Raw genomic sequence first — 72,089 nt, forward strand, 5'->3', positions numbered from 1 at the left:
CCTTACAGACTGCCAAAATATGTCCCAATGAGACTATTTGCCTTGGAATACTTCCAGCAATTTGGTAATGCAGATCTGATCCATTTCTATGGCAAAAGCAAAAAGGCCTAGCTGAAAATCAGACATCAATTGGGCCCATTCATTTTCAATAAGAGAGAAAAAGCCTTGGTGGAGGCGGACAAAATGTTAAAAAATTTTCTGTTACTAAAAACAAGCTTCTATTGGGCACCATATGACCCCAATCACTTTATAAGCCTTAGAAGAATCAAATACAGGCTTGCAGCATATGAACACTGCACTATCCCTCAAATTGAGCAATTTGCTAATCAACAAGAGTGGGTAAAGGGCACTCTAGTTGAAGAATTTTCTGAGGAAGAAATAGCAGAAAAATCAATCAAAGATCTTGAAAAAGCAGTTGACTTGGAATCTTTTGGATAGGTGTTTTTCACAGTCCCTCGGCATATTGGAGAAGGCACCTCTTCTGTCACAGCTCCCCAGCAAACTGCCCAAGTAAGTGCCCCACCTACGGCAACAGATAAAGGAAAAGCAGTGCAACGTTCAGAAGAGCAAGTGCAAAATTTGCAACAGCAAGAAGCAATGACAGACCGGCCTACTTCTATAGGTGGACAGAGTCAAGGGCAAGACCCTGTAACTCAAACAAAAGTGACTAAAATTCCTGTGTTGCAGACACCTCTAAATGATGAAAGGGCAAAGAAGAGAGATAGACATGAAGAGACCCCTCCAGGGACATCCACAGAGTAGCAAGGAGAAAATAGGCAGAGGTTAAATCCTTTTTCGAAGGAAGAAATGCCAGAGGGGCCCACAGAACAACAAATTCCGCCAAGCATGGAGACATCGGCCAGCTCCTTTCAGCAGGAGCAAGAGAGACAGCAGGGGGTAGAAGTAACATCCACAAGGCAACAGGGCAGACAGGCCTCTGATATTAAAAAAGCATTCATGGAAATCAAAGCTAGGAATGAGCCAGTGAGGCTACAGTTGTACAACCAGCTAATAAGGGTGGCCCCTACCAATCAGCGAAGGCTAATGGCAGCCTATGACATCCAGGAAGGAAGAATGACCCTCGGTCACTTCAGACCTACAACTCAACAACCCTAATCAGCTGCTGATTACATTAGAACCAATCTGGAAGTGTTCGCCAAGGATATCCATCCGATGGAATAGATTGAATTGCACAAGCAGACTGGGGAGATGGTATATTCCACTTTAGCAGATAAGACATTGTTAGCTCACAGATTGCAAAACTCTTTGCACAATACTGCTGCCCAACTAGAGTTGGAGAAAGCTTCGTCACAGGCCAAGGACAATAGAATCAAGTCCTTGGAGGAGATCATCATAGAGCTGGGACAAGATCCCACTGATCCCAAGGGTGTGCAAGCTTTGATAAAAAAGAAATATGAAGACATAGCTGCCCTGAGAAGACAAATCAAGCTGTCACCCACATTGCATCCTCAAGCTACAGAGGTGGCACAACAAAAAGAGGAACAGGATGTAGTAGCTTTGCTTACAACCTTACATAAAAGGTTGGTAGAGATAGAGAGTGCCTTGGAGGCATCATTACAGGGGAGACAGGGAGAGTTGTCCTCTCAGCCAATTCAAAAAGCTCAGATTCTCACAGCTGCTCCTCCCACGGCCACCACAATAGTCCCTCCCACTGTTACAACATCAGAAGCAGGTGCCTCAAGCTCAGCACCAATTTCAGCAACTACCTCAGCACCTACATAGCAAGGCACCAGCTTGAAAATGGACAACATGATGAAAGAAATAGAAGCCTTGGAATTACAAATGGTAGAAGTGAAAGAAACCAAAGAAAAGCTGGCTAAGATTGAGGAAAAATATGATAAATCAAAACAAGAAGTGGCTGAGAAGACAAGGGAAGTCAAAGCCTTAGAAAGAAGAATAAAGGAGCTGGAGAAAGAGCTCACTTTTGATAGGACTCTAGCAGATATCAAGAAAATCTTGTGGGCCAAGATTGGCCAATCCATTACAGACCAATGGCAATCCATTGAAACTATTCATGAGCAAATGGATTTAATAAGCTTGGCCCAGTTTGAAAACCAAAAAGCTAGAACATCTCTAGGAAACATGCCCGAGCAAGCTAACAGAATGATCCAATTTTTGAATACTCGCACCAAAGGGCAGTTGGCTGAAATGGGAATCAGGAACAGAACTGAAACTATTTTGCTAATAAAAAGGGTGTTAACCCTTAGGAATTTTGTGCAGACATTGGAGAGAAAATGCCAAGAGATGCAAGTAGAGGTGGATGACTTCAGAATAAAGATCACAGCATTACAGAGCAGAGGGCTACCTAGCCTAGTAACCAGTGCTGGGAGACTGTTGTCACATGAGCATTATGCCAACAGAGTGAACAATTATGTTGTCAATCAAATCATAGCTTCCTCAAGCACTTCAGAAGATACAGGGCCTCCAACTGGACAGGCTGTCTTTGATAAATTAGAAAATCTATTTTATATTGCACATGAGATAAACCATCTTTTTGAGGACCAGTCAAACTTTTACAGATACACAGAAGCTGATGAAACACTGATAAAGATACAAAGGCATCAGCTACCTACAGAAGATTGGTGGAGAGGAATGATGGAGACATTGCTCAGGTGATTTTGGGTATTAATTCTTTTTTGTAAAATGACAGTTCAACATATACAGATGGCACGGTCGAGCAAAGCAGAATTGGAATGTAAATTACAGCTCATCAAAAGTAAAGAAGCCCGGCACCAAAGATGAAGACCATGAAGACCAAGACAACAACAGGCAGCATGACAGAATCAGAAAAGCACACGCAGAATAAATGCGCGGCAGGTAGCTGACTCATTCAGCCCAGAAAGTCAAAAATTCTCTGACATAATAGACAACCAGCAAGCCAATATTAACTACAGTATTTAATTCTTCATTTACTTCCTTGGAAGAGTTGGTGATGTAATTTATTACATGAAGACTCATCATCTAGATATTTGTATCTTATTTTTGTATATATACCTCCCCATAGAACGTATTTGGGGTTGGTTGATGATTTTCTCTCTAAGAGCTGCACTGTAACTTTCAGATTTTCTAATACAAAGAGCTGATGGAGTTTATGATTTCTGCACTGTCTGGATGTGAATGTGATGAGCTGCGTTCTGCTACAGGATTCCTGTGTTGTTTAATGAAACAATAAGTTTTTCTAAACCATGTTTTGTCTTTTCTATGTTTGCTAAATTCACATATATGTTTCATGATCTCAGCAATAGAGAAAAAGAATAGCTCAGGACTTGTTTAAATACACCCTTTGCTCAACCTCTGTTTCTAATTATGTTTTCTTCAGAATTGGTCATGAATATGAACTCTTAATTGCTCATATTTGCACTGATTCTCTCATTATGAATGCTGTTTAGGAATTCTTAACTGCTCCTAGATAATATTCTCACATTTCCCTCTATCAGCATAGTGAAAGATCCTTGACTGCCTTTCATTCCCTGATTCCATGCCATCGATTCCTAGATTTGAAGATTTGTTTCATGGATACCTATCTGGCTCTGTAGTACTACCTCTTTCCCAACAAGCACTTTCAGTAGTACACAGTCATTGACTCCATTGCCCAATGGTCTAAGCTATTCTGAGAGCTGCATATCAGATCTATTTGAAACCATCATCCAACCAAACTCAAAACAAAACCCTGTGCATTATAACTAGCCTAAAATTACACCAAAACAAAATTAAATCATAAAGAGAGAGCCCTCTCTGGTTGCAGGTAGGCTAGGACCTGTAGCTAAAAGATTGGTTAGTGGTTACCTCGGCCGTATTCCCTTGGGAGTCAAAGGGAACAACCTGAGTGATAACATCATTGGCGACTCAACTGGGGACAGAACCAATTTTTCAATTGCTGTCTATTCCTTAAAACTACAGATGAAGCCTGAATTTCAGCCAGGAAGCCTTTGAAACTGTCCTTTCTTTGCATTTACAGGATTAAATAAAAGCCGCTTCAGTCAATCTTTATTCGAGTTTTAAGCTTTAAATAGCTGTTCCAAAAAATTTGATCAGTTCCTTCCTAAAATTGGAAATTCTCCCAGAAAATACCAAAAACAAATCTGGAAGCTGGCTCCAAAGAAGAAAACTCGTTATACCAGGTCAAATCCTGAACCAGATCCTCCAGTTGTTTTTGACAATCCTAATTTAATCCTCTTGCTGATTCTGGCCCTGAAGCAGTTCAGAAAAGTTATATTCCAACCCCTGCTAAACCTTCAGTTCCTCCTCACATAACTCCTTCTTCTCCTTCTTCCTCATCCACTTCTCAAAGCACCTCCTTTACACCACCATCTACTACCCATATTTCTACCACCGTTACTGTTGTTCCAGCTGACCCATTTCTTCCTGTTGTTCCATTCGTTCCTGTAAATATGGCAAATAGATATGCCCCTTTGCAGCTACCTGCAAATCCTGGGGCTATGCCTCAGGATTATCAAAGTAAGATCACTTATTTTGATGGTATAGGTACATATACTACCCTACAGCATACTAAGAAAATGCAAGACTATTTTGAGAATTATGAGATAGACGATGATGATGTAAGAATGAAAATTTTTGTCCAGAGTTTAACAGGGGAGGTAAGAACTTGGTTTAGAGCACTTGCTGCAAATTCAATAGCCAATCCGGATGCTCTTTACCATAAATTTATCAACAGATGGGGAAAGAAAAAAGATCCACTGCACATTTTATCTGAGTATGACACTATAAAAAAAGGCCCACAAGAAACTGTCCTAGATTATTGTGCAAGATTCAACAATTTTTACAATGCCATCCCTCAAAACCTTAGACCTCCACCTGATTCAGCCTTAATCAAATTCCCTGATGGATTTGATTCTGACATGGCATATCAACTGAGGGAAAGAGCCCCTCCAACCTTAGTAGACATGTAGAATATAGCTGTTAGTGTAGAGGCAAACCTAATTGCTAAAAGAAATAGGGCAAGAGCTGAAAGAAGAACTACTTTCAAGGAAGAACCTTCAGCATTTGAACAAAAACTGGATGCAATCATCAAAAGTATGGACAGACTTGGGGATAGGGTGGAAACCATCGAGAGAAAGTCATCATGGGAAGGTCAACCAAGTACTGCTAGAAACCCAAACTTTAGAAAGAATCAAAATTCAAATGTTGGAAGGCCTAGTCCTGACCAAAACATTAGACCTCCTTTTCAAGAAAACTATGCTGAAGCCTCAAAATCTAGTGAACCAATCGAGGACCCTCACATCAACTTAATGGGTTTGGACAGTGAACATCAGGTCTTTCTAACACAATAGGATTAAGAGGTCCATAATTGCAATCAATTTCAAACCAAATCAGGAGAGTCATTCGAATTTAGGGAAGGATATGATGCAGCAGTTTATGAGGTACATAAACAGTATAAACTAAGGAGTAGAACCATATATGTGCCTAAACCTATCAAACCAAAGGATAATAAACAACCAAAAAAGACAAAAGACAAAGTTGTTCTCCCAGAATCCCCTAATAAAACAGACCCAAACCCAAGAGAAGTCATTGTGGGGGATATATCAGATGTACAACCCTCTAAAAATCAACCATCCTCATCCCTCCCCTCAAAAGCAAGTTCAAACAGCATTCCTGAAAGTAAATTCAAAACAGATTCAATTCAAAATCATACCCATGATGAAGAAAAGGTCACTGAAAATTCAGCTGAAAAGGAAAAATATGCTGCCCATAATACAAAGACTCAGATAGAAAAACCCTTGAACTTGGAAATAGAAAAAGGTAAGCTGAAGATAGTTATTCCTCTCTCTAAACTTGCCAAACATGAAGTATATAGACAGCAAATTAATAGGTCACTCCAAATATCAGACAATAGGGATGCTGTGAATGTTCTAGATGATCAACCTGAATTACTTTTTGGTCCTGAAGTTAATGAAAAAATAGCAAATGGAGGAGTTCCACCTTTTTATGTCAGTTTAAACATTCATGACAAGGTGTTACACAATGCAATGTTTGATTCCGGAGCTTCACATAACCTAATGCCTAATTCTGTTATGGAAAAACTAGACCTAGATATCACAAGACCATACAAAGATTTGTTCTCATTTCATTCCAGCCAAGTCAGGTGCCTAGGCCTAATTAAAGATTTGTGTGTTTCCCTGGTCCAATACCCAACCAAAACAATTCTGATGGATGTGGTGGTAGCTGATATTCCACCCAAATATGGCATGCTTTTATCCAGATCATGGGGGGCCAAACTCCAAGGATCCTTGTAGTTGGACATGTCCTATGCCACTATTTCAGTCTTTGGACAGCCAAAGAGATTGTACCGTGAAACACTAATGAAATATGTGATGAGTAGTCAAGAAAAGCCCCAAAACTTCCCCATCTATTCAATACATTCTGACATGGATTCATTCATTTTGTATAATGCTGACACGTGCACCAAAACTGATGCCGAACTCCTGATAACAGCACAACCAGAGAGTATGAATGAACAATCTGCTAATCCAGGTCAAAAAACTGTCAATATGACTAATGCAATAAAGAAAAATGACACTTCAAATGACTTACAAGAACCCAATCTGCCCATGGTGCAACTTTCTAAAACTCTCAATGCAATCCTTGACCATGAAATCTTATGGTACTTAGAGTTTGATGGCTCAGTAAACAAATTAGGAGCAGGGGCAGGGCCTGGGTACACAACATGAAAAATGACCAGGCTGAAGGTCATTCATACAGATTAAACTTTAGATGCACAAACAATATGGCCGAATACGAAGCCCTTTTGTTAGGTCTCAAACTCATCAAAAACCTAGGTGCAACCAAAGTCTCAATTTTAGGGGATTCAGATCTGATCATACATCAGATGAAGGGAAATTTTGTCACAAATGATCTTAAGTTAAGGGCTTACAGAGGTGCAGCCATTGAAATACTTAACACTTTCTCATAATTTCAACTCTCCAAAATTCCTAGAAAACATAATTCATGTGCACATAGTTTGGCAACTTTTGCCAGCACATGCAAGCTACCCTTTGAGCCTAACCACCATTTCACAGCTGAAATCAAACATAGGCCTGTTGTCCTAGATAATGTTAAAAATTGGCAAGTCTTTGAAAGTGACACACAGATAAATAACTTCCTGACTTTGAAGGAAGAGTTTTCCAGCATAAACATTGACACTAGTGCTATGGATGATCAACAACAGACATACAGAATTAAGCAGAATATATCAGCTGAAATAGCAAATCTGATTTTGCATCCAACTACCTTTAATGACGAGAATGTACAACAGCTGAAGCAAATAGATTTTGATGAAATAGCTGAGGCAAAAGCTGAAGTAATTGATCTAAAAGACAATTTTATGCCCACAGGATTAACTCCTTTGGAGGATTTATTCGTCTCAAATGATATTTCTAGGAAGCCAAAAATGCAACCACTAAATGCTGAAATTGAGGACTGCAACATTGGAACCACATAAAATCCCAAAATGGTAAAACTCTCCAAAACTTTGCCTGCTGATCAGAAACTGAAATACATTGACTTGTTTAAGGAATTCCAAGATGTATTTGCTTGGGGTTATGAAGACCTCAAATCTTATGATACCTCAGTTATCCAGCATACTATACCCTTGAAAGAGAATCAAAAGCCTTTCAAACAGAAGCTTAGAAGGGTGAATCCTGTCCTTCTCCCTCTAATTGAAAAAGAAGTCAAACGAATGTATGAGGCAGGAATCATTGCTCCAATTAGGTTCTCGGAGTGGATTTCAAATCTAGTGCCTACCAGAAAGAAAACGGGAGAGATTAGATTGTGTGTGGACCTAAGAAACTTGAACAAAGTCTCTCTCAAAGACCATTATCCCTTACCAAAAATGGATCATATCCTACAAAGGGTAGTGGGAGCCTCTAGGATCTCATTGTTAGATGGATTCTCGGGATTCAATCAGATCTTAGTGCACCCGGATGATCAAGACAAAACTGCCTTTACAACACCTTGGGGAACCTTTAAATATGTCAAAATGCCTTTTGGGCTTAAAAATGCAGGGGCCACTTTTCAGAGAGCAATGGACATAGCCTTTGCCAAAGAGATCCATGATTTCCTAGTAGTCTACCTTGATGATCTCACTGCCTTTTCAAAATCAGATCAAGAACACTTAGAACATTTAAGATAGGTGTTCCTAATTTGCAGAAAATATGGCATATCTTTGAATCCAAAGAAATCATTGTTTGGCCTAGAGGAAGGCAAGCTCCTAGGTCATATCATTTCAAAAGATGGCATTAGGATCGACCCGGACAGAATTCAAGCTATCCTTCAAGTGCCTCATCCAAGAAACATCAAAGAACTACAAGCCTTTTTAGGAAAGATTAACTTCTTGAGAAGATTCATTCCTAACTTGGCCGAGCTCACAAGATTACTAAACAATATGCTGAAGAAAGACTCTAAATTCAAGTGGACCATGGAAGCCAAACAAGCCTTTGAGGACATCAAAAGAGCTTTGACAAATACACCAGTCCTCACAAGTCCCAGGTTTGATAGAGATTTCATCATTTTTTCCTTTGCCTCTGAGCACACAATTGTTGTTGTCCTATTGCAAAAAGATGACCAAGGATGTGAGAAACCCATTGCCTTCTTCAGCAAAGCTCTTAGAGATGCTCCCTTAAAATATTAGATTATGGAAAAGCAAGCTTATGCCCTAGTAAAGGCCATTAAAGATTTCAGAATTTACATTTTATACTCTCATGTGACTGCCTATGTCCCAAATGCTATGGTTAAAGGCATTTTAACTCAAGAAGGAATTGAAGGCAAAAGGGGCAAATGGATTGCCAATATCCTAGAATATGACATTGAAATCAAGCCTAAAAAACTAATAAAAGGACAAGGGTTAGCCAAACTAATGACTGAAACCAATTTCCAAGCCCTTGACATCAATGAACTGGATAACGAACAGGAGATGGCGACTCCACAGATCAATCAAGCCTTTTTTCAATCTCCCTGGTATGCTGATATATGTTTTGTATTTTTAAACCTTCAAGCTCCTCCAGGGTTGTCCAGAACTAAGAAAAGGTTCTTGAAAATGAAAGCATCAAAGTTTTGTATCATAGACAATGCTTTGTTTTGGAAAAATCACGAAGGAATTTTACTTAATTGCCTAACATTGGATGAAACTGACAATGTCCTCAAGGAATTTCATGCAGGTGACTATGGAGGACACTTATACTGGAAATCAACAGCTGATAAAATCCTAAGGGCTGGATTTTATTGGCCCTCCTTGTTTGCTGATGTGAAAAATTTTGTAATGTGTTGCCACAAGTGCCAAATATTTGAAGGCAAGAGAAAGTTGTTACCTCCACCACTCAAACCTATCTCAATTGAAAGACCATTTCAGCAGTGGGGTTTAGACTTCATCGGTGAAATCCACCCTTCATCCTCCAGCCAACATAGGTGGATTTTGACTACTACAGACTACTTTACCAAATGGATAGAAGCCATCCCTTGTAGGCAAGCCAATGACTCAATCATTATGCAATTTTTAGAGACCAACATCTTTTCCAGGTTTGGCTGTCCAGATAAAATTATTACAGACAATGCTACTGCTTTCAAATCCAAAAAATGATCAACTTTTGCCATAAATACCACATGACCTTGGGCCATTCCACAACCTATTACCCTCAAGGCAATGGCCTAGCTGAGTCCTCCAACAAAAGCCTTATCAATATCATCAAAAAGGTCTTGGAGGAGAACAAAAATAATTGGCATAAGAAATTGGTAAGTGCACTATGGGCAGACAGATTGACCACTAAAAGATCCATTGGTACAAGTCCATATGAACTGGTTTATGGAATGGAGGCAAGGTTCCCTTCATCTTTGGGAATCCCTGTGATCAAGCTACTACAAGAAATACAAGCAGAACCCAATGATATTCAAAGAAGGATCAATCAAACCATCCACTTGCAACAAACAAGAGAAGAAGTATATCAGAGAACCCAGCTCCTACAAGATAAACTCAAGAAGATCTTTGACAAAAGAACCAAGGCTGAAGATTTCTTCATTGGAAACAAAGTGTTGAGATGGGATTCTAGGAGAGAGGACAAAGGGAAACATGGCAAATTTGATTTCCTATGGAAAGGACCTTATATCATTCATGTTGTACAAGGTAATAACACATATTTTCTGAAGAGTTTGGATGGCACAAATACTGAAGAAGGCCCAGTCAATGGGCGAATGCTCAAGCATTATTCTGATTCCAGGCAATCAGCATAACACAGTCGTATATTGTACATAAATATTTGTAATTCCAGAATTTTCATTTACAGTGGTTAGATAAGGAAACAAGTGAAGCAAATTTTGAGGAGGGAACTGCACCATTTTTTATATATGTTTTGAGTCTATCATTGGAAATCAAGAAAGCACTTGGGAACTATAAAGATGATGATAAATACTCAGAGAAACTAGCAAAGACAGAGCTGCAATTTTAGAGCAAACCAGCTCATAAGGATAGCATACAGGGTAGAAAGATTCAGAATCATTGGTCTCCAAGGCAAAGAAATTTCAGGCTACATAAATAGTTTAAAAACAAGGCAATCTGACCTACTGTTCTTGGCCTTTCACAAGGAAAGGCCATCCCCAAGTGGAGCCACTGTTAGGTTCCTATACCAATAGGTTTCATTTTTCATGATTGACCTAGGAAGTGCCAAATATGTTCATCTTTTCATGCTGCAAAGGTTCCATATTTTGTAAAAGAATTAGAGAAAGTTAAAAAATGTAGAGAGGGTATGACCTAAAAGAATTATCAAAGGGAAAAAAGAGTAAATTGGTCATAATGAAAAACAAAAAATGAACCCCAAAGAAAGATCAAGAAAGTGGCTAGCCCAAATGCCACTGCCAGCTAGATGGATGGCCCAACAGTTCAATCTGGACCATGCCATATTTTAAATTGCTTGTTCTAGACTAGAGAATGAATATCTGTCCAAACAGTTCAAGCTTGGCAGATCACTAGCTAGGTAGAGAAATTAAGGAGCCCAACTACCTAATCTGGGCCCTTGGAAGAGATAAGGGTAGATTTAGATAGGAGGGCAGTCAAAAGAAAAGAGGATAATCAGGGTCTGCAAGTCTAAGTGCACCCATGCAAAAGGAAGAAAAATGTTAGGTGTATTAGGCTGGGTAAGTAGTTGGAGGTTGCAGAGGCAAGGTTTGGATCACCTGGTACATTATCAATCAGAGCTTATCTCATCAATGAAGGGAATATCAAAGCAGTTGTTTGATGGCAGAACTATGGAAGCATGTCTAATTCCCCTCTTTCCCCCATAAATCACTCACTAACATCCCATGAAGGACCTTGGGATCTGCCCAACAAGTCCTGTTTTCACTTCATTTTTGTAAAAATACTAAGTCAAGCTTTGACTTTCTTCAATGAAAAGAAGCTACATTTCTTGTGTAAAAATCATTCTATACTCCTTTCATCTTCCTATGTCTAAGCTTTCATACTATGGACTTAGCATTCATCCATTCAGTTTCAATCCATAAACTCATATTAACCCCTAATTCTATTATATAGCTCCCTAAAAACTACTTCCCCGTCCCTATTTCTACAAAAAGCATATTAAAAACCCAAAAATAATAAATATTCCCACCCCTTGGCACTATAGCCATATAACGTAAGTCTTGCGAAATAATAGTCCATTTGGGACTACTATTAGCCCTTCCGAGTCCAAACCTGGGGTTAATTTAACATTCGGTCAAATTAAAACCCCCCCCTCTCACACCTAAACCTTATAGCAATACCTTCCGCGCATACATTTTATTTGGGATTAATTTGATATTCGATCAAATTAATAACCACTGACGCCCACTTACAAACCCATATAAAACCCACATAACCTAAGTTCCCCCCCGCGGTATATTTTATAATAGTTAATATACGGGCGGGTCCCCGCGCCGTATCACCCCACCATGTCCGCGTCCCGTCAACCGTTGATCTGTGCCCTGCAGATCCGACGGCCCAGGTGAATTTTGGAGCGCCCCCGACGTTCGACAGTTAGCTTCCGATAGCATAGCGGTTTCTCCATCGTACAAAAGACGCGTGTCTCCATGTGATTGTATCGGAGCCCCTCTGACACTTACCGCCTCCGTATCAAAGGCGGTCCGATAAAACCACAAACCGCCTTCTGTCTTCCCGCCCCTGACGTCAGCGCCACGTCGCCGCTCACGTCACTTTCACGTCAACCTGTCTCTGCTCCGTGTCACCGCCACCTCATCCCCCTTGCGTCCCCGCCTTGCCACTGTGTCCTGTGTCACATCATCGGCCCTGTCACCTGCAACGTCACCCTACCGTACTCGAGACCCGCCGATGACATCATGCTGACGTCATCACAGAAAAGCGCCAAAAGCACCAAATATGCCAAAATTTGCATAAAATCATGTGTTTCGACCGTTTTGTTAATTTCTATTGGACAAGTTGGAAACACCAGTACATGTCGTTTTACGTCGATTGTCCGCCCGAATGCAAATTTGACTATCCCAGCTGCTGCTGCCTGCAACTTTGACTCAATTGCTCACCATTGAACCAACTCGACACCCTCGGCTCCATAAAAACCAGGTATTTGCCCAAATTCTACCCGCTTACCCCTGTTTTCGCCAATTTCTCTATTTTTCTTGCTTAAAACTCTGCAACTATCCAAACCAAGCACACTTCTGCACCTAAATGCAGCCTAAATTTACTCAGTAACCCTCTTTTCACCAGGAACCCTCTGAACCCGCGACAACTTGCAAATTTGCCATTAAAAAAAAAGTTTTTAAAGCTCGGGTTGCTGGCAAAACTCCATATAGCCCAGCATTGTCCCCTTCTTACCACATTCCACTGTAAAAACTTCAGTAATTAGGCTGAGAACTATCCCCATTTCCCTCTGCAGTCTGCCCACAGTCTTTTTAATCCCTGTGTATTCATCAAAGAAAAGAAAAGTTTTTCAAAAACTCTGCAAAGTGACCTCTTTTATAATAGCCACAGACCTTGAAAGGTTATTGTCTCATTTGAACCCATTGTATAGCTCTTTTGCAAATCCTAAAAAGCTCTTTCATCAACCTGTTGTTACACTAATCCTGTTTCCAAGGATAAGCACATATAAACCTCAAAATGGCCACTCCCACAACATTAAAAATTGCCCCCTTGAATGCACCACATAGGAACCTGGAATGGCTGGCCCTTGCTGACAGAGATTACCAAATGAAGGAAACAATGGAACTCACCAACAAATATCATATTGAAACCTTTTGTGAGTTAAGAAAGAAATATAGGAGCAATGCTGATATCCTTGGTATCTGGGAGTCCAATCTATTATCTCCCACAAGTTAATGTGTTCCCTAACCTTATCTATCAATGCTGTGTGAATTATGAGCCCACTCAAAGAGCAGTTTTGGCTCCATCTGGGACTGTTTTGTTCCACATCACCCCTCAAGCCATAAACAGGATGCTAAATTTTGAGCCAACAAAGCCTCTGGTTCCTCTCTCCATGAAACTTTTGCTGGACCAGGGTGCCAAGCTGCCCAGCTCACAGATCACAAGAATTGCACAGCTGTTCATGCAACCAGATTGCCAATTCCAGCAGCCTCCTCCTTATCTACATGTATGCTTTAATGAAACAGGAAGAATGCTGGTAGATATCATATCCTGCATCTTGGGATTAAATACCAGTGAGTATGTGGATGAGACAGTTTTAGTAATGTTGTCCATGTTTGCTCCAGGACAGCCCCCTGCTGTCCAATATGATTATGCCACCTTTATAGCTGATAAGATTCATGAGAAATTCATGAACCTGGAGAGAGAAAGGGTGTTCAAACATACCTCATATATATATCACTTGTTGATGTACTATCAACCTAATTGTTTCCCTGTTTTCCTCAGAAAATTAGATGCCAACGGGGAGTGAAGTTCTGTAATATTCTCGTCACCAGTCTGCCACCATGTTTATTACTCTCCATATACATATTGTGAGTTCATTGACCTTTTTGTCTATCCAGCTACTTGCTTATTATCAACAAATCCTCCTCCCAGGCTTACTGATGAGATGCAAAAGATCCTGCAACTTTCCAAAAGCTACAGCATTGGTGACTGGTATTTTTACCAAAACCACACAGTAATCAGGGTTTATGGCTGTGAATTGGCCCCTTACAGACTGCCAAAATATGTCCTAATGAGACTATTTTCCTTGGAATACTTCGGCAATTTGGTAATGTAGTCTGATCCATTTCTATGGCAAAAGAAAAAAGGCACAGCTGAAAATCAGACATCAATTGGGCCCATTCATTTTCAATAAGAGAGAAGAAGCCTGGGTGGAGAAGGACAAAATGTTAAAAAAATTTCTGTTACTAAAAACAAGCTTCTATTGGGCACCATATGACCCCAATCACTTTATAAGCCTTAGAAGAATCAAATACAGGCTTGCAGCATATGAACACTGCACTATCCCTCAAATTGAGCAATTTTCTAATCAACAAGAGTGGGTAAAGGGCACTCTAGTTGAAGAATTTTCTGAGGAAGAAATAGCAGAAAAATCAATCAAAGATCTTGAAAAAGCAGTTGACTTGGAATCTTTTGGACAGGTGTTTTTCACAGCCCCTCGGCATCTTGGAGAAGGCACCTCTTCTGCCACAGCTCCCCAGCAAACTGCCCAAGTAAGTGCCCCACCTGCAGCAACAGATAAAGGAAAAGCAGTGCAGCATTCAGAAGAGCAAGTGCAAAATTTGGAACAGCAAGAAGCAATGACAGACCGACCTACTTCTACAGATGGATAGAGTCAAGGGCAAGACCCTGTAACTCAAACAAAAGTGACTGAAATTCTTGTGTTGCAGACACCTCTAAATGAGGAAAGGGCAAAGAAGAGAGATAGATAGGAAGAGACCCCTCCAGTGACATCCACAAAGCAGCAAGGAGAAAAGAGGCAGAGGTTAAATCTTTTTTGGAGGAAGAAATGCCAGAGGGGCCCACAGAACAACAAATTCCGCCAAGCATGGAGACATCGGCCAGCTCCTTTCAGCAGGAGCAAGAGAGACAGCAGGGGGTAGAAGTAACATCCACAAGGCAACAGGGCAGACATGCCTCTGATATTAAAAAAGCATTCACGGAAATTAAAGCTAGGAATGAGCCAGTGAGACTACAGTTGTACAACCAACTAATAAGGATGGCCCCTACCAATCAGCAAAGGCTAATGGCAGCCTATGACATCCAGGAAGGAAGAATGACCCTCGGTCACTTCAGACCTACAACTCAACAACCCCAATCAGTTGCTGATTACATTAGAACCAATCTGGAAGTGTTCGCCAAGGATATCCATCCGATGGACCAGATTGAATTGCACAAGCAGACTGGGGAGATGGTATATTCCACTTTAGCAGATAAGACATTGTTAGCCCACAGATTGCAAAACTCTTTACACAATGCTGCTGCCCAACTAGAGTTGGAGAAAGCTTCGTCACAGGCCAAGGACAATAGAATCAAGTCCTTGGAGGAGATCATCATAGAGCTGGGACATGATCCCACTGATCCCAAGGGTGTGCAAGCTTTGATAAAAAAGAAAGATGAAGACATAGCTGCCCTGAGAAGACAAATCAATTTGTCACCCACATTGCATCCTCAAGCTACAGAGGTGGCACAACGAAAAGAGGAACAGGATGTAGTAGCTTTGCTTACAACCTTACATAAAAGGTTGGTAGAGACAGAGAGTGCCTTGGAGGCATCATTACAAAGGAGACAGGGAGAGTTGGCCTCTCAGCCAATTCAAAAAGCTCAGATTCTCACATCTGCTCCTCCCACGGCCACCACAACAGTCCCTCTGACTGTTACAACATCAGAAGCAGGTGCCTCAAGCTCAGCACCAATTTCAACAACTACCTCAGCACCTACAGAGCAAGGCACCAGCTTGAAAATGGACAACATGATGAAAGAAATAGAAGCCTTGGAATTACAAATGGCAGAATTGAAAGAAACCAAAGAAAAGCTATCTAAGATTGAGGAAAAATATGATAAATCAAAACAAGAAGTGGCTGAGAAGACAAGGGAAGTCAAAGCCTTAGAAAGAAGAATAAAGGAGCTGGAGAAAGAGCTCACTTTTGATAGGACTCTAGCAGATATCAAGAAAATCTTGTGGGCCAAGATTGGCCAATCCATTACAGACCAATGGCAATCCATTGAAACTATTCATGAGCAAATGGATTTAATAAGCTTGGCCCAGTTTGAAAACCAAAAAGCCAGAACATCTCTAGAAAACATGCCCGAGCAAGCTAACAGAATGATCCAATTTTTGAATACTCGCACCAAAGGGCAGTTGGCTGAAATAGGAATCAGGAATAGAACTGAAACTATTTTGCTAATAAAAAGGGTGTTAACCCTTAGGAATTTTGTGCAGACATTGGAGGGAAAATGCCAAGAGATGCAAGCAGAGGTGGATGACTTCAGAATAAAGATCGCAACATTACAGAGCAGAGGGCTACCTAGCCTAGTAACCAGTTCTGGGAGACTGTTGTCACATGAGCATTATGCCAACAGAGTGAACAATTATGCTGCCAATCAAATCACAGCTTCCTCAAGCACTTCAGAAGATACAGGGCCTCCAAATGGACAGGCTGTCTTTGATAAATTAGAAAATCTATTTTATATTGCACATGAGATAAACCATCTTTTTGAGGACCAGCCTAACTTTTACAGATACACAGAAGTTGATGAAACACTGATAAATATACAAAGGCATCAGCTACCTATAGAAGATTGGTGGAGAGGAATGGTGGAGACGTTGCTCAAGTGATTTTGGGTATTAATTCTTTTTTGTAACATGACAGTTCAGCATATATAGATGGCACGGTCCAGCAAAGCAGAATTGGAATGTAAATTACAGCTCATCAAAAGTAAAGAAACCCAGCACCAAAGATGAATACCATGAAGACCAAGACAACAACAGGCAGCATGACAGCATCAGAAAAACACACGCAGAATAAATGCGCAGCAGGCAGCCGACTCATTCAGCCCAGAAAGTCAAAAATTCTCTGACATAATAGACAGCTAGCAAGCCAATATTAACTACAATATTTAATTCTTCATTTACTTCCTTGGAAGAGTTGGTGATGTAATTTATTACATGAAGACTCATCATCTAGATATTTGTATCTTATTTTTGTATATATACCTCCCCATAGAACGTATTTGGGGTTGGTTGATGATTTTCGCTCTAAGAGTTGCGCTGTAACTTTCAGATTTTCTAATACAAAGATCTGATGGAGTTTATGATTTCTGCACTGTCTGGATGTGAATGTGATGAGCTGCGTTCTGCTACAGGATTCCTGTGTTGTTTAATGAAACAATAAGTTTTTCTAAACCATGTTTTGTCTTTTCTATGTTTGCTAAATTCACATATATGTTTCATGATCTCAGCAACAGAGAAAAAGAATAGCTCAAGACTTGTTTAAATACACCCTTTGCTCAATCTCTGTTTCTAATTATGTTTTCTGCAGAATTGGTCATGAATATGAACTCTTAATTGCTCATATTTTCACTGATTCACTCATTATGAATGTTGTTTAGGAATTCTTAACTGCTCCTAGATAATATTCTGACATTTCCCTCTATTAGCATAGTGAAAGATCCTTGACTGCCTTTCATTCCATGCCATCGATTCCTAGATTTGAAGATTTGTTTCATGGATACCTATCTGGCTCTGTAGTACTACCTCTTTCCCAATAAGCACTTCAGCAGTACACAGTCATTGACTCCATTGCCCAATGGTCTAAGCTATTCTGAGAGTTGCATATCAGATCTATTTGAAACCATCATCCAACCAAACTCAAAACAAAACCCTGTGCATTATAACTAGCCTAAAATTACACCAAAACAAAGCTAAATAATAAAGAGAGAGCCCTCTCTGGTTGCAGGTAGGCTAGGACCTGTAGCTAAAAGATTGGTTAGTGGTTACCTAGGCCGTATTCCCTTGGGAGTCAAAGGGAACAACCTGAGTGATAACATCACCATTACTATCCGTCAATATGTACGATCCGACGGTTCTTCTCTGCGTTTGATCGTTTGTCAATGGAATATGTTTTAAAACATAATTCCGCTAACACTTAAGTTTAATCTCCGCCGTTCATTTCATTTACTTTATGCTGCGAGACTTAATCTTGATCGCCTATCGCCTTCAACCTCATTATTTGATCTCTTAGATCCAACGGCCCCTGTACATCGTCACCTCATTTCTTCATCCTTCCTCTACTTCGTTTTTATGCCATTTCTCAGTGTTTTTGTGGTTTTGGGTTTCTTCAGGGTTTCAATATTTAGTTGCCCTGCAACACAACTCCCTCTTGATTTAACTCTGCATGCTCTTAACATAGTCACTCCTAAATCTCGACTGTGATCCTTCAAATGGATTCAAGCGATCCAATACGATCCTTCGTATCACTTCTTCTCTGTGTTCTACTCGAATTCCACCTACATACATATAATATGCAAAAACTCTAGTTTTCACACACAATTCATAACTCCATTATTCAATACACACCACACAATTCAGAATCGAATTCTCTGTATTGATAAATAAATATTTACATACGAGTCGCTCTCTCTCTATCCTGATATTCTAATCAGTGGCCTCTATTTTCCTACTTGCCCGTAGGCTTATAGTCAAACCCTCTAACTAAGTAACTAGCTAACCCCTAACTATCTAACCCCTTTCTATGCCTTTTAGGCTTACATTTATACAAAAGGATTCTATAACCAATTCCTAGTTTAGATCCATAAACTTCTCAACAAAATCCTAAAATCTCATCTTTATCCCTAAGGATCCTCTTTAATCCACAAATCATGAAACCAACTCCTAATCTAAGATTTACAACTGATTCTCAAATCTTTCAACTATCCTAAATCTCTTATGTTCTCCAACATTCAAGAACATTTATAAATATGCCACACAATACTTAATTAATTCCTATTCTCATTAAAATCACTCAAAATCCTAAGTAATTACATTAATTTTAACACTTAGGAAACCAACTTCCTTAAAACACAAGACCCCCCTATGTCTACTAAAATGCAATGATTCTTCTGAGCTAAATGCTCTTGCATCAATGAGCAAAGGTACCTTACATCTTGAGAAGCCTTTCTTCTTCTATCCTCGTCATGACAAGTGAGTGATCTGATGCTTTTCTCACCTCAACCTTGCCATCAAACATATGAATGGAGTGTCCTTGCGAGTGGATGTGGACCAAGGACAACAAGTTTCTCCTCAGTTGTGGGAGATATAAAACATCATGCAGAAGAAATTCTAGAAGACCAGGGAATTTGAGCCTGATTGTATGATTAGTGAGCACGGTGTCGAAAGAGTGGTAGGTTAGCCCAAAGACAGTAGATGGATATTTGGGAAACCTAGTACAAGAAGTATTCAATCAGCCGGATTTGCAAGCCAAAGGCAACACAGTGATGCCAACATTATCATGGAGATGGAAACTCAGGGAACCATATATACTATTGTTAATCCACAACTCCCACACTTCTCCTCTAACTCGTTTTCTAATCACACTGGAAGCTAGCCATAAGGGAAATGAGGTCTCGACGAAATGTCAACTTGGTTCATCCATAAGGGAAACCATTATTCTTTTGGGAAGTAAGTCTTCAAGGCCAATCAGACAGTGCCCGTGACCTCTGCAAATAGATTTCATGTGCCCGCAACCTATGCAAATATATTTCCTGCGTTGAAACTATCGCCAATGTTAAAAACACCAAATTTGGGCAACCCGAGTAGAGAAGCAAAATTGAAAATACGACAACACCAAGTAGACGCCAGAGGATGAGACTATAATTGATGTTGAATCTAAGCTACGCCCTAGTTCAACTTTTTGTTTCAAATTTATAATAAAACAAAAACAAAATATGACAAGGCAGGTTCAAAAATTCAAAATTCCAATTTGAATGCATCGTATGATCCTATGCGCTCTTATAAAATTCAAAATTTGAAAGAGAATAGTATTAATGGGCATAATATAATCATGTGGTGACTTGACAATGTTGTTGTAGCCAAATCCACAACGAAATTAACCAACCCTTCTATTGTGAAATTCTTGGCGCAAAATGAGCATTGAATTTTTTGGCACGGAGATAGCATTGATTACGTATCTGTGAAGAAATCCCCGGAGCTATACAATTGCCGAAAAATGGACTTGTCAATTAATTGAGGTCGCTAGAATATCCATGAGGGCTGTCGCATCACTATGCACATATAATGGTGATGTATGGTGGAACAATCGCCATTGCGCATTTAATGTCCAATCACAGGCTGGTTATTTGTTTCCATCGTCTTAGCCTTAACCATCACCCGAGCCTTCCTGGGCTTTTACATACATTGTAGGGTAAAAGCTATGTCTATAGCACATTTCATATCAATCATTCAAATAATTATTTCTATAACTAAATTATTTATATTAGTAATAATTATTTTGTCCTCTCCTAACTCCTCCCCCTTGGCAGACCCCCATCTGTCCTCCACTACTACCACCTCGTGACCCACTGACACCTCACCACAAGCTCCCAGCCATTTTTCCACCACGGTGAGGCGGAGCTGGAACCAATGCTTGGGTGGGTAATTCCTCAATAGCAAGAGGACCAAAGGAGGAAGCCTTCCACGACAACCTCTTCATGGCAACCGAACCAGATGGATAATTGCACAGAGCTTCCAGCTCCAAATTGAACCCCATCAGAGCACACTCGTAACAAACAAAAATTACCCAAAACACAATCCACTGAATGTCACTATCTTCCAAGCTTTCTCTGGGAAAATGCCGTCCTCTGGAGTTAAGCGGATTATTACTGAATTGGAACGAAAATTTGAAGAGCTTCCATCCGCAGAATTTGACAAACCAAACTCAGTAGCAGGCCCCCCTGGTTTTCCACTACGAATGAATAGGGATGCCACGAGGACGAGCCAACTATCACTGCGCAAAGAATGAAGGTCAGTCCAGCGACTGCCACCATCCTATCCCACTATTACACTTCCAATTAACCACTGGAGCCGAAGGAGGGACTCTCCATACCCGAATATGCCGAAGACACCAGATAACGCAGCTTCGCAAGCAATGGAAGCCTCCCTCTTCCCTGTGCCTAACACCCTCCACAACATACCGCCAACGCTCTCCACCCACAAAAACCAGGTTTACCCGCTCGCAATGCCTTTCCAACCACCAACCCGTCACCTTCCTTCAGACGTGAATGCAAACACAGATGCAAATACCTGAGATTGCCATCACTCTGTCATATTTCACCATGCCACCCTCTACAACATCCTCAAGATTGCTCATCGCACACTTAACCACCCGCTCCATTGTACCACTCCCCACGACTATTAATGCCTGAAAGGACCGGGAGGCCCATACTCCCCACCTCAAACATTTAGATTTAGTCATGTGGTGATGCAACCACGTGTTTCCGGCTCCGCACCCCCATCGGGGAAAAGTTTCCAAACTTTTTATTAATTCGTTAGAGTTCTTATTCGTATCTTCTATTTACATTTGGGTGTTTTTATTAGGCCAATCTTGATTAATAAAGTTTCCAAACTTTTTATTAATTCGTTAGAGTTTTTATTCGTAATCTTTTATTTACTTTTTCATAGGTTATTTTATTTTTATTTAAATTGAGTGTAGGTATAATTTAATCTATTTGGATTTAAATTAATTTTAATTATAACTCAATTTAATAAAGTGGTTAATTAAATTTATTTTTAATTATATTACATTTAGAAAAATGATTAAATAATGATGATTAATAAAGTTTATGTTTATAATGAAAAAATATGTAAGAATAACCCGTCTTATAATGACATAAGTCATATTTTTTTTATATAGTTTTAATTAAAATTATCAAATTGAAATAGAAACTATCTATAATATAAAAATTAATTAATTAAAGTGATGTGATGTTTGCACGGATTTCTAGTTTTAATTTTTTGGTATCCTTATTTCTAGTTTTCACATACATGGTTAAATGTCTTCTTTCAAACTTATAAATCCTTTGTAACCATTACATGTAACTGTTTTCCCTTTGTAGGTTGGATGGATTTTACTTATTACACACTTTGACTTGTTAATCTCATTTCTCAGGCATGTTCCTTCATCTACTTGATCTAACCCAAGAAATAAATATAGATGAAAGTTAACGTGTGCATTCTTGTTTTGGAACTGATACTACACACTCACAACTTCACCACTTTCTCATATACCCCTTTCTCTCTATATATATATAAACACAATTGTTGGATCCCTTATGATAGGGGATGCCCTCTTTCCACCTTATAAATCTTATGTAGCCATTATATTTAAATTTATTACTTAGATTTTGTTATTTTTGTTGTATATATTATTTATATCATTTAATATCGATAACGGTGGCGTAGATGACATTAAATGAAATAATGGATATTTATATCAAACATCAACTCTACTGCAAAATCGTTAGACAAATCAAACAATATGATGTAGATGACATTAAATGAAATAATAGATATTTATATCAAACATCAACTTTACTGTCAAATTGTTGGACAAATCAAACAATATGACGTGTGCATGTTTGAGGATAGAATAAGAATATATATCTACTTATCTATTTTTTATTTCATTACAATTCGATAAAATGCTTATTAATTACACATTACTTCTTTAATATTTATTATTATTATTATATAGTTTTATATTAATAATAAATACACATCATTCCTATATTATATTGTTTTATTTTTAATTTATATCACATTGAAAACTGTATATGATAATTAAAAATATAGTTTGTTTTTATTATTTTAATTAATAATTGGGATAATGAATTTAATATAGAATAAATAACAATATAATTTTTGTACAATATTCATTTAAATTAATTTATTTGAATAAACAATTTAGATTTCTTTTTAAATATACTTGAATATTTTTATGTTTTTTATATAAAAAATATTGATGTTTTATTTCGAAAATAAATATTTAGGAATATTATTTTATAACTTTAAAAATTACCCTTCACAACTCATGGTCAATAAAAACAAATTGTCATTTGATGACCAAAATAAGCCATGAATGACAATTTCACTATCAAATTCAACCCTTCATGGAGATATTAATTTGACTTATGAAAGGAACAATATCTATCTACCATGTAGAGCTTTTACCCATAAAGTTAAAGAATTTTACATTCAATTTGAACACTTTTTTAATGAATAGTTCTAGAACAAGTTATACAATTTGTAAGTTTTAAAGATTTCATTGACAAATTGTTATTATTTTCCCTTTTTAAGTATACGCCATTTTATGAATTTTTTTAAGTACAAATTTTGGTTTTTTCATAAAATTTAAATTACCTAACACAAATAAAGTTTGTTCGAAATTGAACTAAAGTAACCATTTTCATTAACTAAGTCACTTAAAATTAAAATATAAGCTCAAACAAAAATAATTATATACTTAATTTTTAAAATTAGTTGCATTTTGAAACTTGACAATCTTTTATTTATTTTTTAAATTTTGTTGATTTTGAAACTTTTTAAAAATAACAAGCTTTTAAATCAATCTCTTATATAATGTATTATTAGAAAAATATAATCACATATATTATTGAAAAAAATGTAATCATTTTCAAATGAATAATGTCACCAAATTTCTCATTTATAGTTTGAGTTGATATTGAAAGTATCGACATTTAACCTTGTATAAAACCATGAATTGTAAACTTTATCTTTTAAATTAAAAAATAATTATTATGAACCACCATTGAAAAATGCATTGGTATCCTTCTGAATAAATCTTAATTTACACCATAACAACACTATTTTTAATTTTTTAATAAAATAACAATGTTAAGATTTGGTGATAGTATTTAGTGAAGTTAATGATACCACTGGTTGTTACTATACATGTCATAGGAAATGTATAAAGCATTCAAATATTGATTATTTATTGACTATTAGCAATCTATTGATTATTTATTAGTTATCTTTGACCAAATTTTTTTTATAGCTTTTTATAGTTTAAGATTAGCAAATGAATTTTGATATATATATATATATATATATATATATATATATATAAATAATTGGTGCAATTTTTATAATTCTTATTTTGTAATTGTACGGACTTATATAGGGTATTGCACCATCTAGATTTTGATGATATATATATTTTGATTTTGATGCCTAATGAGTAGGGACATATGCTTTGAATTTTGATATTAATGTGCAATTACTTTATTACTGGAAATATTTTCAAAGATATAGATGTGTTTTAATTTTGTAGCTCACATTTATGTCATCATTTAGTACTTATTCTTCATCTATTGTTGCCATTAATGAACAAAGTTCAAGAGCTTTTGCAACATCACAACTTGCAACATCACATTAATGGGTTTTACTTTATTATATTGAGTCTTAAAATATCAATCTCATATTTAATATATAAAATATTTAACTTCAAGGAAAATATATAAATTTATGTGTGACGGCCACTTCATCATATATTACATTTCTATGTATAAATTTTGCACAAAACATTGGATTTACTTAGGAATGGGTCATACTTATAGTCTTCTATAATTACCCTTTATCAATACAAATTATAATTAGGCTGCTATCTTTTTATTTCTAAATAATTCATTAAAAAACACAATTAACATGTATTACATTAAAAGTACTTTTATGTTAATTTTTTAATATTTGTAATATTTTTTTGAAATTTAACAATTCAAATTGTTTTTTAAATTTAATCATTTTAAATTAAATTTAAGTTTAAAATAATTATAGTTTAAACATATATTAACCTTATAATATATTTTATTGAATATATATATATATGATGATGATGATGATGATGATTGTTAACGTCCACTGAGACCAAATAATGATCTATCGGACCTAAAAAAGACAAATTGTTTATTTTTGATTTAAGATTTTATTCCGATGCTCAAAAAGCTTGGAGAGAAGCCTCCCGAGTTCACTATAATTTTGGCATTGTAAAAGGCTAGAAAGGTCAGTATTGTAGCAAAGGTTGTGAAATTGAGATCTAATGTGGTTGTATGCAGGGCACTCTAAGAGGAAGTGGTTTTCATCCTCGATGCTCTTATTCTCACAAATATGGCAGATCCTTTCCATCCATGGCGTTTTAGGAACTACCCAGCGGCCAGTCTCACTATGGAGCTCATGAGAATTCGTTCTAATCTTTGCTATATTAATTTTCTTTTTTGAGCTAGTTAGAACAGAGAGATACTTTTGATCTTCAAGGGTGGGGTTGATGACCTTCTTATAATAACTTAATTTTCTTTTAGACGCTAAATCTTTCTCACACCACAATTTTTCTTTGAACTTAGAAGTAACAATGTCTTTAATGTTATTTATGTTTTGCAAAGCATCATTCTCATTGATCTCCCAATAGTTTAACCAGGCCCTTGTGTCCTTATGCCATCCTCGGTTAAGCCTTAGGTGATTATGGCTGGAAGTTAAAGCTAGCTTAGGAAGTCTATGATTGTCTATGTTATTGAGCTTGTGCTTGTACATCAGAAACCTAAGCATAGCTAGGCTCTCAATAGAAGAAAGACCTGCTTCTACAAGGAGAATAGGATAGGGTGTATTACTTTTAATTTTCAGGTTATAAGTTATAAAACGCTTCTGGATTTGCTCAATCTTCCTCCATGATTCTCTGGAGATGTTGCAGCCCCAAACTTCACATCCATATAAGATAACAGGAGTGACTAAGGTTTCAAAGAGGAACTTCTTTTTATCCCACATTACGAGGTTTGCTGTTTTACAATTATTTTCAAGACCAAAATAAGCTTTCCATCCCCCATTGATCCTTTTCTCAATGCTATGGTTCCAGTTGAGCTTGTGATGGATATCAATTCCTAGGTACTTGTAAGAATACACTTCCTCCAAGTTATTATTATTATACGTAAAATTAGCGCAAGTGTCCTTTTTTGATTTGATAATCATAACTTTTGTTTTGTCTGTGTTAACAGTCATACCCATGGTAGAGCAGAAATCCTTAAGAAGCTTGAGTTGCTTATCAAGATCAGAAGGGCACCTTGCCAGAAGAACAATATCGTCAGCATAGAGAAGAAGGATAATGACTATCCCAGCTAAGATTGTGCCACCACATCCTGCTTCTTCTAAATAACCTTCGAGCTTATCGATGTAAATGCCAAATAGAGTAGGGGAGAGGGGGCAACCTTGTTTAACTCCGATGTTACACTTAATATCTTTTGACCACCCCTCATTGTTCTTTAGCTTGGCAATTACGTTCTCATATAGCCTTATAGCAGCAGCTCTTAACTCAAGAGGAACCTTTAGCTCTTCTAACCTATTCCAAAGGTTGTATCTAGGAACCGTATCGAAAGCCTTTCTAAAGTCTACAAAGCAGCAGAATAAATTGGATTTATCATTACGACATTCCTCCGCAATGATCCTTAGCGTAACAAGGTGGTCTGTTGTTGAGTGATGCCTTCTGAAACCTGCTTGGCCTTTAGCCCGCTTATCTTCACTTTCAAGCCATGTGCTTAACTTTTTTTCCAGAATACTACCATATAATTTGGCTAAGAGAGGGCTGATCATAATTGTTCGATAATTAGAGGGGTTATTTGTATCTCCACTTTTAAAAATAGGGATGATGAGGCTCTCAGTCCAAGGTTTAGGGAACCCTTGCTTAACAGCTTGATTGAAAAGCTTGTGGATGTGGGGGATGAGGACAGGGCCTCCAATTTTTAAGATTTCTGCCTGGTAACCTTCAATGTCCTTAGCTTTCCCATTCGCGAGGCGATTAACCCCAAACTTAATGTCTTCTAAAGAGAAGACTTCTTTCGTTGTGAGCAGGGTTTCCAAATTATCCGTGACATTAGGAGATTCATAAAGCTTTTTAAGATAAGAATTCCAATCGTGAAGAGCAATTTTATTATTATCCTTAGTCTTCCTAGTCAGAATCTGCCTCCAAAATTTTTTAGGAGCTACCTTAGAGAGGTGTAAGAGATTCTCCTGTCTTTGACGAATGTACTGTCTCTTTTTTCTTTTAATTAGGGCTTTGTATATTCTTATCTTGTCCATTTTAAGAGAATCATCAACAACTTCCTTAATTGCTCTCCTTGCATTCTTACAATCTTTGTCATACCAAGGATTGGTTTTGCTATTTCTTTTATTATTTGAGACTTCAATTGAGAACTTTTTAATAGAATATGAGAGGGTTGTAGTAAAATTATGATATAAGTCTTCTATGTTATCTATACTAGATAAAGGAGGCAAGTTAGTTTTTAATTCATTTAGAAAGAGGTCCTTTTTATTTTTATCAAATATTAAGTTCTTTTGGTTGTAAGTATTATTTTCTATGGGAACTCTATGCATGACAAAATTGAGGGATATAAGTAAAGGCCTATGATCGGAGTCAGGCTCGTGGTCATTTAAGATGTCAAAGTTTATCATTTCGTTGTACAAAGGAAGATCGGAAATAACGTAGTCTACTACGCTGCTACCAAGTCCATGGATGCAGGTCATCTTGCTGGAATTGGGCCACTTTTTTAGACCGTTGCAAATTATGAGATCCTGAGCACTACAGAGCTTGATAAGCTCTGACCCAAACAAATTTTCCCCGAGGTCTTCAGAGCTCCTTTTGTATTTACTAGCCAGGGTAGGGTCTTCGTCTAACCAAAGAGGATTAGGGTTGGAACGATTGCTTAAAACAATAGCTTGGTTACTTGAAGTTCGGGCATTGAAGTCACCTATTAAAAGGATATTACCATCATTCCTTAGGCTAGAAATATCGTTCTCTAATATATATATATATATATATATATATAATCAATATTCAAAAATCTATCTTCCATTTATCAATTGCAATATTAAATGTTTAATTTAACTATAATTAAATTAAATGGCATTTTATATATATAATATTTCTAAATAAAATCGTTTTTATTTAAAATTTTTATAGTTTAATTTATTATTATTATTATTACTAATCATTTTAATTCTCATTTATTTTCTAGTAAACTAAAAAAAATTGAAAATTTCAAAGATATATGAAAAATGTATTTGATATTTGGGCATTGACTAAATAAAAAAAATTCAAATCATGACTTACCCTTTGTTCCATTTGGAGGTTATAGATTTAACGTAGACTCTTAAATTCACATGCTTATGGGTCATCTATGAAGTTATTATCAGTTGGTTGCCATCACGGAGACAAATTTTTGCAGTTGTCTATAATGCGACTTTTTGGAAGCCTTTCGGGTGGGTTTTTCCGGTCAAAATCCGGCAGCAATTTATTGGAATCGCAAGTTTGATAGCTAGTTTTTGCACAATCAAAGTGTCCCAGGGTTTTTCAGGGTGCTGAATCCAAATATGCAGTTAAAAAACCATTTTAACTGCAACAAATCAAGATTTAACCTCAATTTCTTCCGTCCGATTCCGTCACCGGAATGTCCAAAAAATCGCATTATAGACAACTCCCAAATTTTTTACTTAGATTTAGCTGCATTATCTCCACCTAAACAAAATTTATAAGAACTCTATTTGTTCCTAAATTATTTTGCTATTTTAATAATAATTTTTATTAATATAAAATTGTATAAGGCATTGTTCATTCACTCTTGAAAAAAATAATATCTCTCAAACCCATTACCTGCAGCCAGGTGAAAAAAAAACCAATTATCTACGGGTAAGCCATGGTGTTCAGAAACTAGGCAATTATTTTGAGCTTTATGAACAAACGACCCCTGCCGCTTCCTCCCTTGCCAGAACAATAACAAGAATAAAAAATCTGAAGGTTCGATAAGTAAGTCAGTCAGGAGGAAGTTCAATGCTTGAGATAATGAAAATGCAGCCAAAGGAGAAAATAATTGAAGGAAAAAGAGCTCTATGTTGCAGAAGCCAATGGAATAATCATGATTTCAACAGCACCATTACCATGAAAGAGAAGTGTATAACTCAAAACACTCCAATGGGCACTTTTTTTTCATTTCATTTATTTCCAGTTTATTGAACAACCACTGCTACAGCACGGTAGCAAGTGTAGGGCACTCACAACTTCAGATATTCAGAATTCTGATTCTATCTTTGCTCATGCCGTTGAAACTGAAAGAATAAAATTATTTGTCATGGTGTCAGGCACCTCGGAGTCATGAGCAGTTCATCGACTGCACCATGATTTTCCCTTAGAAGAATGCCTGCCCCTCCATAGAAAATACGAATACATAAAAACTCAAACACAAAATTACCAAACCCCTCACATACTCAAACTTGAATAATGAAACAGCCTTTTCTCGACACTTATTCTGCCACTCAGTGCTTATTAACCAGGAGAGGAGCTGTGGCACTCAATGATTATGAACCAAGGTTCCGTTGGTTGCAACCAATTCTATACTCTTCTCTTCAACCCCGTTGACACTTTCTTCAACAGCTAATGGCACAGTTTTAACCTGCCCACAAAAGCACACATCAGACAAAAGCACATTAGCTTCTCCCAGTTTTCCCAATCTAGTGCTAAATCTAGTACTAAACAGGCCAAGATGCCCATGAAACCCACATATCTACAAATTAAGTATTTCAACAACACTCACCAAATTTCTGTACTTTAAGCTGTAAAACATCTCCAGATAGCGGCGTGTCTCTCGCCTTTCAAGTTTTGATACATACTTCCAAAACCCATAAACTCCAGACAGCGTCATTAATCTGTCGGCATAAATCTGCCATGTATACCTGCAAAAGATCCTCTCCCAACATCAGCTTCTGTCACCAATACTGCACAATATAGTATTAAGTTTTAACCTAAAGATTTGACTGTCACTGCTGTCCCCTATACTCACTTTTCATAGATACGCTGTAGACCACCATTAGAGATCTTCTCCCAATGACTGGGATCTGTCTTGCACTTCTCGAAAAAGTCAGCAATGCGTTCAGTTGCAGAAACGCCATGGTAGGGATCAATATGAAATCCGGACACCCCATCCACAATAATTTCAGCAGGACCCCCATTACAGGTTGCGAATGTAGGAAGACCACATGTCATTGCTTCAACAACAGTAAGCCCAAAAGCTTCATAAAGTGCAGGCTAAAACATGGCCAAGACAGAAAACAGTTAGTTCAGTAATGGATTCCATTTTTAGATGAATGATAAATAGAGCCTTCACCAATCTTAATACGTGTAAACTTATAGATAAGAAATTGAAAACTCTGATATGGAACCTTGGGGTGCAGGATCCTAACTTGTTTGAAAGGTGCAAGGAGGAGAAGGCTAACCTGTACAAAGGCACCCCTGGTGTCACAGATGTAGCGGTAAAGCTCACCGTTCCGCACTCTATTCTTTTGTGCACATATCCATCTGAACTGACCATTCAGGTTATACTCTTTAACTAGTCTATGCATTTTTTCAATTTCGGCCACTTCTTCTCTGTCTTTGGACTTTGATGGGTCAATATCACCAGCAACCACGACAAGGTTAACCAACTCCCTCAAGCGTTTGCTCTTTGCAAACCATTCGACCAATCCTGTCATATTTTTAACCCGGTCGAGTCTTGCCATAGAAAAGATAATGGGCTTTTTACGGTCACTCAAGGCACACCTGAAAAAATGGCAAAAACAGTTGTTTTAGCATATGCAAAAATGTCGAATCAACCTTATTTCTATAAATTGTACTCTCTGCTGCCTCCTCTTCCCAATATGAAGAAACATTACAACCATAAAACGAATGACTACTTCATGTAAATAAAAAATCTCTCCTCTAACATTGTAGTGATATACTCCGGAGTCGGGACCTCATGGTTAAGCCTGTTGAACCTGAAACTTAGCCTTACAGACTGAAGTTCGTATTATGGACCTATCACAAATAGTGAATGCACAGAAATGGGAAAACTACTAATATATTGTACATTCTTACTAGGAAAGTTGAGCTTCCCAAGAAGACCATGAAAAGGATATGAATTATCATCATTTGGTTGGCAAACGATCAGTTTTAGCTTTCCCAAGAGATACTCACCAAGAGTAAGATAAATCCAAAAATTCTGAATCAGCATACAGGAATATATATTACAGTACCATGTCCCGAAATTAGCTGAAGACTTGCACACCCTCACATTACTAAAACGTAAATAGTTGATGTAAAAAACAATAGAATGAGAAAGAACAACCATGGAGAGTATCACTTACATATGTTCAGCTGTCTGTTCAGGATTGAACAAGAGTTCCTCAATTGTACCATGTAAAGCAGTAAGGCGATGCTGCTTTTCTGTATAAGGGAAATAAATCTGCATGTCTGCTCCAGGAGAAACAATGTTGAACTTGGGATCAAAAACATCAATTCCATGTACCACACGGTAGAGACCAGGAAGGGTGAAAGCAGTGTGGCTTTCGTACTGTCCAACAGTATCCTTGCTGCAGCAGCAAAGTTATATAGTTACATGTATGTATTAACAATAGTGATAAATTCCAGTTGGTTCAGAATATTGTTTGCAGGTCTGCCATACTCAAAATACAGCCCTGAGAAACAAAATAATAGTTGAGCAGGTTCAGAACCAAAAATTAAATAAAAGTTTCCAGATTCTCTCTATAGGAGGAAAACATCAGACCTTCCTGCAATCTCTTGGTATGTGCTAGTGATAATGAAATCCGCATGGTTCATTGCGATTAGATCTGCAGTAAACTGACAAGAGAAATGGTATTTTTCTTCAAAATTCTTCCAATATATGTCCGAATCTGGGTATTTGGTCTTCTCCAAAGCATGGGCTATGTTGCACTGAGATGACAAAGAGAATATATCTTTAGATTAAAATTTTCAAGGAGAAAATCAATTCATTTTTCAGCTGTAACAGATACAAATGCACAATGGCAAGTGGAAAAACCTGAGTGATTCCTTGTTTATGTGCCATCAAAGATGCTACTAAATTTCCATCACTGTAATTGCCAATAATCAGATCAGGTTGACCTTTCAGCTCCACGGCTATTTCATTTGTTACATCCTACAACAACATTCCAACAATCAAGTTCAAGGAGACTGTGGAGTGGAACCCTTGGCCATTCTGTCACCAAAAGATTTGTACTGATAAAATATTAAAAAGTGCAATAGATGGCATAATTCAAGTAGTTCAGCAACAAGGTTACTGATGCTAATCCTCCAACTCAGGAACCCAATGCCTAATTCTAACCTTTCTACTTCAGAAACATTAAAACTAATTCTAACACTTTCAGGAGAAGGATAACTTTTTATGCGTAGAAATTAGCATCATCTGCATAAAATAAACAAATTGAAGCACACCTAAGAAATTGGAACAAGTTTTTTTTCCTATCCACCATTTAAATAGTTTCTTCAGTCTGTAGCAACTTCCCAAGGATGACCCTTACGTAGGGAAGATAAATAAAAGTCACCATTAGCCATCAACAATTTCCTAGCTACTTTAGGCTATTATTTCCCTTTTGTGAGCAGTTGCACAAGCAATCACAACAAGGAGGGGCGTGAACAGTCTCATAAGAAACAGTTTTACAAATGTGAATGGCCCATATTTACAGGATATGACCTATGAACAACCAACACAATAAAAACTCTAGACATGGTGTAGTTTCAGATCTACAAAACCATCTAGATATAACAATGGCAACATTCTAAGAGCAGTAGGGGTTGAAGAGGGGTTAGTGACATTGTAACAATTTTATACTGCATACAAGAGACGAGGATCAAAGCTAAAGGCTGTGACTTAGTTATGGTGTAGCCACTTTTCCAACGACCAATAAATCTCCAGTGTATAAGCTACCTTGTAGTTGTGATCTCTATTAATATAAGTTCCATATGATATACTTAGGGCACAAAAGAAACAAATTGTGTATGACAATCTGTTTTCGGCATTGTATGGTGTTTCATGTCAAAAACTTTCCTCCATTTTTATTTTTTAATTTACCTTTTCAATTGATTTAAAGCATCGTACACCTTGAACTACACTATTGCTTAAAAGGAGATGTGCATACACACTGGCGCCAAACAAAAAAATTGTCAATTTCAATCTTGACAAGTCATCTTTACCTCCGAAAATCTTTCCAAGTAAGGCCACACATCAAATCGAGAAACCCAGTCGCGCACAACTCCTTTTTCTGTTTTGAAGGGCACCCGTAGAATCCGTGAATGTTGTGTTCCACTAATTTTTTCAAGTCGTTGATTGCATGTTGTCCCGTGAGCCTCAGGGATCAGCCGAGTCACCTTGTAACAAAATTTAAAAATGTTGAATAAAAAAAATAAAATTATACTTCGGAAACCAGAATAAAAGACAACATTTGAACCTTAACATAGAACTTTCTCACACACAGGGCTGTGATCCACTGCTATGTGGGTGTGATGAGGTACTTAAGTCTACTCGTGTGTATAAACGAAAAGTAAGCAATTTACAGATGATGGTCTTACATAATACAAAAACACCTCATTCATCAAACGCTAGAGTTTACATTAGTCATGGTAAAAATTTGATCAATTCAGGTCACTGCTAATTTGAATACAGTAGACATAATGTAGGTAACAGAGCAGCACTTTACCACAATAATCTCAGGCGTAATGTCCAATCCTTGTTGTTTTATTCTCAATAGCATTTCATTCTCCAAGGCGCGACATTGATCAAGTATATACACAACCTGTGCACAAATAAGAAAATGAAATCAGGTTTTTTTTTTCCTAATCTGATAGTCTTGCAGCACAAAACAGTTACAAAAGGATTTCAATTAATACTGTTTTATATTGTTTTAATATCCAACCTGTGGCCGATGTTTACACGGATATATTGCTAAGTATTTTCAATTTCATTGTTAACGGACAAAGCATAGCAAAATTAAAGGACAAGTTCAAAATATCATCAAAAGATGCAGAAAAGATCTCATTGAATGTACATTGCATTTATTAAAATTCTATGTACCTGTCCACCGGTGTCGGGCATTCCTAAAACATTTGCTTGGCCAAAATAGCCATGAGGTGAAAGAATCACAACATTAAAGACCATAGGAACCCTTCCTAGAAACGTTTCTAAATTTGATGCATCAGGTGCCTGAAGGATCTCCAAGAGCAAATGAATCGTATCCAAGATATGTTCTGCATTCTCTCCCCATCCTTTTTCCAATCCCATTTCTTGTAACCTGCCCATAGCAGAGGTAATAACCAGACAAAGGCATTGGCATTTGTTCTCATCTCCTATATGTATAAACTTTGGATCTAGTTTTATTTCCAATATATTCATTCATCTTGAAATCAATCCAGCCATATGAATATATCAAGAAAAATGCTATTTAAACTTATAAATGGAAGCACATGTTAACCTCGATTAAGTCCGCAAATAACTCCTACAATATCAATCTTTTTCTTGCTGTAATATAGACTTGAATAGAAAAAAGAACATATCTGTAATAGAGCAAGTATTTTATATTACTTGTATTCAAACTCTGCATATGGCGTATCCTTGGGGAACTTTTTGAGATGCTCTTCTGCCTTTACCAAGGCTGAGCGTAGCCCGTGCAAACTCTGTATCCTCTCATTGAGCATCAGCTTCTGCAAGTTAAATGGCACACATTATACTTTCCCAATTATCAACATACTACTAATGATAAATTAAGAAGTGCATAAAACCAAGTATAAATTCATTTCTAACCAAAGTAAAACAAAGTCAGTTCCTCTGACAAAATTTCACACCTCAGATTCCATAAGTTACCTGGCTATATACTTAAGCTAAAGGTAAGATTCTATGAATTATCTTTATCCCATCCAGAGTACTTCACATTTAATGCGATGTCTTAAATTTGATGTCAATTTGCTCCCAGAAGTAATATATAAAGCCATGTAAGAATATTATCAGCAAAATTCAAGCACAAGTTAAAAAAAACATAGCCAATGTAGTGGACGAAGGGAAACATCTTGGTAATTAGGTTCCTCTGTTTTAGTTTGAATTGAACTGAGCTTTCAATAGATACATAGATAGTTTTCTATAACGAATTGAAGCAAAAACAAAATATGAGATAGCCCTATGAATTTGAATCAATTCATATTCCATATCTCTAGTACAGCTACGGCTAGCTTTTCTGATATTTGATTTAGATGGATTTTGCATAAAATGCATTTGTGAACTGTCAAACCCACTGATACAATATGTGAACCAAGAAAAGCAAATGACCTGGCCTCGGTATTTGTGCGCTCGAAGGAAATCCAGCAACGGCTGCATGCTTTCTTTGTCACGGAATAGTCTCGAGGATAAATGTCGGTTCAAAAATTGAACTCCATTACCAATGGAGGATGGCTGTGTTGGGCGCGGAAAGGATGCATTGAAAGGTTCAAAGTCTAGCTCCAAGACGTAGTCATGCTTGATACTGCAAAATACAAAGTTCTCATCATTCAGTGAATCTATTTGTGCACCTGCAAATGTATATAGAGAATATGAAAGATAGCACAATATAGTGGAATGTATAGTTTATATCCCTATATATATGCACCTATAGTGGGTGGATGCATTTGCAAGTATCTTTTGATCAGGTTTATTACTTTTTTATTTTGCATAATGCAAGAAAATTGTATAAAAGATTATAAATAAAGAATGTCTACACTCTTTGACAAGTAAGTTAACCAGTTATGAGACTTTCAAAATATCATTGACAACATCCGTACTTGTATCATTTTCCACCTTTATTTTAATGCACCATGGATCCATGATGTAAATCACTACCTTCCATTCACAAGGTGCTCCTTGAATTCCAAATATTCAGCTACAGAAAGCTGTTCAACAGCAAGTTCATCAACATTGACTCGAACATATTCCCACACACCAGGTCTTGGCCGTACAGCAAGAGCAATCCATGGTGGAAGAACAATTGCCTCCTGCAGCATATGTTATATTTCCATAAACAACAAATTAATATGCACACATGTTTTCAAAACAACACTGATTTTGAAATCTACTGCTCAAGGAGATGCAATAATGCAGCATGTATTTTAACCAATGAAAAAAGTCTGACTATACCTGGGTAGACCTCAACACATCTCCAAATAGCCCATGTCGGAGACTTTCAAGTTCATCATTCTTTCCTATAACCTCTTCTAGTCCATCTAATAGTTGATGAGGCTGCAAAATCTTCTTTCCTTCTGCCACATATCTGCAACAGTAAGCCAAAATCAGGTCATCCCTTAAAAACTTGTGGGACTAAATGTCCATTTGGTGCATATCTCCATCATATAGTTTACCATGTCCTAAGTTATATGAACTTATGAACTGTCTTTGTTGGTGACCTTAATTTTTATATATTATAGATTTTTCAATCCTTTAACCCTTCTAATGTTCTTTACTATAGTATCAAAGGATCAAGGACTCTGCAACTATGCAAGAATTGAATTCCTCTAATATGATCAAAGAAGGAAGCTTTTCTTGACATATTTGAGAAAGATATATTGAAAAGTTTAACAACAGTGGTGAGATCAACATTTCTGTTGGCACAAAGATTGTTCTAATTCTGATTTTGAGCTGGTGACACCCAAGACATGAACATAATTCCATTCTTATTTGGTGCCCATGTTCTCCATGTGGCTTGGTGGTTTGCACCATCCATGTCGTAACATTTTCATGGGCATGCTCCTAAACACTCTCTCTTAACTGTAGATCATCTCTCTTTGAGAAAACCCATCAGTTCACCTATGCATGCAAGCATAAGGCAGACCCTACCAGTATATGCATTAGCTCATTCTCAGACAGCTTCAACTGTGAATAAACTCAAATAAGAAAATCAGTATTCCAATACATTTTAAAAATTTTGAAATTTCCAATAAGAAGCTCACAAAATGAGGCAATAACTGAACATTAATGCTGTTCTTTTCCTTTCTATTCTCACGGTTAAAAAGTGCAGATGTTGAGTAGGGTAATGCAGGTCCACTTTTTGAAGTGAGGGAGGCAAAAGCAAATTGCTAGTCATGGTAAGCCTATTGTAAACAATCAATATCAGAATGATCTTATTCTTTAAAATTCCAAAACAGACCGTAGAACAGTTACTACTAATAGACTTTCAAACTTGCATTTAAATGACTGCTTAGCTTCCATTATAACCTTCCTCAGATCCTATGTATGTTCCTGCTACATAATCATTAGTATCTAATTTGCAATCAGAATGAATATTGAATTGGACGGGTGCAATTCCTTATTTCTAATTAATATCCAGCGTTACCACCAAAAACGTGAGATGCATTCTTAACTTAAATCAGTACCTTTGAGTTCCATGAAAAATCATGCGCTCAGAGGCACAACCAGACCAAATACTGCCCAAAATATGTCTTCTTAGTGCTATTAGCCTCAAGAAAAGATATCGACGTCCAAATTCAGTTATCTCATTGTTTTGAGAATAGCTTTTCTCATTGGCCTGAAGGCTTCATCTTATTCTTACGCTTGCTGAGCATAGACACGTCACATTACTCGAGTTCAACCTGCTCTCCCTAGTTTTGACAATGTAATTAAATGGTGAAATGAAAAGTACCTTGGATAGAACATAACTAATTTGATCTGATTAGTTCTAGAAGATTAGAGTCATAAAGTCCTTAAATGGGTGGTAGATGAAGATGTTCCACCTTTAGTTTCTGTATTGGATAACCACTTTATGACACAGGTTGTCATTCAGACATGAACTATGATACTGTCTGAGTTATGACAGGAGCTCAAGAACTTTTGGCCATACAGGAGAGAGTAGTCAACAGGAGAAGGGCACTCTGAAATTTAAGGAAAAACTGTTAAAATATAAAATCCATCCATGGATGAACTTTTGATTAATCTAACACACTCATCTAAACAGATAATTAGTCCATGCCTTACCATGTGGAACGGAAAATGCAATTTTCCAAACCAATATCATGCTTTTTCATTACAAAATCCTTCAGAGAGCTGTCAATCCTATAAATCATGCCCAAAGAGAGAACTTTGAGAGCAATGCTACATTTTTGCCTCCAATAAAGGAAGGAAGAAGGGCTGCTCAGGGCCAAAAAAGAATATAACTGTTCTGTATTAAGTATGGCAGTAACTCTGAAAATCCCACAATAGAAGACAAAAAAAATCCTATCTTACCTATAATGTAAGTACCGATGACTGAAAAAGAACAATATTTTGCTCTGGAAAGACAATGCAATGGTAGAGAACCCACAAAATGAAAAAGAGTTGAAACAGGGATCATAAAGTGAAAGCCCATCCTGTTGATTTCATCACTCATTACGCCCAATCTTACAAATTGGAAATTCATTTCTCCAATAAGCAGATTTTACAGTTAAAGATGAGGTAAGTGGTCAATTGCAGTAAAAAACGTGGAGCCAAAAACAAAGTTCTTACAAATTGGAAACTCATTTCTCCAATAAGCCGATTTTACAGTTAAAGATGAGGTAAGTGGTCAATTGCAGTTAAAAACGTGGAGCCAAAAACAAAGTTCATAAAATGCTGGAATTGTGGACATAAACAACGGGATTGATCCCTATTGGACGAGTATCAGGCCCAGGTTTACATCGGTCTGGCTTAGTAGTATCTACAAAGAGATTTCTCCAAAATAAAAATATTGAAATGCTTGAATACCTATTGTAAGAAGAGCAGCCAACTAAAATAATTACAACCCAAGAGGTAATTATTTGAACGGTTTCATAAGTACAACAGAACAACCCCTGTAACTTGACCCCAGTTACAAATTACACCTAGCAATTGCAACCAGCCTAAAATTGATGATAACCACTATTGAGCAGTTTGGGTATAGCCATGTCAACCAGCTGCAACCAAGGTCAGCAAGGTGACTGATCAGACCTTTTTCCTGTATGGGGGCATGTCAAACAAAAATTCTGAAAACAAATCCAGCATACTATACCCACTAAAGTTACACCATACAGCCCTGAACTTCTCTCTGCATCACCCTCTCACAATGCCTTGAATCTTCAATGCCCAACAAAAGTCGCAAAACCCACAACTAATACCAAACACTTACAAACTCAACAGACAGCCCAAATCATATTCTCAAAAACCTTCAAAGCACATAAAATACCCAATACTTTATACACCCATGAACTCCGTCCTCGGACTCCAACTCTTAATACCACTCAGACTACACAGTTGCATTCATGCAGGAAAAGGCAGATATTGAGAAATTATAAGTTATTCATATCTCATGGCCAGAGGCATTCTGATCAATCTCTCATCAGGGAAGAGTGGCGAGAATTACCTTGAAAGCAGAGAAACTATTTCATTGCGGTGTTCAGAGAGCATGTCCTCAACACGCTCTCGTGAACTCAGTGCATGGGTGAGCGTTGCAGCAACCATATTTACCTTTACTTTTATATTGATGTCAGTACCACCAATTAAAAGGAAAATTTAACTGTTATTTGCTGTTGCCTACTAGCCCTTCTACAATGCCGATGGATCCTCTGATAACATAATTCAATTCTGTACACACTGGAATTACAACACAGACACTCCTTGAACTTTTGTGAATTATAGAGGCAGGGAACTTCAAAAGAGATTGACGAATTAACAGAAACACCTTCAATGAAAATAAGAGCTCAACATTGCAGGATGTGGCAACAGCTCGGATAAGGAGTGTAGAAGAACAGAAGAGCAGCAGGGTACTTATATTGTCTAAGAAGATGGTTGGTGAATTAAACTTAAAGCATAAGCAATCACTCACAAACCATGAGTCAAAATCAGGTAAGGAAATCAGTTCATTTGCTGGCCTTCTCTACATTATTCACCGTCTGTCAACTCAGCTGAGCAGGTGCGAGTCTCATACGAGGCTGTCCACGTCGGATTTGGTGTAGCACTCAAAGAAGTGCATTATGACGATGGTAGCCTGTCCAAAACAGTGTTTTGGTAGCCTAGCCCCTGGATTTGGGAGATCACTGAAGATGGTAACACGTTCACGTAAATGTGGTAAAGGATGGAATTATGGAGCCTTTTTAAAGAGTTTCCATGAGCTTTGTTGCACTAATTCCTTCAGTAAATTCCCTTTTTAACTATACTTTCACGGTAAATTAAGTTAGTGATACATGAGAGAAAAGCTAAGGAAAAAGTGTCATGAGCGAAAGAAACGCTGGATACAAATGGTATATGGTTGGTTTGATGTTCAAGAGAGCGCTACGGCCGTAAGTTAATGAAGTTAGTGATACATGAGAGAAAAGCTGAGGAAAAAGTGTCATAAGCAAAAGAAAAGCTCGATACAAATGGTATTGGGTTCGTTTGATGCTCAAGAGAGAGCTATGGCCGTAAGTTAATGAACACCAGGGTGCTATGTCATTATATTGTCCATTAGTATAGCACTGTAGTAAGGAGGCAAAGTAAAAAGATGAGTTTAAGGCCAAGTTGTGAGATCATGTGTCTAGCTTGATGCTCAAGGGAGCATTATGACACTAGATGCTCAAGGGAGCATTATGACACTAGATGTTCAAGGGGGCACTATGGCACTAGACTAAGGTGTAGATGGGTGACATGGAGTGCTAGCGGAGATAAAAATTAAGTTTTGAACCATAAAACTAGATGTGTGTCACTATCTTGAGGCTCAATGGGGTGGTGTGTCACTAGACTAAGAGCATTATGACACTAGATGCTTAAGGGAGCATTATGACACTAGATGTTCAAGGGGGCACTATGGCACTAGACTAAGGTGTAGATGGGTGACATGGAGTGCTAGCAGAGATAAAAATTAAGTTTAGAACCATAAAACTAGATGTGTGTCACTATCTTGAGGCTCCATGGGGTGGTGTGTCACTGGACTAAGGACTAGTGGAGTGATACACTTGCTAGAAAAAGCAAACTTGCAACAAAAACTTGAGTTAATGTCTTTTCCCGGAGTGTCGGTTCATTGGAATGAGGAGTTGGGGTGACTGTATCACTGGGTTTACCGTTAGTGTTCCCTTGTATTAATGGGTTGAGAAACAATGTTTAGTCAAGATTAAATTCCTTCTTAAGGGGCCTCAGGGTTCACAAAATGCTTATTTCAGCTTGGGAAAGGTCAATCAATCTTTGAAGCTAAATTATGAGGCCTTGACTAAGTGGGGACCCTCAAATTCCTTGTTATAACCTTAAAAACCACCTCTATGTGTCTTATAGGATCTCGTCATATTCCACATTGAGACACTACAAGAATTTCTCTTGTCAACATACTTTTGAGCATGGTTGTGACCACAAAAACTAGGAGAGTGTGACAAGTCGTAGGTTGTACCACTTGTAGAACATGACGATCATGCATTGCACTATTGTCAAACAGTGATCGTTGTCTCAACCTCCAAAATTGACAATCCTGAGGAGAAACAATGTGGGACTTTAGTTACACTTCATGTGCATCACCAATAAACTAGCTTACCGACTCAGTCTCACCCAGTGCACTAAAGCATTCAAGCACATCCACTCATCCTAAAACTACCTCTTCTCCATTTATATAATGAATGCCAAGCCAAGGGAAAGAGGAGGAACGAATCAAGTTTATGTTGAGGAATTTTCAAGAGAAGCCCTAGGAGAGACAAAGGCAATAAACCAAAGAGGACTACTTGGGAGCTAAGGTAAATTTGTTTTAAGTACTACATTGTTGCTACTGATTAATACAAATGGATCTATGCCATTTTTCCCTTCCTTAACTATTTTCTAAATTCGTGAATGATAGTTTCATGATTGTATTTTTTGTATGTGTGCTTATGTGGTTTCATTAAGAAGGATAAAAGTACTTTATTCCTAAAAATCTATTTGGTGCAAGTACTTTGAAAAAGCGACTGTTGTTTACTGTGTATAGGAAGCAGCTCATAAAAGATAAAACAATGGATCTATGGAGCTACACCCACTAAGGACATAGATGGCATTTATCATTAAAAGTGTGCACCCTGATTACCTCTTTTTCATTTGTATATCTAAACAAAATGCTTGCCTCAATTCGATTTATTATCTACATAGTGTTTTGACCCCAATATGCCTCGATTTAATGGAAAACTTGAGGGAGGATTCACCTATCCATAGGTGGGGTTCTTTTCCATGGTGGAATCAGCGACTCCACTAGGAAAATAACTTGTTCTCTTTCTCCAAGAGTTCATCCTCTTGCACCTAGTTTATCCTTCAGTCTTTGGATAAGTTGTTTACTTGTTTGGGTTTGATTTTGCATTTTAAATTTTGGATTTTCCATGTCTTATTGCATGGTCATTGGATGAGTATTCACACAGCCACAACTAGTCATGGGTTGGACTATGTTTTAGTCACAACCACTTGACAAAGGTCGCTCTATGGCACACTACCTGAGCGTGGCCGCTCTTATAGGTGTCTGATAGGTATCTTCCCAATTCCTAGATTGCATTGTTTGCATCTTATTTTTTTCCTGAGTTATCCTAACTAGACTTGATTTATTGTAAACCCCCTTCATTGTATATTTTTATTTCTTCTTTTGTTCAGAAGCATATTTGTTTAAAAACACATGAAATATAGATATTTCTACATGATCCTCATTAGTTTGGTTTTTGTTTGAAGTTGATGTGAAAAGGATTGAGTGTTTTCAATCCTTCAAGAATCTATTTCCCACTTGAATGTTTTTTCTACTTTTCTATTTTTATTTTCTTTGTTTGAGTTTACTTCCACGCATGCACATTGAAAAGTTTAAAGTTTTGGCTTTGTCATTGTGATGTAGTTGGTTGGAGTTATTTTTTGCTTGACTTAATGTTGTCTATAGAATGTTTGTCTATTTAGTCAAACCTATACTTATCTAGAATTCCCCACAAACATATTTCATTTTTTATTTGTTTGTTCAAAAGAGGAAAAATGCAAAAGAAAATTATTTACATTCATAGTTACATTTTGAAAAATTGTTTTGCATTAATTATTGTATACATTGGAAATATTGCATTTAGGTGTTGTTTATTTTTAGTTTGAACATAAAAATAAAGAAATACTCCTCCCTACCCTAGATAGATTTCTTTGAATTTAAAAGATTGCATCCTTTTCCATTCTTTAGATTTTATCTTGTGCATAAAGGAGTCAAGAACGTCACTTAAGTTGAACGCCATTACCTTGTTGAGTAAAGAACAACCTTTAAAAGAAACACTAATATTATTATTTTATTGGTACACCAAAAGTATCTTAGGATTTTAGGGTCTTGGATTAGGTTGGAAAAGACACTCTCCAAGATCATCAAACAAATAGTAGAATCTTGAGTTAGGGAGTGCAAATCCATTTGCAATCAGATGTTTCCAGGGAAACCCTTCTAACACAATGATGAAGCACTAGGTCACACCAGGACCATGGGAACGATAACCTTTCTTCATTTGGTCTCAATTTTATGGTATAGGGGTCTATTTCAGGGGGTTGTAGGCTCGATATGTTGCCTTTGTGTGTGGACCCAACCCACGAATGCTCCCCTAGGCTAGTTGATTGTAGGTGGTAACCATAATGGCCATTAAATTAGGGACCTTATATAAGTGATGAAAAGTGGGGCATGCTTGCTATACCGGGGAGAGACATTATTTATTACTCACTCATATCCCTTAGATGGTACCCACATTGGTACCCACATTTTATGACAAGTACTTGCACCAATTGTTGAGTTATTAAGTAATAGGTTATTGTAACTATCCCTTCCACATATTCATGGTTGACTTGGGCCCTCATCAACCAAGCTCCAACCAAGAGAAGACCCCTCTGATATATTTGGTTTGATTGATGTTTCTCTCTTAGGAATTTTTAGAGCATTCTCTTTGGTTTTGGTCAACGTCGACTCTAGCCTTTTACCTTTCTTTTTGTTTCCCTCCAACTCCAACATCGTGGCTAAATCAATAACCCATTGGTCGGGGCGGCAATGTGGTTTCTCTCCAATTGCGAGAGAACCATTGGCTATTCATAGGTGAGTATGGTTACTGAATCATACTCCCTTAGATCACTCAGATCACTCTACTGCACACACCACTTATTCAAGATATGGTCTTGAAATTGAGACCATATGTGACAACATCTTTCCCAATTTCAAGCCTCCATTAATAGACCCATTTGGACCTATATTGTAACGAGTCCACCCGATTGTGCTAGTTTTTTTTTTTCTCCCGCCACCTTGCCATGTCGGGAATGTCAGGAATTACTAAGATATCTCACATAAGAATGCCCCTACCACCTATTACTACCAATATGGTATGAGCCACCTCGTTCCCTCCCTTAGCTTCACTAAGTGGGATCAACACTTCCACTACTCTACCTATTACTCATTCATTCTCTATTTGGGGATAGATACGTTTGTCATGCTTCCCAATTGTGATTGTTTCTGCTCTCTCAACACTAATATCATCGATGGAATCACCTTTCTTTACCTTCCCTCAATTTGGAGGTTTTCCCTTTACAACCAATGGAAGTGGACCTTATACAAATTTATTTACTGTAATCCCATCCTTCTTCATTGGTCCCCCACCCTCTTCTCCAAACATCCCAATGGGATTAGGACCTCCCACCAGATGGTTGGGGGTAACACTACTCACTTGCGGAAGTAATGTATTTGAACTCACACCTATTATGGAAACTCACCTCCATTTAGGGACAATCTAATAGCTAGGGGTGCCTTTACCCCTGACACCTTTCCCACACCCAATGTGCATCCATTTGGGAAATTTTCAAGCTTTAGACACCCTTTCTATAGTAGAGCCAATCCCATCAACACCTTTCTGACTTGGGGAAACCCACAAGGGAACTTCTTTCCTTATGGTCATACTAGCATTCCCAATTTCTCTTACTCGAGGTTTCAACCTCAATAGATGGTCCCTACAACACCAAACTACTATCCTACCAACACACCCAGTGCTCAACATTGATTTACCAATGCACCTACCTAGTCTTTTTCCCTCTCCCAATTAACCTTACTTGCATCCTTGGAACTTCTAGCCTTGGAAAAACTAACCAATTATCCCATTTTTCATAATATGCTACGGCCAACCATGCCACATAAGGTCCCTTTCAACATACCCAAATTCAATGACAAACTAGGTGAGAACCTCGAAACACACGTAAGCACATATCATTTGTGGTTCTCATCCAACTTCATCATTGATAATAACATCCATCTATGCCTTTTTTAGCAAACCCTCATCAATGATGCCAACAAATGGTACATCAAGCTCCTTAGGGATTCATATTGGGATATTACCACACTTGCAACAACCTTTCTCACTCACTTTCAATTATCAATTTACTAAGTTATCGAGACAGACATTCTATTTCATTTCCACCTAGATACCTCCACCCACATCTTGGACTATGTCCATGAGTGGAGACAAAATCCATGCCTCTTGCCCATAGAAATACCCGACCACCTCTTACAGATTGGTTCACCCAATCCATACTCACCCAGGTCCTCCATGATGTAGCCATGGTTTGCACCACTACTAAGGATAAATCCAACCTGTGTGACCAACACCTTGACTTGATTTATTCTCAATCGACGTTGCATGAAATTATCCCCAATGTTCCAAGGATTAACACCAATCCTCCAAACCACAACCTAACTACCACACTGACAATCTTGTGGGGTCAATCTCAGTTGATCTTATAGACCAATTGGATACTCAATTGAACCACATGACAATCAAGTCCTTCATAATAGCCAATGTGCCTCCTACTCCTCCCTCTTTGACACTTGTAAAGGTTTCTAATATTCATATGGTTTAGTCCATGAACCAAATGAAATCTCATCAACTTGGAGGCCATAAGAAAAAGAACAAATCGAATAACCAACCTTTCAAGAAGAATGCCATGCAAATGCAAGATGTTGCACCAACGAGCATAAATGGAATGCAAGGTGAAATACCCTTTCAAAATATGTAGTGAATACCACTCGACTCATTCATGTCCTCGCATGGACAAGATCCATTGCTACTTTTACCAGTGGGGTGACCCTTTTTAAAAACTAGGCTACCTCTATAAATTCTACTTTTATCCTATTACTTCTAGCTTTATTCTATCTCTCTAAATTCATTTTTTCTATCCTAACCTACCCCTTACATTTACATTCTACCTTAATCTTTTGAAGTTTAATCATACCCCCTCCTCCTCCCCACCCCTAATATTATCTATCTTTAACTTATTATACACGATATATAAGCTTATATATATATATATATATATATATATATATATATATATATATATATATATATATAAATATAATCCTAAATAACACCACTGATGTTATAAGTTAAAGAAATAAAATAATATGATCCATACACATAATAAAGTGATGGGGATAAAAAAATAAATACATGGGGTAAATCTTAAAGATTACTTAAAGTGAATTCTATTTTAAAACATAATTTTTTTTATATAATGATAATAATCAATTATGTAGGGATATGGCTATTTCCTAGCTTTAAGACATTCACATGTGGGAAATACTATTGGGATTCAAAGAATAACTAATACGCATACATTTTTCTATCCAGCATGTTTTCATCAATCTCATTAATTTTCAACCTTTAGATATATTGGGCTCCAAAATCACATTTCCACTCCTTCATGACTCTCCATCCAATACTATATTTAATCATCCATCTTTATCTTCCTAATTTTTCTCTCTGATTTGATAAAATTGGAAAATAATTGATATTAAAGTTAGACGCTAAATCTATTCCTATTTTTCTAGGGTTTTCCACTTTTCTAGGATTTTGACATATAGAGATTAATTTAAGATACAACTTTAACATAAGCATGAATTCAATTTAATTTTGCTTGTTTTAAATAAATTTTTATTTAAAAAAAAACCTAATTATCCTAAAGAGAAGTAAACAAAATGTATATAAAAATTCCAAGAGTATTTCAAGAAAATGGTGATGTAGCTAGATAAGAAAATGAAGTAAAGAAAATAACATATATTATTTAATGTTGAAATCATCATATAAAATTTATGAAACTAATCCTCATTTTTTATATAGATTATCTAAGGCGATTGGTTAGACCTAGATTAAGTTATATAAGCAAATAATAGATGAGCATAACAAAGAGGCAATTGATGATCAACCAAGAACAAAAGAAAGATTAAAAGTAAAAACATTTAAAAACCCCCCTTTACAAGAAACGTGAATCGTATTGGATTATAACAAAAGCTAATGTTAAAAAGTGTTTTACTAAAACCTTGTAAAAACACTATTTATACACACAACCCCACCTCATAAAGTTTTCAATTCATGTGAGTGTTCACTCCACACGTGTGAAACCCATCGGACATAACACACGGATAACTCACCATCAATTTCACATCTGATATAAATGAGAGTTGTGCATTAAAGACGACGCCGACTATTACATATTTAATGCGCCCTGACATGTGGGGGCGATAGCGATATATAACGCGCACCGTCATGACTGGAGGAAAAAAAAAAACGGCGCGCGTTATATTTCGCTATCGCCCCCACATGTCAGGGCGCATTAAATATGTAATAGTCTATGAAATAGGAATTGCCGCCTTTGGATCCCATCACATCCCAACTCTCGAACAAATTTTTCTCTCTCCTCGCAATTGGATGGACATAACATTTGCTTATTAAAAAAATGTTTATTTTATAAAGCTAAAAAAACATATTAATAAATCAATATTAATATTATTCATGTAAAGGCCTAAATGATTAGTAGGTTCATTTAGAAGGAAACTTGTAAGTGTTGAACGGTAATTTTGACTTCGTACATATCGTTGAGAGTGGTTGAGAGTTACTCCACCTGAATACTATTTTTTAAATGATTCGTAATAAATCAGAGGTAATTCTAATACCTTGATTAACTAGTTGATTTGCTTCTTTGATGATGATGATGATGGTGGTGATGGTGGTGGTTAATGTCTACTGAGACCAAACTTTGGTCTATCAGACCTAAAGAAACGAATTATTTAGTTTGATTTAAGATTTTATTCCTATGCTCAAAAAGCTTGGAGAGGAGCCTCCCAAGCTCACTATAATTTTGACAACGTAAAAGGCTAGGAAGGTTAGTATTGCAACAAAGATTTTGAAACCGAGATCTAATGTGGTTGTACACGGGGCACTCTAAGAGGAAGTGATTTTCATCCTCGATGTTTGTATTCTCACAGAGATGGTAGAACCTTTCCATCCATGGTGTTTTAGGAACTGCCCAGCGACCCGTTTCACTATAGAGCTCATGAGAGTTCCTTCTAATCTTGGCTATATTAATTTTCTTCTTTGAGCTAGTTAAAACAGAGAGATACTTTTGATCTTGTAGGGTGGGGCTGATGACCTCCTTATAATATCTTAATTTTCTTTTAATTGCTAAATATTTCTCACACCACATTTTTTCTTTGAACTTAGAAGTAACAATAATTTTAATGTTATTGATGTTTTGCAATGCAACATTCTCGTCGATCTCCCAATGGTTTAACCAGGCCTTGGTGTCTTTATACCAACCTCATTTGAGCCTTAGGTGGTTTTGGCTGGAATTTAAAGCTAGCTTAGGAAGTCTATGGTCTCCTATGTTATTGAGTTTGTGCTTGTACAATAGAAGCCTAGTCATAGCTAGGCTCTCGATAGGGGAAAGACCCACTTCTATAAGGAGAATAGGATAAGGTGTGTTGCTTTTAATTTTGAGGTTATACGTTATAAAACGCTTCTGGATTTGCTCAATCTTTCTCCAAGATTCTTTAGAGATGCTACAACCCCAAACCTCACATCCATATAAGACAATCAGAGTGACTAAAGTTTCAAAGAGGAACTTCTTTCTATCCCACATTACGAGGTTTGCCATTTTACAATTATTTTCAAGACCAAAATAAGCTTTCCATCCCCCATTAATCCTTTTCTCAATGTTATAGTTCTAGTTGAGCTTGTGATGAATATCAATTCCTAGGTACTTGTAGGAAGACACTTCCTCCAAGTTACTATTGTCATATATAAAATTAGCGTAAGTGTCCTTCTTGGATTTGATAATCATAACTTTTGTTTTGTCAGTGTTAACAATCATACCCATGGTAGAGCAGAAATCCTTAAGAAGTATAAGTTGCTTATTAAATATATGTGAATAAATTTCATATATTCAAATTTTCTTATTATAAAATAATTTTTGCATAATTTTATTGAAAGAAATTAAAATTTTTGACTTGTTCACATGAAATACATTTCATATTTTAGGGTTCTTTTATAATTTGAAATTTATTACTAATGTTTACTGGAGATAAAAATCAAAGAACAATTAAATTAATGTATATAAGATATCCAATACATAAATGGTTATATTCTAGGGAGATATTGATGAGTTAAGAAAAAATAATTTATTCATTTCATTTTTTATCACCTTGTAGAAAAATAATTCTATCTTTTCTTTTATGATGAAGGAAAATAAATTCGAAAGAGATTAAACAGTTGAACATAGATAATTCAACAAAGGGATATTTTATTTTGTTAAACTATGTGGAGTTAAGGAGAAACCATTAATGTAATTAATAGTTATCTCACGGTTTATATGTGAGGTTACTAAACAAAATATTAACTAAGTCTCATAAAGATAGAAAGATTGTAAAAGATCAAAGAAGGGGATGTTAGGCTTTGGTCATGAAACCTTATTGTTTGAAGGCATATTGTATAGGTTGTGTTGTTGGCCTGCTTCATTATGACAATGGTATTTTAATATATGTTGTTATGATTCATTATGTTTTCTTATATGTGTTCTTGTTTATTTTATATTCATATTTACTGGTAAACGTGAATGATTTATGATTTAACCTGATCATACAATTAATCTTTCATACATATTTGATTTAATCCTTTCTATTTGGAGGGTTTAAATTAGAATTTGAGTGACATGTTGCAGGTAAGAATTATACTAATACATGATATCTATGATTTATTGGCATGTTACATTTGAATACTAATACATACTAGTTATTGTTTTATTTTTCTTTTTACTTTGTTATTTTTTACTTTATCTCCTTTTATTGGCATACATGAATGATTAATAATGATATGACATGATCACATTGTTAATCTTTCATTCATATTATTAATTTAATATTTCTTAAATGTATACTATTTAAAAATATTTAAGTCACCACTCTATTTTATTTGTTGCATATTGAAATGATATAGATACATGATATGGTATGATTTTACTGCACATTTCAATTGGATATATATACACCAACATGTTCTAACTTTTCTTATTTCTTTTTTGTTGTTATTCTAACTTTAATTTCATTTCTAACCATCATGTTATGTATGGATCATGATGCATGTTTGAAATTTACATTTTAGTCATTAATGATTTATTTATTTAATAGGTTTCACATATTATAAGTCTTTACACCTAAATTTTCTTAAAATATTATTTTACAATTAGGCCTATCATTAATTTAAGGATATTATTATCGCAATATTTTTATTTCTTCGTAGATAACATCAAACACACGGAATACCCCTTATGGTTGGAGAGGACCAGTCTTCAACCTAAAGTGGGAGGATTGTAACATCCATTGGTTGATTTTCATGTAAAAATATATAATACCAAGGCCATGGGACATGTATTCCAAGATTAATGTTGGGCAAAACATCCTAGTGGGCGTTCATTTTGGTTTATTATGGCTAAGGAAATTGGAAAAGGCATTGAAAAGGAAAAGAGGAATTAATTGACATTTTATTTATGAAAATAAAGGAAAATAGGAGAAAAGGAAGGTGAAAGGTCACAGGTTGCATGTGAGGAGGAAATTGAAGGAAATAGAGGAAATGGAAGAAAAATGAGGCCTCAATAATAAAAAGGCTTATGAGGATTAGTTCATGTCTTTTATCAGTTTTAGCTTGGAACTCTCTTCTATTATCTCTCTCACCCACACTCTTGCACACTTAGAGAAATCTTGGAGCATTCTCGAAGCACATTGAATTTGGAGAAAGAAGGCAAAGGAAAGTAGGAAACTGCAAGGGGGCAATGAGATCAACAATTATAGTTGGATTGCATGCATGTATCAAGATGCATGTATGGTTTCCTCGCTAGTTTTGGCATGTATGGTACATGCATATGGTTTCTTGTTTCTGAGTTGTCATTGGCATGGAGGATTTCCTGGATTGACAATGGTTTTTCCTAGCCTTTCCATTTCCTCGATAGCCATGGTGTTGTGGGTTTTCCCATTTGATTTTATGATTGGTGCTCATGTTCCTTATGGTTGTGGGTTGAGTTATTAGTTCATGGAGCCTTGGCTGGATAAATGTTATGGAAGCCTCAGAACAACCTGGGTTGAGTTACTAGTCTTGGAAGCCCTAGTTCGACAAACGCTCTGGAGCCCTTGGTGGGTTGAGTTATTGGTCCTGGAGCCTTGGTTGGACAAATTATCTGGAGCCCTACGACAACTGTGGGTTGAGTTACTAGTCCCCAAGTCGGGTTGGAACAAATGCTCTGTAGCCCTGGACAACTTGGGTAGAGACCGATTTAGTGATGGTTAGTGATGTCCGACCGTGAGGTGGAATCAATGATTGAGGATTGAGGTGGTTTGGCTTCTGGAAGCCTTGGTTTGGTTTTTCTTGGTTTATTCCATGAGATCCCACATTCATGCTTGGAATATGGCATGGGGGTAATTGGCTGAAAGAAAGATTTGGTTCAGCCCAATTTATGGCCGGGTGGTACGTGGAAGTCCCTGACTTTGTTGGAATTTTCATATGTTAATAAGAGGTATTTTATATTGTGATATATGATAATATGTATTGATTGTGATGGTGATATTATGGTTGAGTTACCATACATTATGTTCTAGTCATTTGTTAATTATATGTTGGTTATGTGATGTATACTACTTATGGATCTTGAAATGTTTTGATGAATGTATGAATGTTTGATGAATGCATGGACTAAAAAATGTTATTGCAACTATTATGAGAGGGTATTAGACCTTCTTGGTGAATCTAAGATAAGTTTCAAATCCCTATGCTTAGATATGCATTCATGACCTGTAGATTACATGTTCGCCATATGTTTGACGAAATATTTGTCATGGTTAGGCTTGGTTAGGTTAAGTCCTTGATAAATTTTTGTGTTATAGGATTTGTCTTTGTGTCATTTATTATTTTCAGAAGTTTCATCGATTTCTGGGCAGTGATATGGAGTTTAGCCCTCAAAAGGTGGCACAAATTCTACAGTTGCAGACACATAACTAGGAAATTGGGATTGCGGTCACTACCTTGTAGGATTATGCATGCGACTAGAGGCCTATAGTCACATGGATGCAGGCTTATGCATGTGACTGGCAGCCCAAGTCAATGAAAAAGCAAGTTAACTCAACAGTTGGGCACTTGGAGTGGTTGGTTAGCCCCTAGGGGTCTTGTAGCTCATGAGGAAGGTCAGTTTGGTTTTGGTTTGTCGATTCCACTTCCTTAACTATACCTAGGAGGTTGAGTCATTTCATAGTAACTCTTTGTCACAAGTTTACCTCGGTAGACTGGTGAACTTGGGTAAATGTGGGAGGAGGGTGGTTACATATTGGTATAAGAGCATGGTTCAATACTTGGACTGGATGGGCTAGATGTATGTTGTTATGCATTCATTGTCATGGTTATGGTTATGCATACATAGTAGGTCATACATGCATTGTGGTGGTCATTATGCAATTTGTGTCATCATGATGCTAATATGTTGGCTGAGATAGAACATGAGATGTAGATCATCAGAGTGAGGTTGCAACACTAGACTTTGGGGTAAGAATAGAGCATCATACATGTATATGTGTTTGCTTATGTCGTCTATTTGGTTTATCTAACATTGAGATACATTGAGGTATGTGTTTGATTATGTCATCTATTTGGTTTATCTAACATGGTCTGTTTATAGGTTTTTTGAATGTTTTATTAATTGCATGACATGATTATGTGTCTATAAGATTGCATGAAGGAATGATCTTGATTTAAGACAATTGTACTAACACAATATGTGTTGAGACTGTTGATATGTACTTGAGTGCAAGTGGGTGCTAGTTGTAGTATTATGATTAATGACTATGAGTTGATTATGACATGATTATTAATCTTGGTGAAGTCTGATTTCAAATTAATAAACATGATGTCTTGATCTTTGGAACATGTGATTGACATGTGTGAATAGTTGTAGGGATACATGCTTGGTATTAACATGACAAGGTAACAATTGATTTGTTTATGTAACTAACAACTAGGTGATGTGATAGTGCATAATAAGATTCATTTGCAGCAAGGAAAATGATTAAAGAAAGGAATTGGGTGAGAATTAATTGGGCTACGTTTGGAGACCATAATTCCAAATGAATGAGTGCTTTGCATACAGAAAGTTTTCTTAACCTTGAATTTCATTTAACATTATGTGGATATGTGCTATATTCATGAACATGTATTTGACAGGTATAACAGATGTTTTCCAATTATGGTTAGAATCTTCAAGGAATTGGAGTCCCTTAAGAGATGATATATGTACGTGTTCAGTTACAGGTCAACGTGTTGGGTACAACAAGTTAAGGTAACTGGTATATTGTTATATTTATTTATGCACTGACAATTATGTGTTTATGGAAATATGATGAAGGGGATTGCATGGAAAAAGACACTGCTATGAATATTGAAGAAGGCTCAGGTTGAGCTTTCCCTTGGAGGCATTAGGAACCCACGAGGATTGGGTCATGGTGTTTGTTGCTAGTTTTGTGCTTTCAGTATTTTGTGATTTGTTTGTGCTTGATTTGCAATTTTGTTTATGCCTGGTGCATGGCCATGCCACTATTTTTGTGGTGTTGTATTGTTGTTGGTTTTCCATGGTTTTCTTCTTGTTTGTTTCTTGTTATTGCCTTTTATGTTTTGAGAGCCTTGGAATTGGTTTGGGAAGGAAGAAAGTTAATGGAGCTCGGGGGGAGTTGAATGAAACCCAACAGGTAATGTAAGACCCTGATGAAGCTGGTGCATGAGTAAAGGGAAGTTGAAGGCAAGAATATGACAACTAGTTGGACTAGTTAGGTCTATTAAGGAAAATGGATAGTGGAAAGACAGCCATGAGAAAGGTAATAAGAAAGGTAAAGTAAGTGGATTTGAGGCATCAAATGCCTTGGCTATGTTGGGAACTATTGTTCTCAATGTTGTGCATGGATAAGGAAGTTCTCTTAACCTTAACCTTATGATATCCAGTAATTATGTTGTGATTATGATTATGATGATGTCTATATATGTATATATGTATGTACATATGTTGTTTTCTGACAGGGTTGTCAGGGATCATGATTGTTTTATGTTGATGTTTATATGCATATATGTATGTATGTATGTTTTTTTCTGGCAGGATCATTCTTGTGGAGGAATGCTGCTTATGTAGGTAAATGGAATGAAGAGGTTCCTGGTTTATGAGGAAACAAGTGGGCAGAGTATACCTAACAAATCTATGAGGCTAGTATCATGTGGATATGAATTGATATTATGTGATTATACTATGTCTATGTTTATGTTATGGATAGGTTATGCTGATGGATACATCAACTGAATGAAAGTAGTGTGATCTACGACATGCAAGGACAAGCATGAATAATGGAAAGACACTAGAAGTAAGGTTTCTTGGTAGAGTTTGTGTGTGGTCTCTGGATGTGCAGTACTACTGTTATGTATTTGTTTTACATGTTGTACCTATGGTGTTATGCACATGTGGTACAATGTGCATGTTGTATATGTGGTGCTATGTACATATGGTGTTGTGCGCATGTTGGATATGTGGTGTTGTGTGCATATCGTGTTGTGCGCATGTTGGATATGCAGTGCTATGTACATATGGTGCTATGTACAAGTTGTATATGTGGTGCTATGTACATATGGTGTTGTGTGCATGTTGTACATGTGGTGCTATGTGTTAGTGTCAGTATTTTCATACTACCATCAGTGATCAAAATCCTCTTTTCATATCATATCAGGGTCCCATTTTGAAATTTTTGTCATTCCACTACGTCATCATGCAAAAAAATTTGGTCATTGAAGGTTGAATTAGGGTTTCCTTTAATCCTTTTAGAAATTTACCCCTTGCTGGCTCATTTCACCTTTTGTTGAAGTATACCATTAGCCATGACTTGTATTCATCATGACAGTCACTTTCATCATAGTCACAACCACTCAAAGTCTCCATTAGGTCATTAGGGTTTTCATGGTTCAATAAAATTCCACTCCATTGCATAAATCCAACAAGTGTCAAAATGATCAGTAACCTCTCTTCACCATGTGAAGATGATTTGTAAAGAGAAATGCTTATTTCATCATGTAATTTTATGTTCACTATATGTAATAAGTATTGTTCCTAAGCTGCCAACTCAATCTCTATATGCCAACTTCATTAAAGAAAAGTCAAATTCAAAGAGTTCTCAAAGACCATCAAAATATCAAATTGTCAAAGGAAATAGTCAAGTGAAAGGGTAATGTTTCAAAAAGTTAAGTGAATGCAAAAGGGAGTTGTATTTTCCCAAGGGTGTCCAAATCATCATTTTCCACATGCAATAAACCCTAATTTCCTCTCCCACTGAGCTAGGGTTGGCTATGGAATCAGATACCTCTGAGCAGAGGAGGCAAAAGGGAGGTTATTTTAGCAAGTATGGCGCCATTCCAACTCATAAACATCATGTCTCCATAATTTTTCAAGAATTCATTCCAAGGGACAAATCATTTGCCACACATAGGGCCAGTTTTTCTTCAAACTATGTTTCTGAGAAAAAAAAGATTAATTTGACAAACGTGAGAGAGATTTTTGTCCATCATAGGCCAAGCATTGAAAACCTCCTTTCGTGTTTACACAGGTGTCATGGGTTTGGAGAAATGTCAAAAATACAGTTGCTACAAGAGAGTTGCTGCACTTCTCGAGTGACCTTGGGAAAATAAAATTTTCTCCTAGTTGGAGTCTCCAAATTACTTTTTTGATGCATCAAATGATAACTAGACAGAAAGATATTTCCAATGAGATATCATGAGCTCAATTTGGAGTTGAGGAAGACCTCCAAACGTGTCCTGCAAGATCACACTTCATTTTTGCACCCTCATTCTGCACTTTTTTACCAACCTTGGGAGATTGATTTTTGAGGGGCTATAATTGATAATTTTCAGTTCTTGATAGATCCATTGCATAGCCAAGAGAGAGATATTTCCAACGAGCTATCATGTGTTTAATTTGGACTTCAGTAAGGAATTCAAAATTCAATTTGAAGTCAACGATGCGCACTTGCTTCTGGCGCTACACACTTGCCAAAGAGGCACTTCCTTCTGGCACTGCTCACTTGTCCAAGAAAGCCAAAATCGCCTCCAAACTTCATCAAATCACCTCCAAACCTCCAGAAAGTGAGTGATAGACAAATATAGCATTCTTCTCCTAAAAGACAACATTCCAATAACCTAATACCTCCTTAGGGTTTGACATTAAAACACCATGGCAGAAGAAGAAAACAGACCATACAGTGAGGCAGAAAAAGCCAAGGTTTTCTTAGAAGAGACACTTGAGAAGCATGGTTTGCTTGAAGAGAAAGATGAACAAGCACCAAGAGGTAGGCCTATAACCAGAGGTTTGAAAAGAGCCTTGGAACTTAAGGGAAAAGGCAAAGAGAGATAGTTGATGAAGCTATGCTTGATGATCAATTATTGGATATGATCAAAGAAGACAAGGAAAGTTGGCTTCAGGCCATCAATGATCACTTGGAGAAGTTATTGAGGAAAAAGGACAACAACATTCAAGCGAGAATGGCCAAACATTATACCAATAGAGAAAGAAATGCCAAGGCAAAACTCAAGGCTGCAAAGGCAAAAATTGAAGCCCCAACTCACCAAAAGGAGAAGGAGAAGCTTGAAATACTTGAAAAGGCTTCACTCCAAGCCTAGCTACACCATACATCAGCTCCTTGACCAATTTTTATGTCTCTTAGCATATTTTGGCAAATATATGTTTTTTGTGTTTTTTAGGCAATTTAAATGTCAACTGCCTGGTCAAATGCGCAATGCCCTTTGGGACACTTTTTCGAGAAATGGAAGCTACCAATGGCTGTGAAAGGACCAATACATCTAAGAAAACCATGTTTCTAGCGTTTGCAAAATTGGTAGATGAAAAGGGCAAACAACTAGCAAAAAATCATGTTTTTTCCCTCTTTTTCAGCTAGGTGCTACACACTTGACCAGTATTGGGAGAATGAAGTTTTGGAGGGTCAAATCACGCCAATTTTAAAAAATAAAGGAAGATTTCAAAACTAGACTAGATAATCTTTCCAATGAGCTATGCTAGGCTCAATTTGGACACCGGGAAGGCAAGAAAAAGTGGGTCTGAAGATGGCACTGCGCACTTGACAGTTGGCCTAGTTTTCCACTATTCTTCTCCAGATTTGATTTTTACCTATGGGAAATCTACATTTTACTAATGTAATTGATATGATAGATGTAATTATGATCTTTTACTATTACCTAGGGGTAAATACATTAGGTTAATAGTCTTCATCAAGTCAGGTGAATCAGTTGCAATGTAATTAGGGATGAGTCACTTTAACCACCCTACACTCTAGCTATCAGTTTAGATTTTAGTGGAATTTCTCCTCTTCTCATGGATTCGACCCCTGAGGTGGGGAGGAGATTGTTTTGACATCTATATCTTCCCTTTCTTCACTCTTTTTAGAGGTTGGACTCCATTGGATGTTGCACTAGTGTTTCAGACTTTGGCATGGAATATATTAGATGAGTTGCAACTATTTTGGTGGGATTCCTGTGGCATGGTATTTTGATATTGTTTCTTCTTCAGTTACATGTGTGTGAATTTTTTGTATCTTCCATGATCCATTTCACTTCTAAATATGTTTGATTTTCAAGGTGTGATAAGCAAAAATCATCTTCTATGTTCTGTTTTGGGAAAATCATCATAATTTGTTTCATTTCTTCAGTTTAAAAAGAATACATGATTTCCATGCTCTTTTTAGCATCTCATCTCTAAAACATTCCATAAATATACTACAAAGTGTTAAATTCCTTTCCTACCTTGCCCCATCAATGTCTGCAATTCTAATTCTCATTTTCCCTGACTTAGTTCACTCTCTGACCTAATTCACTCATCCAGTGACTACCCCAATCAAAGCAAATCAAAACCCTAGGCTACTATATCTAGCCTAAAACCCTAATCCATCCAGTCCTCTTGGTTGTGATCCTTTGGAGAGATCCCTCTCTAGCTTGGTAGGGCTAGCTACCAAGTCAAAAGATTGGTATGTGGTTACCTCAGTTGGACTCTTCCTCAGCCTTGGAGATCTGAAGGAGTGATAACATATTGGCACTGTTTCCGGGGAACGAAAGATTCATTTTCCCTGGGTGTCGACAAAGTTTAGATCTAATTGCTGATGGTGGACAGTGATCAGGCACATGAAGGCTGAAATCATCCACTTGGCGACTCCAAATCAGTTTCGAAATCAAATCCAAAGACTCCACTAAAGGATGAACCTTGCCAAGAAATATGAAAGGACAAAATGGGAAGATCATGTATTCAACTCGGACTTTTATTCAAGACATCATGTTGTTTATCATGAAATATCTCTTCTCTTTTCATGAGAATTTCCAGAAAGTTTTCCAAGGTGTATTATGTTTGATAAAAGATCACGAAACTCCATTGGATTCCTTTCCTTTGAAGGTTGTAAATATAAATTCCCTGCACGCCTTTGATCTTGGTCCAGACCCTTTTTCTGAATTTTATGATGACCATCTTCAAAGTGATGAACTTTAAGAGATCAAGACTCATCCTACATCTTCTGTACATACTCCCACACCTTGTAAAATTCCAAATAGATACAAAGCACTCATCTTACCTCCTATACTCCATACTTTCCCTAAAAGTCATTACCTATATTTTCCAAGGTTTGATGGTGAATGTGACAACATCACTGCTGAGAGACATATGCATAATTTTGAGACTTTCCTCGACCTTTTTAAGTTGATGAAGAGGACGTTAGTATTAGGTTGTTTTCCCTTTCTTTGCAAGGAAAAATCAAGAGTTGGTTCAAAAACCTACCAGCTGTAAGCATCTTAGATTTTCCGTAGTTTATCAAAGTTTTACTTGAAAAGTGGGTGGTCAAAGAAAACCCTTTCCTGATTCTAAAAGAGTATGACCAGCTGAAAAGATGGCCGGGGGAGACAGTACAATAGTTTTCTTCTAGATTCAATCAAGTCTATTGTTCGATACCTGCCAATATAAGACCTCCTCCCGACCCAGCTCTCTTACATTACCAGGATGCCTTTGATCCGGAAATCGAGTTTCAGCTAAGAGAAAGGAACCTTGCAACACTTGAAGAGATGCAGAACAATGCAGTAGATGTAGAGGCTAATCTGCTGATCAGAAGGGCAAAGTTAAAGGAAGAAAAGAGGGAGAACATAGATGCAGAGCACCTGACATATTCAGAAGTAAAGCTCAACATTTTGGTGAGTGCAATGGAGAAAATGATGCAAAAGATCACTGTGAGAGATGGATTTTCCGTTCAAGATCACCATGACCCACGTATCCCAGAAAAAGAAGAGGTCGCTGGCCCTAAACACTTGCCTTCTAATCCTAGCTACCATAGATCAGAAAATGGATTTCTAAATCAATCTGAGGAGAAGCAATCTGCTGATCTAATGTGTATGTTTGATGACATTTGTCCTTTTAATGATTTGCCAAAGTTTGATCAGTATGATGATGATTACGTTCTCCAAATTGAAGTTAATTCTGTAGAGCAATCAATAGCTGGTTTGTGGGAGGAGGAAGTTCAGTTTCAGCAATTTGAATACAGTGACCAGCCAATGCATATCAACTATGGCAGTGAGGAGGAAAGTGCAGAAAATCTGGAAGTAAGTGAAGGATCTTTGCCTCTTTGTTTTACTTCATTTCAATTCATCAGAGACAACATTGATGCAATCAGAAATCAACAGTCATTAAGTTTTGATCTTGACAATCAAGAGGATAATGAAATTCTTGATCAGAACTCCTTACCCTTGTGTTTCTCCTCATTTGCAAAAATAACAGAAAACTCTAAGCAAGCAGATAAGCAAGTGGTCAACACTATAAATGATAAACCTTCTCCTGAAATGGTTGAGGAAATCAGTTGCGATGTAGAATCCTCCTTAGCTCTAAATTTGTAGCCCCTCATTCTATTGAATTTCAAATTGCAGATGAAGGCTTGGAAGTTGAAACATATAATCAAATGATGCAAGATGATTATGTACCATTATGTTTTGAAGCATTTTAGTTTTTGAAGGAAAATTTTCATACTATCTCTAAAGCAAAGGATGAGCGGCCTGTAGAAAGTTATGCAGTCTCATTAGAACCAATGGAAAATAGGTTGCAGTAGTCTTTTAAAGTTTTTCATGACCCTATAGCTGATGTGTTGGATGATATATGTAGTAAAAGTCCTTCTCCATTAGCTAATTGTGAGCTTGAAAAGAGTGTTGATATAAACTTGATCCGACAATTGGTTTCTTTGTCATTTTTAGCAGGAGTGTCATTACAAAGCTCATCCAAAAATTTGCAGTCATATTAGGACAGTAATGAAGAAGATTATTGTTTTATTGTTGATCATCAAGAAAAATTAGTCATTCACGAGTTTCAGGATCCTTTTGTCAACTTGCTGCAGTCATCAAGGGAAGAAAGCACAGATGTTGGGAAAATTTTAAAATCAGGGCATGAAGACTACCTAGAGTAGAACAGTAATGTATTATATGGGCTGGAAATCAATATGTATTCCTATGAAGATCCTTTTGCATCATTTTTGAGGTCATCCAAAGTGCTCATGCTTTGCAATTTCATCAAGATTCAATCTTATTTCAAGTTTTCATGGGAGTTTCCTTTCTCTCTCTTCTTGCTCCTAAGAAAGCACTTGCAAAGAATTCAAATAGCAGTCAGAATGCTTACATGGTTGCATTGGTTGTTTCATTTCATTTGATCAGGTGATGAATGGGTCAGTTAGATTAGGTTTTGTTGAATAAGCTCAATTATGAGCATCTTTTTTTGGTGGAGATGCAGGGTATTTCAGTCAGTCTCGAGTTAATTTATAGAGTCAAGTTTTCAGTATTCAGTTAGTCTTTAGCTTTTGGCCGTATTGGCCCACATGGTTAGGCACTTGGTCTACGGTGTTCTTGAAACCTCCAAGGAGTTGCCATCCCCAATAAGGCTGATATTAGTGTCAGTATTTGCATACTGCCATCAACGATCAAAATCCTTTTTTCATATCATATTAGGGTCCCATTCTGAAATTTTTGTCATTCCACTAGGTCATCATGCAAAAACTTTGGTCACTGAGGGTTGAATTAGGGTTTCCTTTACTACTTTTAGAAATTTACCCCTTTTTGGCTCATTTCACCTTTTGCTGAAGTATACCATTAGTCATGATTTGTCTTCATCATGACAGTCACTTTCATCATAGTCACAACCACTCAAAGTCTCCATTAGGTCATTAGGGTTTTCATGGTTCAATAACATTCCACTCCATTGCATAAATCCAACAAGTGTCAAAATGATCAGTAACCTCTGTTCACCATGTGAAGATGATTTATAAAGAGAAATGCTTATTTCATCATGTAATTTTATGTTCACTATATGTAATAAGTATTGTTCCCAAGCTGCCAACTCAATCTCTATATGCCAAATTCATTAAAGCAAAGTCAAATTCAAAGAGCTCTCAAAGACCATCAAAAGATAAAATTGTCAAAGGAAATAGTCAAGTGAAAGGTTAATGTTTCAAAAATTTAAGTGAATGCCAAAGGGAGTTGTCTTTTCCCAAGGGTGTCCAAATCATCATTTTCCATAAGCACTAAACCCTAATTTCCTCTCCCACTAAGCTAGGGTTGGCTATGGAATCAGAGACATATGAGCAGAGGAGGCCCAAGGGAGGTCATTTTAGCAAGTATGAGGCCATTCCAACTCATAAATATCATGTATCCATCATTTTTCAAGAGGTCATTCCAAGGGACAAATCATTTGCCACAAATAAGGTCAGTTTTTCTTTAAACAATGTTTCTAGAAAAATAGAGATGAATTTGACAAATGTGAGAGAGGTTTTTGTCCATCATAGGCCAAGGATGAAAAACCTCCTTCCGTTTTTACACAGGTGTCATGGTTTTGGAGAAATGTCAAAAATACAGTTTCTACAAGAGAGTTGCTGCACTTCTGGCGTGACCTTGGGAAAATCAAATTTTCTCCTAGATGGATTGTCCAAATTAATTTCTTGATGAGTCAAATGATAACAAGCCATAAATATATTTCCAATGAGCTATCATGAGCTCAATTTTGAGATTACTAAGACCTCTAAAAGTTTCTTGCAAGATAACACTTCATTTTTGCACCCTCATTCTACACATTTTGACCAGTCTTGGGAGAATTGATTTTTGAGGGGCTATAATTGATCAGGTTTAGTGATTGATAGGTCCATCGTGTAGCCAAGAGAGAGATATTTCCAACAAGCTATCATGGCCTCAATGTGGACTTCGGGAAGACACTCAAAAGTCAATTTTAAGTCGGTGCTATGCACTTACTTCTGGCGCAACACACTTGCCAAAGAGGCACTTCCTTCTGGCGCTGCTCACTTGTCCAGGAAAGTGAGAATCACCTCCAAAATTCATAAAATCACCTCTAAACTTCATCAAATCACCTCCAAACCAACAACAAGTGAGTGATAGACAAATATAGCATTCTTCTCCTCCTACATTCATTTGTTAATGTGTTTTAAAAGTTTATTGAAGATTTGGTGTTTTTGTCACATCTAAAACCCTAGATCTCCCTCAAAACCACCCTTGAACTCTAAATTCCAAAATTTCAACTCTCCTACACTTTCATACACTCCCATACACTTTCATTCCATTTACCTAAACCCTTTATCCCAATACTCTCTAAACCTTTATCCCAAAACCCTAAGCCCTAGGTGCTACAACTACCTAGGCTCCCAAACCCCAACCCCGAAATCCATCATATTAATACTCCCTATCCCCTCCTCCATCACATAAACCCATTTAACCATCTCATTCAATTCCCCTTCCCCATTCTTTACTCCCAAAAAAACACATTCCAACAACCTAATACCTCCCTAGGGTTTGACATTAAAACACCATGGTAGAAGAAGAAAACAGGCCATACAGTGAGACAGAAAAAGCCAAGGTTTTGTTAGAATAGATGCTTGAGAAGCATGGTTTTCTGGAAGAGCAAGATTAACAAGCACCAAGAGGCAGGCCTAGAACCAAAGGTTTGAAAAGAGTTTTGGAACTTAAAGGGCAAAGGCAAAGAGAGATAGTTGATAAAGCTATGCTTGATGATCAATTCTTGGATATGATCAAAGAAGAAAAGGAAGGTTGGCTTTAGGCCATAAATGATCATTTGGAGAAGTTATTGAAGAAAAAGGACAACAACATTCAAGCGGGAATGGCCAAACCTTATGCCAATAGAGAAAGGAATTCCAGGGAAAAACTCATGGCTGCAAACGCAAAAATTGAAGCCCTAACTCACCAAAAAGAGAAGGAGAAGCTTGAAATACTTGCATAGGCTTCACTCCAAGCCTAGCCACACCAAACATCAGCTCCTTGACCAATTTTGAATTCTCTTCACATATTTTGGCAAAGATATGTTTTCTGTGTTTTTTAGGCAATTTAAATATCAGCTGCATGGTCAAACACGCAACGCCCTTTGGGACACTTTTTGGAGAAATGGAAGCTACCAATGGATGCAGAAGGACCAATAAATCTACGAAAACCATGTTTCCTGCCATGGTTTTCAAAATTGGAAGGTGAAAAGGGAAAAAAACTAGCAAAAAATCATGTTTCTGTCCTCTTTTTTAGCTAGGCGTTGCGCATTTGACTAGTCTTAGGAGAATGAAGTTTTGGAGGGTCAAATCAATCCCTTTTTGAAAAATAAAGGAATATTTGGAAACTATACTTGATAATATTTCCAATGAGCTATCTTAGGCTCAATTTGGACACCAGGAAGGCAGGAAAAAGTGGGTCTGACGATGGCGCTGCGCACTTGATAGTTGGCCTAGTTTTTCACTGTTCTTCTCCACATTTGACTTTTACCTATGGGAAATCTACATTTTACTGATGTAATTGATATGATAGATGTAATTATGGTCTTTTACTATTACCTAGGGGTAAATATATTAGGTTAATATTTTTCATCAAGTCAGATGAATCAATCGCAATGTAATTAGGTATGAGTCACTTTGACCACCCTACACTCTAGATATCAGTTTAGATTTGGGTGGAATTGCTGCTCTTCTCATGGATTTACCCCTGAGGTGGGGAGGAGTTTGTTTTGATGTCTATATCTTCCCTTTATTCACTCTTTCAGAGGTTGGACTCCATTGGATGTTGTACTAGTGTTTCAGACTTTGGCATGGAATATGTTGGATGAGTTGCAGCTATTTTGGTGGGATTCCAGTGGCATGGTATTTTGATATTGTTTCTTCTTCAGTTACATGTGTGTGAATTTTTTGTATCTTCCATGATCCATTTCACTTCTAAATATGTTTGATTTTCAAGGTGTGATAAGTAGAATTCATCTTCTATGCTTTGTTTTGGGAAAATCATCATAATTTGTTTCATTTCCTCAGTTTAAAAAGAATACATGATTTCCATGCTCTTTTTAGCATCTCATCAGTATAAACCATTCCAAAAATATAATACAAAGTGTTAAAGTACTTGCCTACCTTGCCCCATCATATGTCTACAATTCTGCTTCTCTTTTGCCCTGACTTAGTTCACTCTCTGACCTAATTCACTCATCCTGTGACTACCCCAATCAAATCAAATCAAAACCCTGAGCTGCTATGTCTAAACTAAAACCCTAATCCATCTAGCCCTCTTGGCTGTAATCCTTTGGAGAGAGCCCTCTCTGGCTTGGTAGGGCTAGCTACCAATTCAAAAGATTTATCTTTTGTTACCTCAGCTGGACTCTTCCTCATCCTTGGAGATCTAGAGGAGTGATAACATACTGGCGTCGTTGTCAGGGAACACAAGATTCATTTTACCTAGGTGTACGACAAAGTTTAGATCTGATTGCTAATGTTGGACAGTGATCATGCACATGAAGGCTGAAATCATCCACCTGGTGACTCCAAATCAGTTTCGAAATCAAATCCAAAGACTCCACTAAAGGATGAACCTTGCCAAGAAATATGAAAGGACAACATCGGAATATCAGGTATTCAACTTGGACTTTTATTCATGACATCATGTTGTTTATCATGAAATATCTCTTCTCTTTTCCTGAGAATTTCCAGAAATTTTTCCAAGGTGTATTATGTTTGAGAAAAGATCACGAAACTCCATTGGATTCCTTTCCTTTGAAGGTTGTAAATACAAATTCCTCGTACGCGTTTGATCTTGGTCCAGACCCTTTTACCAAATCTTATGATGACCATCTTCAAATTGATGAACCTCAAGAGATCAAGAATGATCCTACAACTTCTGTACATACTCCTACACCTTGTAAAATTCCATATAGATACAAACCACTCATCTTACTTCCTATACTCCATGCTTTCCTTCAAAGTCAATACCTATATCTGCCAAGGTTTGATGGTGAATGTGACAACATCACTTCTGAGAGACATATGCAAAATTTTGAGACTTTCCTCGACCTTTTTGAAGTTGATGAAGAGGATGTCAATATTAGGCTGTTTTCCCTTTCTTTGCAAGGCAAAGTCAAGAGTTGGTTCAAAAACCTACCGGCTGCAAGCATATTAGATTTCCCATAGTTTATCAAAGTTTTCCTTCACAAGTGGGTGGTCAAAGAAAACCACTTCCTGATTCTAGAAGAGTATGACCAGCTGAAAAGACGGCTAGGGGAGTTAGTACAACATTTTTCTGCCAGATTCAATGAAGTCTATTGTTCGATACCTGCCAATATAAGAACTCCTCCCGGCTTAGCTCTCTTACATTACCCGGATGCCTTTGATCTGGAAATGGAGTTTTAGCTGAGAGAAAGGAACCTTGCAACACTTGAAGAGATGCAGAACAGTGCAGTAGATGTAGAGACTACTCTGTTGATTAGAAGGGCAAAGTTGAAGGAACAAAAGCGGGAGAGCATAGATGTAGAGCACCTGACATCTTCAAAAGTAAAGCTCGACATTTTGGTGAGTGCAGTGGAGCAAATGATGTAAAATATCACTGTGAGAGATGTATTTTCCGTTCAAGATCACCATGACCCACTTATCCCAGAAAAAGAAGAGGTTGCTGGCCCTAAACACTTGCCTTCTAATCCCAGCTACCATAGATCAAAAAATGGATTTTTAAATCAATCTGAGGAGAAGAAATCTGCTGATCTAATGTGTATGTTTGATGACATTCGTTCTCTTAATGATTTTCCAAAGTTTGATCAGTATGATGATGATTATGTTCTCCAAATTGAATCTAATTCTACAGAGAAATCAACAGCTGGTTTGTGGGAGGAGGAAGTTCAGTTTCAACAGCTTGAATATAGTGATAAGCCAATGCATATCAGCTATGGTAGTGAGGAGGAAAGTACAAAAAATTTGGAAGTAAGTGAAGGATATTTGCCTCTTTGTTTTACTTCATTTCAATTCATCAGAGAAAACTTTGATGCAATCAGAAATCAACAGTCATTAAGTTTTGATCTTGACAATCAAGAGGATGTTGATTTGGGGTAGCATTGGATGTGCTCTAGCCACGAAATTTGGTGGAGAGGTTAGGGCACATGAGATCTACAATACCCAGAAAGGCTTTGTGCAGATTCTAAATAGATCAGGAGATATTTAAATAATTAATATTTTAAATGGAGTCCCTAAGTCTAAACTTAGGGAAAATAAAATATTAATGTGTATTAATATGAATTTGTGTTAGAGTGGTCCAAAAGACATGGATCAAGCCAGATATAATCTTAACCGTTGATTAGGGACTTAATCTTGACCGTTGAGATGTCAACAGGAAAAGTATAAGAGGAGGCTTGAGGATCACTTGGAGAGGACACCAGAGTGATCAGTCATTCTATTCTCTAGAGTGGGGTTTGCTAAGAGAGATAGAATTAGTGATCGGGAGAGAAACTAAGGGGAAATGAGTACAGAGAAACAGAGAAGTTAGAGATTGTGCTGGGAGAGCAGAGCAGCAGCCAAGGAGGGTGACGTGGAGACAACAAGGGTTCACGCAGGGCCATGCAGAGGAAGCCAAGTGCTGCGCAGAGCAACAGAGGGGCCAGTGTAGCTGACGCAGAGGCTCCTAGAGTTGACGTAGGGCTTCCTGGGGCTGACGTAGGCCAAGGAAGGATGACACAAGGCCATCGCTGGGCTAGGAGAGGCTAATGCAATCCAGATTGGGCAGACGCTGGGGTTGTAGAGAAGTTTTGTGCTGAGGAACTGCTGGAAGGATTTTCCAGGGTTTTACCTAGGAGATTTCTCTCAAAATGTGAGGTATATTTGCCAAGGAAATTCTCTGTTGGGTAAGCCAGGTTCGGCACCTAGGTTGTACTCTGATATTGCTTAATAAGAAAACCCTCAGATAACTACACTGGTTTTCCAACATTGGGTTTTTCCGGGGACATTAGTCCAAAAATAATGGTGTCATGTGGTGTGTTTTTTATTGTTTCTTTTAGTTGCTGATCTGTAATATGTTGAGCATGCACTAGTGTTTATTTTCAGTATTTACATTGTAAATAACTTGTTAAGGAAGATAACAAGTAGGTAGGAATAAATCAGATAAAGTGCATGGAGGGTTTCTAACTAAGTAAACTTAGAATCTTCAACATGGTATTAGAACGTGATTGCAGATCACTGGAGGACTAAAAGACATCATTCGAGCAGAGTAATAGCAACAGAAAACAACTGTCCCGAGGTGACAAAAGCTGTTTCTAGCAGCACAAAAGCCAAGGAAGTGTGATGCAGAGCTAGCCAGAGACACACAGAAGAAGTCGAGAACAACACAGAGCCTCAGAGAGGCCAGCATTGTTGACACAGAGGGCCAAAGGGTTGATGCAGGGCATCCCAGGGCTGATACAGACCCATCCGGGGTGATGCAGAGCCAGCGTGAGGCAGAGAGGGGCTGACGCAGTTCACAGAGAGGCAGTTGCTGCGGTCTAGAAGGCTGCAGGAATATTGCAGAGTGGAGATGGTGAGGTATTGTAGTCAGAAAAGTACCTGACAGAGCAAGGCCAGAGGAGTTGTTACCGAGCGTTTCTAGCCGAGGAACCTGGATCAGCAGTGCAGTTGCACAATATGATCAGAGTAGGGGGCATCTTGACAAGCAGCAAAAGGATTTCCGGGAGAGAAATCAGGACTCAGAGGGAGTCCAGAAGAGAACTTCCATATGAGAAGTAGAGACTCAAAGGAGTCGAACAGAGAACTTCCAGGAAGGAAGTAGAGGAGCGTCATGGCACTACATGAAGTAAGAGACCAGGATAGACTGGACGGAGCATCGAACTTTGCAGTCTAGAAGGCCAGAATCTTATCAGTACTTGACAGGAATCATGTCAAGAACTTCGCCTTAAAGGTAGTAGCTGTCCTAGTTGACCCCAATAATAATTATAGGTACGAAGAGGCGATGGTGAGGGCCAAGTGCATTATCCTTGACGTGGTCAAGGATCATGTGGTATCGCATATATCTGAGAAGGAAACGACAGTTGAGATGTGGGAGGCTCTTAAGAACCTGTACCAGCTGTTACACAGTAATTTATCACTGCCTTCCTGTCAGTCACCCTGCTGTGTCCAGAAGTCACAATCACTAAGTGTTTGATCCCTGAACTGGCTTAAAACCCATTTTTCCAAAGTTTTGTGCATCAGCGCGTCTGTTCCTAAAATAACCGCGATGACCAGCGCCTCACAGTGTATTTCGTGCGCTGCCATCGCGGAAGAACATCACTTTTCCGCGATGACGCACAGCGCGGCTTTCCCGTGTTCTTCCGCGCTGACATGACTTGTTCAGTTATTGTTATGTGCTGACAGCGCGGCAGTCTCTATATAATCCGCGCTGATCCAGTTTGGGCGAATTTGTTCAAACAACCAGCCTTCCAGATCTCTCCAGGCTTGGTTGTTAGCTTTGTGAATATCGACTCCCTTCTATGGCATGTCTGTTCGACCCTTTGCAACTACTCCCCTTGAAGATAAGCTCATCCTTCCACCTTTTTAGGAGACTCCTTCTCCTATATAAACTTCCACCATTACCATGAGCAGCTAGTTAGAAACTAGTGGGAACTAGCTAGACTTAGCTTGGATTGTACAGAGCTTGTAGTGCTCAGATTGCTGCTATAGGTTTGGTGTGTTAGGAGTGGAAGTGTTTGATTGCTTTGGGAAGTTTGTTTGTGACGTTTGTGTGAGAGAGAGAGAGTTGTTTGTCTTGGGAGAACCATCCTCAAAGGTGAATGCTTGAGATACATGCTGACTGATCCCTCCTGAGAAGTTTATCGACGTCAGAACATTTGGTTGTACTCTTCTCTATTCTGATTAATAATAGATGACTGCTATTATTGTTCCATTCTCGTTTGTTTATGCAATGGATAAATGTGAATTATGTCTTTTCTGACTGGCATATAGTTACTTTTACTAGATTTCACGCTTGCGTTTGCCTTCTCTTCGTGTGTGCAGGTGTCCGTTCGCGGGGATCGCGGAGGACTGTGACCAGCCGAAGCGAAGGAGCAAAGGAGACATCTCTTCGTCCAACGACAGCGCAGGAATCCAAGTAGGTGCTCTTTACTTCTTGTTTAATTGTAACTAGGAACATGCGTGGCAGCATTGTGTGATTGTTGCTAGACCCCTATTGGGCTAGTAGGGATCGCCTCTATCCGTAGAGGGGATTTACCTCTCCAACAATTTGGCGACTCCACTGGGGATCAGCCTTTTTGTCTCTTGAGTCCACTTTTGTGTTTGGCTTTGATTGATCTCTTTTCGAGTTTTTGGGATTGTCTTTTTGCTTATGAACTTTCTGGGCGTTTCTGGGAAGCATTTTTATCATTGAAAAGCTCCTGCCTTTGGTTTGGGAAGTTTTTATTTTGGCTTTCCTTGTTTTTTACTCCCAGCGCGTTTTATTTCGGAACAGTCGCGCTGACATCGCGACTCTGTTCTTTGGTTTTCTCTTCATCGCGCCTGTACGTCTAACAACCGCGCTGACCTCGTTTTCAAGGGCAGCGCGCTTTATTCGTGTTCTTCCGCGCTGACATCGCGCCCACTCTTCTTTGTGATTTTGGTCGTCGCGTCTGTGTGCCTTATATCCGCGCTGACCTCGTTTCTTCTAGGGCAGCGCGCTTTTTCCCTGACTTTCCGCGCTGACGTCGCAAAGTTGCTGAAGGCCTCCCCCTGTCAGCGCCAAGTTGCTGAAGGCTACCCGCGCTGAGCCTGAAAAACTCATTTTTGTCCAAATTGACCTCCTGAACCTCTTGCTGTGACTTTCCCTTCTTCTCCCCGCTTGTCTGATGACTTGTTTTTCACTCTCTGAACTTTGAACTGTTTGATTACGGAGCTCAACTCCATAGGGTTTCGTTTTGCTTGGTTTTGAGTTTGCAAACAACTTCCCTTCTAGCTGCTTGGTTCGTGTGTTCATCCTTACTTTTGCGATTGCTGGATTGTGTTTGGGTCTCTAATTGACTGGTTGCGACTCTGGTCCGTCGGATGTTTGCTTTTCTCTATTGATTTCGCACTCTGAACCCTAGGACATCTAGTGGCCGTGTGTGTGTGTCAAGCCTCCCGTGAGGATCCCTGTTTGCTTAATTGACCAGCTCGTTCTAGGCTCATTTTCGCATTTTTTCAGTGATTGTCAGAGTGTATTGGATTGTGCTTCCAAGTGGTCTTTTTCGCTTCCTCCTTGCTTGCGATCCTTGCTTGTTTTGCAGAGCTTAGATCACATAGCTCGTGCATTGCCTCGTTTCCTTTTGATTTCGAGACTTCGGTTGAGTGTTTTTGGGAACTTTGTGTGCTCTCATTAAGTAGTTTACTTGGTGTTCAAGTTCCTCCAAATTCCTTTAGGTGTTTTATGTCATTAAAAAGAAAACGAATTAGTAGCTTGCTTTAAAATTCGAAAAGGAAAAGAACATTTCATTGATTTGCATTTTCAAAAGAAAAGTTTCCTTTCCTCGCTTTAGTTGCATTTAGCTGCTTGTTTGTTTGTATTCGTTTTGTTTAAAAAATTCTTTGCTCTCTCGTAGCTAGAATTCATCGAACGAAACGAAATTCTTTTGCATATAGATTGCATCTAAGTAATTGTGAGCGAACATACGATAGAGCTTGAAATCGAAACTTAATCTCAAGATCAACTATAAAATGAACCAAATGAATCTAAAAACGCATTGGAACTAAACGCAAATATTTAGAGGTCTAGGTTAGAGACGTGTCCCGGCGTCTTAAAACATAGTCGCTGTTGTTTCACATTAGGTTGGGTGATTCCTCCTTCTGTGACTCGATAGTGGTCTAATACGGACTGCGCTCCCACGTACCGTCGAGTATATAGGGAGACCCCACTAGGCTTTTATCCTCTATCCATAGGAAGCCGAGTCGGCCGCCCTACAATTCGCAATGCAGTGAACACAGCATTCACGAAGATTGACCACCCGTACCCTAAAAAGTATTCTGTGGTTTTGCGAAGAGTTTGGCACACCCTCTACCTAGAGTTACAGAGCAGTCGCTTTTGATCCTTTTCAGACTCCCTAAACGAAAAGGTGCCTGTGAGCGTCTTGTCACTTCGTGCTCATTAAACATTCGAAGGAGACTGGAGTCATCTTTGTCCTTTTCTCGACTCCTGAAATATGAAAAGGTCAAGTTTGGTCCTTGCGTCTTAAAATTAATTTGGCCACGATAACATCACCTGGTTAGATCTTGTGTGCGTTAGCTTGAGTAGGTTTCGTTTTCATTTGCTATGGCAACTTTTCCAGGATTCACTAACCCAGGTTCCCCCTCTGATGGGAACCCAGGACAATTCCCTCCTCTTGGGAATGTTGGTGCTCCGTATATGGCGACGTTGTCCCTACCAGGGTTAACTGTCGGGTTGCCTGTGTGGTTGTTTTCAACCTCTTTGGTCCCTACCGTATCGGCTGTTAGTCCGTCAGTCCCTCCACCTGAACAACGTCATGTTGATCCTAAGGTGGATCTCTCCCCTTCGACGCCTACCTCTACGTCTTCCTCTTGTACTTCGCCTGGTGAAAGTCTCGATTCGCATAACCAGGTGGCTAAGAAGAAGAA

At 37.7% G+C, this 72,089-nt stretch overlaps 1 protein-coding gene across 1 annotated transcript; it reads right to left on the bottom strand.

Annotated features, from left to right (window-relative positions):
* Positions 1–28,960: 28,960 nt before the first annotated feature.
* Positions 28,961–39,584, bottom strand: LOC149175299 (sucrose synthase 4-like). Its single transcript, XM_089419580.1, has 15 exons — positions 39,216–39,584; positions 36,008–36,140; positions 35,714–35,865; positions 35,168–35,360; positions 34,430–34,548; positions 33,923–34,139; positions 33,549–33,644; positions 33,046–33,219; positions 31,874–31,990; positions 31,601–31,767; positions 31,182–31,406; positions 30,276–30,597; positions 29,843–30,087; positions 29,597–29,735; positions 28,961–29,455 (listed from the first exon to the last, which is right to left on the bottom strand). Exons 1-15 carry the CDS (start codon positions 39,311–39,313, stop codon positions 29,354–29,356), a joined length of 2,499 nt encoding a protein of 832 aa, XP_089275706.1. The 5' UTR covers positions 39,314–39,584; the 3' UTR covers positions 28,961–29,353.
* Positions 39,585–72,089: the final 32,505 nt, after the last annotated feature.

The sequence above is a fragment of the Pinus tabuliformis genome, chromosome 4_1 (genome assembly GCF_031772625.1).
Source record: "Pinus tabuliformis cultivar Carrire ecotype Pingquan chromosome 4_1, CPIR1, whole genome shotgun sequence".
Lineage (NCBI taxonomy): Eukaryota > Viridiplantae > Streptophyta > Pinopsida > Pinales > Pinaceae > Pinus > Pinus tabuliformis.

What these genes read in the sequence shown, in the direction of transcription:
- LOC149175299 (XM_089419580.1), bottom strand. Translation starts at nt 39,313, where the DNA reads ATGGTTGCTGCAACGCTCACCCATGCACTGAGTTCACGAGAGCGTGTT. An exon ending in TATGCAGAGTTTGAATACAA is followed by an intron (nt 34,140 to 34,429) that starts GTAATATAAAAT and finishes TGCTATGGGCAG; the next exon opens with GTTACAAGAAATGGGATTGG. An exon ending in GAACAGACAGCTGAACATAT is followed by an intron (nt 30,598 to 31,181) that starts GTAAGTGATACT and finishes CCATTTTTTCAG; the next exon opens with GTGTGCCTTGAGTGACCGTA.